This window comes from Amblyomma americanum, chromosome 1 (assembly GCF_052857255.1).
Source record: "Amblyomma americanum isolate KBUSLIRL-KWMA chromosome 1, ASM5285725v1, whole genome shotgun sequence".
NCBI classification, from domain to species: Eukaryota; Metazoa; Arthropoda; class Arachnida; order Ixodida; family Ixodidae; genus Amblyomma; species Amblyomma americanum.
In genome coordinates this window covers 554,133,991-554,205,270 of record NC_135497.1, presented here as the reverse complement: position 1 = coordinate 554,205,270, position 71,280 = coordinate 554,133,991, and the positions used below count along the sequence as shown (strand labels likewise).

General features: G+C 50.4%; 2 protein-coding genes and 1 pseudogene across 2 annotated transcripts; 1 reads left to right on the top strand and 2 right to left on the bottom strand.

Moving 5' to 3' along the window:
• Positions 1–4,804: 4,804 nt before the first annotated feature.
• LOC144129836 (uncharacterized) lies at positions 4,805–5,830 on the bottom strand. The gene has a single exon (XM_077663904.1). It carries the CDS (start codon positions 5,828–5,830, stop codon positions 4,805–4,807), a length of 1,026 nt encoding a protein of 341 aa, XP_077520030.1.
• Positions 5,831–31,126: 25,296 nt separating this feature from the next.
• On the top strand, positions 31,127–32,283 carry LOC144108314 (uncharacterized). The gene has a single exon (XM_077641581.1). The coding sequence runs from the start codon at positions 31,392–31,394 to the stop codon at positions 31,941–31,943; it is 552 nt and encodes a 183-aa protein (XP_077497707.1). The 5' UTR covers positions 31,127–31,391; the 3' UTR covers positions 31,944–32,283.
• Positions 32,284–40,708: 8,425 nt separating this feature from the next.
• Positions 40,709–42,552, bottom strand: LOC144129818 (uncharacterized; annotated as a pseudogene).
• Positions 42,553–71,280: the final 28,728 nt, after the last annotated feature.

The following is a 71,280-nucleotide window of genomic DNA, read 5'->3' as shown; positions in this document are numbered from 1 at the left end:
TCTCTGGCGAGCAGGCTAGCCCCCTTCCTGCCGCGTACTCCACTACTGTGTCTGCCGCAGTTTGAAGTTTGTTTTCTATCTCTGCATCGCTGCCTTTGTTTATCCAGACATTTATGTCGTCCGCATACATGCTAAAGTGTAAGTTCTCGATTCCTCCCAGTTTCGCTGGGAGGCCTCTCATGGCTAGATTGAAGTGGAGCGGGGAAAGGAACGATCCCTGTGGTGTACCTCTGTTGCCTAGCTCTATTTCTTCTGACTCCAGGTCCTGGTATATCTTATTTTGGCGGTCCTATTAGACAGAAAGTCTTTAGTGTAGTTGTATATCTTGCCGCCTACACCCATCTCCTGAAGTTCCGATAGGACCGCCTCATGTTTTACATTGTCGAAAGCTGTCTTAAGATCTAATCCCAAGATTGCCTTTGTGTCCTTAGTCCGAGAGTCTATGATGTCATGTTGTAATCTCAACATAACGTCTTGAGTACTTAGGCCTGGCCTAAATCCGACCATCTCGTTTGGCCATAATTTCTTGTCCTCCATGTATCTGGTTAGTCTCGTTTGGATTAAATGCTCCATCAACTTCCCTACACATGAGGGGAGGGAGATTGGTCTGAGGTTCTCCAATTTTAAGGGCTTTCCAGGTTTGGGAATAAGAATGATGCTTGCTTCTTTCCATTGTTTTGGTAGCTTCCCCTTTTCCCACACCAGCTGCATGTATTTAGTTATAGCAGTGATCGACTCATCATCCAGGTTTCTTAGCATTTTGTTGGTTATTCCGTCCGGGCCTGGAGCCGATTTAGTTTTGAGCTTGATTATCACCGCTCTCACTTCCGCCTCTGTTATGGGCGTGTCCAGTTCTTCATTGCCCGGTTCCTCATAATCTGGCAGGTTAGTGCGTGCTATGTTCCCTATGTATGTTTGTTTGATTTCCTCCATGAAGCTATCATCTGTTCCCTCATATTTGTGCCATGTTTTGGCCAATCTAATGTTCGTCTGTGACTTTGACTGGGTTGGGTCTAGCAGGTGTCTCAGGATGTTCCAGGTTTTCGCTAGGCTCATTCCCTTCTCCATGTCATCGCATTTACTGTTCAAGTTTTGTTCGCACAACTGTATTGCGTACTTTTCGATCTCTCGGTTTAGCCTAGCTATTCGTCTCTTCAGGGTCCGATTCCATCTCTGTTTTTTAAGTCGGTTCTCTAAGCCTCTTTTTGCCTCCCACATGTGCAGAAGTTTACTATCTGCCACTAACGGAGCTTCTTGGCATTCTAGAGTTGCCGTCGCTTCGGTGGCATGTCTTTTAAGTGTATTTGTCCACTCTTCTCGGTCCGTGATTGTAGTAGCGGCGGACTCTTCCCTTCGCTTCCTGAATTTGTCCCATTCTGTAACTTTTGGTTGCTTCAGCCGTTTTTCCTTGATACCTTTGGTCGTTGTTGTAGCTATTGTATAGTGGTCACTATCTAAGTCTTTCCCCGTATTTTCCCAGGACACCGCCTTGGTGTTCTTCGACAAAGTTAGGTCAGGTGTGGTGTCTGCAGTAACACTGTTCCCTTTCCTCGTCGGGGTTCCTGGATCAGTGTGTAGTGTCAGACTCAGTTCTTGTATATCCTCCCAAAGCTGTCTTCCCTTACTATCTTTTCTATTGTATCCCCACTCCTCATGCATTGCGTTTATATCTCCTAATATGAAGAGGGGGTTTCTTCCTGCTGCTTTGAGGGCTTTCCTGAATATAGCCCTGAACCTTATTTTTTTTTGTTTGGGACTTGAGTAGATGTTAAGTAGGAAGAGGCTAGGCTCTTCTTTCCTACCCGTGAGCATTTCTACCAAGACTCCATCTATGTCCCTGGATTGAATCTCATGTTCGATCGTCGCTATGTTTCTCTTTACTAGAGTCGTTACTCTCGATTTCTCTCCCCTGTCGCTGTGGAATGCCTGATATCCTTTCAGGGATGCTGGTTTCCCGGTCTCTTGTATCGCTATCGCTAGCGGCTTCTCTCCTAACGTATCCGGAGCACGAGTGACGTCACGCACGGCGCAGGTGGCCGCCGCCGACTCCGTCGCCTGACCTTTCGTTTCTCTCTCTCTCGCTCCCTAGTCACTACTGCGCATGCGCCACTAGTATCACCGAGCCAGCGGTGTTCCGCCGCTGCGCTGCGCCGCGCCGCGCACTTCCTCGATTATCCAACTTTAAGTTTTCTCTTCCTTCTTTCCCTCCCGCCTATATCCTTTCCTTTACGGCGCGGTTCGGGATTCCACCGAGATATGTGAGACGGTTACTGTGCCATTTCCTTTCCTCAAAAACAAACAAAACAAGTGAGCCGACGACGTTCATAGAGTTCAATGGCGGTGACAACTTCGCAAAGGCCGTTCATTTTCACGAAAGGAAAAGAGCACAACCGGCTCCTTGGGTCAGTGGAGACCTCAATCTCGCTTTCGCTTTGTATATCCTGGATTAGCTGAGCTAATCCACATTAATTTTTTTTTGTACTTCGCCTTCATCGAAATACGACCTGAACGCGTCAGCACCCTAAGACGCATGCTTATTCCTCAAGCGCTCTTCTCTACTTTGCGTTTCTTTTGCGGACAGCTAGGCTGCACCCCTCACCGTCTCCTAAGCAGTCGCGAAAGGATCTTATCGGGGGGCCATTCTGGCCGCACAGTTTGGCCCGCCCGTCGACATTGGGGTCGTTCAACTACCTTCCACAAGCCTGCGACAGGCGACTAACAACACGGAGGCAAGAACAGGCGGCAGGAAAGCGTTAGAACAAGCCTACTTCATGCGTTCTCGGCGCACACCCGGGGACTCAAGAAAATAAGAGGCTGCGCAGCTGCCGTACGAAGCTATCAAGGCTTTCGTAAACCCTCCTCTCACCTAAGCTCTCAATCATGAACACTTTTATTGGGTACTTTTTGCGCAGAAACGATGAACAAGGCGGCCGCAAGCGAGATTTTCTTCGCATAGCAGAAGACGCACTCGCCGCGCTGGACCATTTCTGGCAACAACAGCCCAATACTGCCCGTGCGCCGCCCTCTGATTGCGGTACTTTCAGAGTCCCAGCGACTTTAAGCGCAGTTCGAGATATTGAAGCGAAACCTTCAGTACGGGACCTCGGGCTTCAATTTGTGGGCGATTCCTCTGCGCACAGACAGGGAGAGGACGCACAGACAGGCAGACTCGGGCCAGCTAGCAAGAACAAAGGTTTATTCTCACATAGTCGTCGACGGGGGAACAGGTCGGGGGGGGGAGGGGTGGCAAGAAACTGCCTCGACGATCGGGCCTCCCCTTAATACCCCCCCCCCCCCGCGTAGACCGCGTAGCCTGGTTCCCCCTGGCTGACTCGGGACAGGAACGGTGACGAGGGTACGCGGGGAGAGGCGCGGGATTTGAGTGGGCCCTACAAATTGCGGAGACTTTTCGTCTGGACCTTCGAGGAGAGCGGATGTCTCCTGCCTCTCCTCCCGAGACGCGTTCGTGCTTTTCGACGACGCAGTCTCGCCTCAGCCGCACCCGGTGCACCCCCCTGCCCGCCCTTTGGACGATCTCCAGGAGCACCGAGCGCGCCATCCGGCGCCCCTCGCAAGGAGCTACTAGTCGGAGCTACTACCCGTCGCCCGCGTAGGCGCCCCTCGCCCTACTCCTCGTAGGCCTACTTAACCGCCGGGAAAGCCTCTTTGGGCCGTCGTCGTCAGCTGCAGAGGCGACGGCCTATGTTCCTGAAACCCCCCAGCAGCCGGCGCAGCTGACTACGTTGGCGGCGGCTCGTTCACCACCACGACGCCTGCTGTGCTGCACTGGTCGAGAGCGCGGCTTCCCTGCTGCCCTCCGCCCTCCCAGCGACTTTAAGCGCAGTTCGAGATATTGAAGCGAAACCTTCACTACGGGACCTCGGGCTTCCATGGCGGTCTTCAGCATTTCCCCCTGCTGCTGTCCTGACGCAGCCCCCTGCGGTACGGCCAGGCCCGCATCCGATGATCCTGTACACGGCCGCCGGTCCTTGTGCGCCAGCCCGCTGACGCCCCGGCTGTTAAGGCGCGCTCACACTAGCGGGAAGCTTCCCGCACCGGCACAGCGTCAACGTCGACGCTGCCTCGCAGCTCCTCAGAATGACGCTCTTCTTGTGGCTATGTGGGGGGAATGTGCTCGATTTCTGCCACCCATATCGCGGGGGCACAGCTTGGAGCGGGGATGGGGAAAGGGGATGTCCGCTTGCAACGCGCGCTGGTGGTCCGTGGTGTCCAGGAAGGCAGGTCCCAGCAGCAGCAGTAGCCACAACTGGGGAGGGTGAACGGCACGCACTGGGAGTGGCGCGTGCACGTCGGGGGCTTGCAGGAGGCAGGCAGCTCATTTCCCCCGGTCCGGCCGAAAGGCTGGGCGGAGGTGGGCGATGACTACAGCTCAGCCGGGGTGGCTGCAGGAGGCCACCATGTGGCAGCCGATGAGGACCGCGGGGTAAACTGCTACAGGGTAGCAGCGCGGCGGGGTGCGCTAAGGAAAACCGCCGTTTCCGGCGGCGCGCAGGGGCTGTGGTTACAGCTGGGGCGCCAGCGGGCTGGCGCACAAGGGACCGGCGGCCGTGTCCAGGATCTCGGGATGCGGGCCTGGTCGTACCGCCGGGGGGCTGCTTCAGGACAGCAGCAGAAGGATATCGCCATGGGAGACGGCGCGTCGGGGCCCCGCACTCCCGTTCAGGGCACCGCGGCAGGTGTCGAGGTGGTGAACAAGCTGCCGCCAAAGTCATCAGCTGCGCCGACTGCTGGGGGTTTCCAGGAAATATGGGCCGTGTTCTGGATCACGGGATGCGAGCCAGGCTTATAGCCGAGTGGCTAATCCCGTAGATTGTAGGAATTCCAGCAGCAGTCGGAAGGCCTCAGTCTGGCTGCGCTTTGGGTGCAGCAGGTCTTGGTCCGAGTAGGAGGGCAGCCCTAGGTTGCGGTACCCTGCAGTCATGTCACGCCGGGCGGCCTCTAGGTTCGGGCAGGCACAGAGGAGGTGGCCCAGAGTCTCGTCTGCCCCACAGAAGGAGCAGGCCGGGGACGGGGCTCTGCCATGTCGGTGTAGCCGGGCCTGTGTCCATGAGCAGCCCGTTCGTAGTCGCAGGATTAGGGCCCGTTCCCTCCGTGGCAGGCAGTCGGGTACCCGCATGAAGCGGACTCCTGAGGCCACGCGGGGATCGGGGTGGAGGGCCCGTACGGCCTGCCGAAGAGCAGGACGGGCGAAGTCCAGCTGCGTTACTTTTGAGGACACCGGGGAGCCATTGGTGTGGGCGGCTCCGGCCAGCTGATCCGCAGCCTCGTTCCCAGTGATGCCAACGTGTGAAGGCAGCCACTGGAGGGAGACCGGACGGCCAGCATCCTGGATGGCCATAAGTCGGGCCTTAAGGTTGGCCACCGTGTGCTGTCTGGGCTGGTGCTGGCGCAGCAGCTGGAGGGCTGCTCTCGAGTCGGTTAAGATGACTGCGGGCTGCTGTCCAGGCAGCAGGAGGAGCAGGTCTGCTGCCAGGTGGAGGCCCGCCAGTTCAGCCGCCGTGGAGTTGGCTGGGAACCGCAGGTGGCACGAGAGTGCTGCACCTAAGGCCGGTGCTACGCAGGCCGCAGCGGCCTGGCCTGTTGCTGGAAGTACCGAGCCGTCGGTGTAGACCTGGAGATGTCCTCCCAGGGACTCCTGCAGCAGGGTGGCAGCAGTCTGCTGCAGGGCAGCAACAGGTGTACGGCGCCTACTGCAGCTCCGGATGTCCACCGAGATGGGAAGCGGCGGCCTTGTTGGTGGGGGCGGGAATGGTGCCTGGTTGACAGGGGGGCCGAAGAGCCTGTGGAAAGTGCTATACAGGAGCCCCATGCGGGAGTCCGGTGCTCGGCGGAGCCGAGACAGGAGGGCCCTTCCGTCTGGAGCATGGTATAGGCGGTTCACGTGGCGCAGACCCATCTGGAGGAGCAGGAGGGACAGCGGCCAGGACCCTGCTTCCGCGTGAGTGGCAGCGATGGGGGAGATACGCGGGAGGCCCAGGCATTGCCGCAGGACGGAGCGGTGTCCAAGCTATAGAGTCCGAAGGCGGGCAGGTAGCAGGGTCACCAGCGGGAGGGCATATGTCACTAGAGACGTGGCCGCTGCGTGGTAGAGGCGGAGGGCCCAGGAAGGAGAGCAGCCCTGGTCCCTGGCCTGGAGGCGCTGGACCGCCTGGCCGATTCGTCGTAGACGAGGCAGGAGGGCCCCCACCGCAGGAAGCCAGGTGAGGCGTCGGTCGATCAGGAGGCCGAGGTACTTCACCTGGTTCCGCCACGTGAGCCCATCCGCACCTAGCCGCAGGGTGGTGATGTGCGCCCGACGCCCTCTGGGGTGGTACAGCAGGGCCTCCGTCTTTGCCGGGGACACTGTGAGGCCGATGGACGATAGGTAGACCTGTGCAGCATCCAGGGCCCTCTGGAGAGATGTACGCATAGAACGGATCCTCCTGGGTGTGCCCCTCACCCACAGGGCCACGTCGTCTGCATACACAGAGCACCTCACCCGGTGGGAGGACCTGGATTTGAGGGAGGCTGGTAGTCCTGCCATGGCCAGGTTGAATAGGAATGGGCTCAGCACTGAGCCCTGTGGTACTCCTGCGGCGACGGGCCGTGGGGAGCTTAGTTGTCCGCCGACTCGAACCCGGAAGGTGCGGCCCTGGAGGAAGGCTTGGATAAAACGCCAGCAGAGGGCCAGTGACTCCCAGGCGGCTCAGGGCCTCATGGATCACACTGTGTGGGAGCGTGTCAAAGGCAGCCTTGACATCCAGCAGGACCAGCATGACGGCGTCCCCATCGTGCCGGGCATCCTCCAGGGTGGAAACCAGGTCGGCAATTGAATCCGCAGTGCACCTGCCCCGTCGGAAGCCCGTTAGCTGCTCTGGCAGGAAGTTAGTGACGCGGGCAATCCAGGTGAGGCGGAACAGGGCGATGGCCTCCATGGTCTTGCAGGCTGCGGAGGTCAGGGAGACTGGCCTGTAGGAGGACGGCAGGCGGCTCGGTTTCCGTGGCTTGAGGACTGGCACGACCACGGCCGTCAGCCAGTCCTCGGGGAGAGTGGCCGAGCCCCAGATGGCGTTGAAGGCCTCAAGGAGACGGGTTCTCTCTGGGGTGTCGAGGTTACGGAGCATTTGATGACTTATGCCGTCTGCCCCCGGGGCCGTCCGCTTTCGTGGGCGGTCCAGGACCGCCTGTAGCTCATGCGCCGTGATTGCGGCATAGCACTGCGCCACGACATGGGCCAGTACACCAGGGGGGGCTGCCGGGGTTCTGGGGGTGGGCAGGGCTGGAGGGGGGCTGGAGACCGGTCCGCCAGGAGGATTGAACTGATCAGCCATCAGCTCAGCCAGGTCCTCGATGCTGATGGCCCTTGCGATGGCAATGGCCAGGATGGGACGCCTGGGGATCTGTGGATGGACCAGAGCCTTCAGGAGGCGCCAGGCTTTGCCCGAGTGGCTGCTTCTCTGTATGCTGGAGCATATCCCGGTCCAGCTCTGGCGGCGCCGGCGTCTGGCGTGTCGACGGCAGGCAGCGTCGATGCGCCGGTAGGCCGTCCAGTCCGCAGGCAGGGAGGTGTTCAAGGCAATGCGCTCCTGGCGCCTGCGGTTTGCCCTGATGTTCAGGAGGCGGAGGTCCGGGACAGGGGAATTGGCCGGGACCCTGACCAAAGTGGTAGCCTCGCGGGCGCAGGTAGCTACGTGGTCCAGGAAGCTCTGGCCCGGAGGGATCTCCTTGCTGCGGACGCGGAACTCTGGCCAGGAGATCACCGCGTACGTCCGATCCTCCTGTGGCCGCCTGGAGGTTGGGGTGAGGAACAGGGGGAAGTGGTCCGAACCCCAGGTGTCAGCTGGCTTCCGGCACTCGTACCGAATCCCTGGCGTTGTGAATGCCAGGTCCAGGGTTGATGAGTGTCGGAGGGTGACGAAGGTGGGGGAAGGGGGCTTCAGAAGACCAAGGCCCGCCCACAGCGTGGTCTCCATCAGGATACGGCCCGCGCGGCTGGTGGTGCGGCAGCCCCACTCCCTGCTGTGGGCGTTGAAATCCCCACACACCAGTGCTCTGGGGCCGATACGAGAAAGCACTGGGGTCAGCAAGGGTGTGGCCCAGCTCACCCCTGGAGGGATGTAGATGGACACCACCGTGGTGTCTGTGGCGCCCATCCGCACGGTGACTGCACAGGCCTCCAGGGGGCCTGAGACGGCGTCGGACAGGTCCATGACAACGTGCGGCAGGCCGGCCCGAACATAAACAGCACTCCGCGGGCCCTGTTGCTGGTGACCAGGGTCAAGGCAGGGGGAGCTGGGGCAGCCTGGCGAGGTGCAGCGAGTAACTCCCGCATAGCCGAGGTACCCCGGCAGGCGCAGAGAGGATGGCTCCACGTTGGTCTCCTGGAGGGCCAGCACGTCGAAGGGGAGGCGGCCATCCTCAATGAGGCAGGCCAGTTCCGCATGCCTGGCCCGCAGGGACCTCACGTTCCACTGCAGGATGTGAGGCAGTGAGGCAATCTTGGTCCGTCTAGCCATGGCTGACGAGTGGAAGGTCCTGCGCAGCCAGAGCGGCCATGCAGAGTCTCCTCGCCTCCGAGTTGGCGGGGAGTTGGGGGAGGAGTGTTTGTACCGCCGCGCGAAGCGCTGCAGTCACGTCTGGGGCGGGAGGTGGAGTGCTGGTTGGGGCTCGGCCGGACCGGACGACCTCCGCGTAACTGTGGCCAGGGCTGTTAGAGGCTGGAGGGGCACCACCATGGGGCCGCTTGGCTGGGAGGGCTCTCATCCTTCGCAGCACGGACCGTCGGTCATCAGGGTTGGCGGTCTGCCGGAGGGCTGCTGTCACGCGGCTCTGCTGCCGCCTGGCTGGGCAGTTGGGGTCGGTGGCCCTGTGTCCACCCCTGCAGTGGAGGCAGGCGGGAGTGGTTGCTGTGCAGGCTGTGTGGTGGTGGGGGCCGCTGCAGGTCACGCAGCGGAGGGGGCGGGAGCATGCTGCGGCCACATGATTGTAGCCACCGCACTTCCGGCACTGCAAAGGTCGGCTTGTTAAGGGCCTCACCGAAAACCTCATCCCAACAATGAAGACGTGGTCCGGAGGGGGGGCCGTGAACCGTACTGCCACGGCATGGGGCCCACGCCTGACGCTTTGACGGGAACCGCTGACTCAATGGAGTCCGCAATAGTGGAGGCAGGCACCTCCCTGCTGACTCCATGGACCGCTCCGATATAGCCATCCGTTGGAGGGGCCTCGAACGCATGGACAGAGGTGGACAGCAAAGAGGTGACGTCCAGAAGGCGTTTCCGGGCCTCCTCCGTCAGCACGTCAGCCGAGACCAGGTTTCGGCGCCTGTTGATTCGCACCTCGCAGGCCCCTGGCATTGCGTAGAGGCAGCTGCTCCAGTCCTCCTTGACTGCAGCTTGGAGCGTGGCTGGCGGGCGGGGCCGAAACAGGATAGTCGTCAGCCGTGTCGTGCGGGTGTCCAGGCGCCGATGCCTTCGACGGACAGGAATCCAACCCTCCTGGTCCTCCATCGCAGGGGGTGGTGGTGGAGTGGGTTCGCTGGGCAGGCGTCCCGGGAGGTTGGGCGGATGACTCCAAGTCGGCATGGGGCTCATCCTCGTGTCCGGACAGCTGGGCACTGGGCTCCGAGGACTGGGCAGCTTCTTGCAGGCCAGCAGCCCCTGGAGGGGACGCCAGGTTGTCCTCGGGGCTCTCAGGTGGGAGGGGAGTCGCACACGCAATTCTGAGGAGCCTCTGCAGGGCCGAGGACTTAGTAAGTACCTCAGTAGAGGGGTCCACTGTGTTGGGGACTGCTGGCGGGTGCGCCTGGGAGGAGCGCTCCTTGGGCCCCCGTGCTCGCTTGGTGGTGCGCGGGTTGGGTGGGGCGGTCGTCTTCAAGAACTGTGCCCGGGACCGCGTTAGAGCAGGAGAGGTGTGCGCCGTGGCAGCCTTGCGGGATGCCTTGGAGGAGGTGGTAGAGGGGACGGCCTCCTGCTCGGAAGCACTGGGCAGAGGCAGTGGGGGAGCCGTTAGCGAGCTCAGGAGGTCCTCGCCTCGTTGGTATTCATCCAGGAGGAGCTGGACGCGGAGGCGGAGGTGGCGCAGGAAGAGGGTAGGGTCGCAGTCCAGGCTGGTGGCCCGGCGGTGGCTTTGGACCCTCAGGATGCTGCGCCCACGGGGCCCCTGTTTCTCTGGACAAGCAGGGGGGGCAGGTACTGCGGGGGGCCCCTGAGGTGCCTGGGCGTTGATGGCTGCAGCTGTAGCTGGGACCTCCATGGCTAGAGGAGGGGGTAGTCAGCCACAACAAGGGAGTGGCAGTAGGCAAGGATGCCCACGTGGGTGCCCCTCGTGACGGCGGCAGTTAGGGCAGAAGGGGTAGGCGGCTTGCGGGAGCCCCACGTGGCAGCGGGAGGCACGGCGATTGGACCGGATGCCACGCGGGAGCACCACGTGGCAGCGGGCGGCTTGCGGGAGCACCACGTGGCAGCGGGTGGCTCGGCGATAGGACCGGACAGTTTGCAGGAGTACCACGTGGCAGCGGGCGGCGCGACGACAAGGCCGAACGGCTAGCGGGAGCACCACGTGGCCGCGGGCGGCTCGGTGTCAGGACCGGACAGCTCGCAGGAGCAACACGTGGCAACGGGTGGCTCGGCGATAGGACCGGACAGCTTGCAGGAGTACCACGTGGCAGGGGGCGGCTCGATGACAAGGCCGGACGGCTAGCGGGAGCACCACGTGGCCGCGGGCGGCTCGGTGTCAGGACCGGACAGCTCGCAGGAGCAACACGTGGCAACGGGTGGCTCGGCGATAGGACCGGACAGCTTGCAGGAGTACCACGTGGCAGGGGGCGGCTCGATGACAAGGCCGGACGGCTAGCGGGAGCACCACGTGGCCGCGGGCGGCTCGGTGTCAGGACCGGACAGCTCGCAGGAGCAACACGTGGCAACGGGTGGCTCGGCGATAGGACCGGACAGCTTGCAGGAGTACCACGTGGCAGGGGGCGGCTCGATGACAAGGCCGAACGGCTAGCGGGAGCACCACGTGGCCGCGGGCGGCTCGGTGTCAGGACCGGACACCTCGCAGGAGCAACACGTGGCAACGGGTGGCTCGGCGATAGGACCGGACAGCTTGCAGGAGTACCACGTGGCAGGGGGCGGCTCGATGACAAGGCCGGACGGCTAGCGGGAGCACCACGTGGCCGCGGGCGGCTCGGCGACAGGACCGGACAGCTCGTAGAAGTACCACGTGGCAGCGGGCGGCCTGGTGACAGGACCGGACAGCTTGCGGGTGCGCCACGTGGTAGCGAATGACTCGACGAGAAGGACCGGGCGGCCGGCAGGAGCAGCAGGGCTCGTGGACCGGTGTTTCGTGCAGAGGCCACAGCAGGAGTAGTGCGCGTACACCACCTAGCCGCGGTAGCTCTGGATGGCTGGGCAGCGCAGTACGTCGACTGATGATCGAAGGGGCCACGCGTAGCGCAGGAAGCGGTGCGCTCAGACTCGTGGGAGCGAACGCGAAGCGTGTGCGCTCGGACTAGGCAGATCGAGCGGGCTCAGTTCAGCCGGGGAAGGCAGCGCAAGCGGGCGCGCGCTTACCCAGTAGGGCGAGCGGCACGCACGGAGGGGCGATCAACGCGAACACGGCAGGCGCCAGCGCGAGGGGAGAGCGTCCAAAAACACGTCTGCTCTCCAAGGAGGTTCGAGCTGAACCAACACCCTCTCAATGCTAAGGCCTCTCCACCGGCCGCGTGACGTCACGCCAAGGGACCGTGCAGGCCCCGCGCTCCGCGATTTCAGCGCGCCGCGCCCGTCTGCACTATTCGGGTACTGCCGTACGTAGCTGCCTTATAAGTGATTCCTTCATTTTCATTTTTGTCGTTGCTGCAGAAAAGAAATTCGCTAGTTTGTGCGCGCCTTAGGCTATCATTTTATCTGCTTTATATATTTTTTTTATTGCAGAACACCTTATTGTCAAGAAAGTTCGAGCTGCTAATACAGTTTTTTATAATAAACAATTTAGCATACGGCCGCCAATTTCGCATTATTGGTCATTATAATAAAAAATTGATTAGTTAATTTCAATTAATCATCTAATTATTAGGTTCTATCACGTACATGATGTCTGCCGTGCGGTAAAATCCATCCGCACAGACCGCACATGCGTATATCTAGTTGTTAAAGTAGAAGTTCGCGAACATTGAAAAAAAAAACACCGTCTACTGCGCATTGTGTTAGTTTTATTCTGTATTGTGTTTTGCTTAAAGCTTTCACACACAGCAATAATGACACTCACAATAATGTTGCGCTGTTGAGTATTTGTACAGCTAATCTGACCCTTACAATAAAAAACGACGAGACACCAGCAATGAAGTGTGCGCAAAGCATTTTTATTGCTTGGGAATAAAACTTACTTCTTCTTAAGCGTTGCTGCTTTCCGGGCTGCGGCCTTCTGCTGCGCATTGTCTTGTATGGCATCATTTCTTAGTTTGCAAAAGTTGTTTAGAACAACGTTGGTTGCAACGCGTACTACCAAGCGCAGGAGAGTTTGTGCAGTGTGGCCATTTTCACATGTCTCAATGTCGTGTTCGTCCAGGAGGGAAATCGTCTGTGAAATCACGACACCACGTTGATTTCTACAGGAGAGAAAATCTTCCGCGGTTGCTCCAAAAGACAACTTCTCTGCAACTAGTTTAGTCATCAGTACCATGTGAACTGTGCATGGCTGGGGAAACTTCAGCCCTCCTCTCGACAGGTTAGCTATCATGGCAGTATTTTCCGCTTCGATCTCTCGATTTTCAATCACCAATGTGCTGAAGCAAGCAGAACATGAAAGCTTCTTTAAAGCAGCATGAGCAGCGTATCCTGCAATGTAGACAATAGCATCCATGTCAGAGTGGGCGTGTGTAATATCGTCGTCGCTGACAGCCACAGAAAAGTTGCATGGGACAAGATCCTCACTTACGTCTTCAAACTCTGTTTCCTCGCGTGGAAATGTCAAAAGTTTTTGAAGACGAAGCTTCTTCTCACATTCGTAGAGCTGACGCACGGAAATGTGGTACTGTGATCCTGCCAGCTGGCGGTAACGGCCGAACCGGTCTTCTAGCGCATCCGTCTGAAATTTGCCCAGCAGTACGTACTTGAAGTGAAGTTCTTCTAAGCAGTAGCGCGAGAGTTCTACCAGAGAATAGCATGTCAGTCGCAAAGCACTGTGAGTCTCTTTCGTCAGCGAGCCACTGGTGATGTTTATTCTTGCCCAAGCGTCCAACCAGTCCACAACGCCGCTCAGGAAAGCTAACTGTGTGTCATCAACAGACCTTACAGGGTCTTGCATGCTGTCCCTTAGCCTCTGGCCTTTGCAAGGGGTCTTAACATTGACTATTTGCCACCATGTGAGGATAACGTCAATGAAAAGAGCAGTCGACTCAGCTTGAGGAATCTTGAACGCGGAACCATGTGTCCTGAGGGCATTTGAAACAAACTGATTAATGACGTCGAGAGCGAGCTTTACATTTTGCCGCTCCATTGAGGTTGGATTCACGGCTTTTGCGTTCAGTCTGTAAGCAGCCTTCACAAGCGACGTCTTCTCTGAAGAATAAAGCTGCCGCACAGCTGCGAAAGAAGCAGCTTTCATACGAGGAGGCCCTTCGGGCATTGCTCCACTCAAGTCCATTTCAGGGAAATAGAGGCATGTTCCAGGGTTTTTCTGGTTAATCCAATTGTTCCTAATGCACTTCAAGAGATGCACAGGATCGACCACGTAGAAAAGAGGGCGAGCGTTATCGGCTGGATGGGGATAGACAATGCTCACCTGAGGACTTGTAGCAAATAACGACATCATCTTGCGGTTCAGAGCATTGTTGTCCGTTATCACAGCGATAATTTTGAGCCCCATTTTCTCAACATTAATGATTATGTTCTTAGCATGCTCGTGCAAAATTTCTGCGCTCAGTTTGCTCACAGGTAATATGTGAATGACGTCCTTGTTTGCAGAAAGGAGTGATTGTACCATGAACACATGGGCTGTTGTTGCTGGTTCCGTTGAATGAACCGACGATCCTACTATTGTGCCCCCTTTGTAGTCGAAGTATGGTTTTATGTGGATCTCATCGATCATCAGGGTCACTGTCTTCTCGTGGTCTTTCATTGATTTGACTCGTTCTCGGATGTAGGAGAGACAGTGCGGTTGATTTTGCTCCACAAGAGGGTCAGCTTTGTAATTTGAGCAAACACGGCGCAGTGTGGAAGGATGGGGCAGAATGATTCTTGATGCAGCTCTTGTGAAGTGATATGCGTGAGGAGAAATTGAATTCAAAATACTGGCGAATACCAGCAGCTCTGCGCTATACACATGCTGTTTCGCGAGGAGAAGCTCTATCTGCTCAACCAGAAATTTCAGCAAAGAAGACTGTTCTTTCGTCGTATCACTGTCCTCAATGAGGTCTGCAAGCAGTGAACCGACAAACTGCAATACTTTAGTATGTTTCGACTCTTTCGTCACCTCAGGTATATTATGCAAGCCTATCTCGAGTTCTTCTAGCAGCAAGGACAGGCTGGAGGTGTCGCATACTTGAGCTGGCAGAATCCTGCCTGAAGGAAGCGACAGAAGCTTCACTCCATTCAAGAAAACAGAAAGTGACAGATCAGGGAGAACTACCAAGGCGCATTTCACATTAGGTGAAGGATCATTCTCGATGAGAAGGAACCTAACGCACTGCTCATCGACAGAAACGGTCCAGAATTTCGTGTTGCAGATTCCAGGCAACTTAGATTTGAACTCCTCGTAAGATGAAACTTTGTTTCTTTTCTGTTCAAGCTCATTAGACTGAAGTGACTTCCTCATAGCCTCCTGCAAAGCAGCGTTTTCCCTTCTTGCTTTTTTCGTCTCTGGCGATTCACTCCGTCCAGGCGTTGAGGACAAGTATTTTGGGCAGTTTGGAAAAACAGAAGGCGCAGCATCAATCTTCAACTGTAGCCTGTCACGCTTCACCTCTATTATTTTCCCTGTCAGTTCATCTTGGTGTGACAACGTCGTAATGAAGTCGCCTGCGTGGAAGTGCAGTTCACACACCTGCACGAGAAAATGAAGCAAGGCCATTCGCCATGACTCTCCATTGCCTAAAACACTAAGTAAAAAGAGTCTGAATAGTGAACAGCTTTTACATATTTACACAGCTTTTACACAAGCCTTATGCACATCCACAGAACTAAATGCTTCCTGGACAATTCATACATAAGTGTAAGAAGTGATATCATTGCCTACAAAGACAGCATGCCTTTCCGGGAGCGACAGCTCACAACTAAGATAATTACCAGCGCCTATTAAGCAATATTTCAGAGTCTTACCCTCGAATGCTCTGTAGGTGTGAAATCCTTCCGTGGAATGGCTCGCAACCAGGCTTTTCTTCGTACTTCGTCTCTTGGGAAGCAATAAACACGTACTTTGGGACCATTCTGGTAGTTCCCGCGGCACCCGGGAACACAGCACCGGCCCATGTTTCACGAAGTTGCACTCGCTACACGGCAGGCAATCAGTTTCCCATTCGTGCGCTAGCACAGGTACGCACGCCACACAAGAAACGGCCACACGAAACAGACACAGCCGTGCGAGGAGCGAACGGAAATGCACCCAACGCCAGGCTGAAAGACTCAAGCAGCAGCTAGACGCTCACTGCAAGACTGCGTTCGTGTCTGTGCTTGCCCGGGCAAGCGCGAGCACATCGAGGGAGACAACCGAGCGGAGCGGAGCCGCGCTTGGTGAGCAGCCTGACCGGACACTTGGCGTGACGTAGCGCGTGTGGAAAGGAGGGCCTGGAGAGGCCTGAAGAAAGTATTTAGAGGGTGTTGGCTGAACCATGTCAGAATGACGCTCACACTGCGCGTTTTCTCGCTGCGGTTGTCTTGGAATGTGGAGAGAGGAGGCGCTGAGGGAGGACCCGAACGAGCAGAAAGAGAAGGGGATAGTCACGTGACACCAGAGAAGACTGGAAAGCGCCCCCTTTTCTCTTTCTCGCGTCGTCGTCTTGATCGTCTGCTAGCTCCCCTCCCGTCGCCCCGGCAAAGCAGCCGCCGAGTGCCCGGCCGGCCGGCCAGACGCGCGCAGCCTCCGCCGACGGGGTCACTGAACTGGGACCGACGTCACGGTTCACGGTCCGCGCCCATTGGCTGTTCTCGTCAGCGGCACGGGAAAAATAGGTACCGAACCCATCGCTCTGCGGGACGGCACAGCAGGCTGTCCGCGGGAGAAAAACCGGCTTGGGCGGGAAGCGGCACGCGGAAAACGCCCTGCGTTGCGCGTTTTCCCGCTAATGTGAGCGCGCCTTTACACATCTCCTGCGCGCCGCCGGACAGGGCGACATTCAGCGCACCCCGCCGCGCTGCTGCCCTACAGCAGTTTCTCCGTGGTCCTCACCGGCCGCCACGTGGTGGCCTCCTGCAGCCAGCCCCAGCTGAGCTGCAGCCCTCGCCCGCCTCCTCCCAGCCTTTCGGCTGCTCCGGTAGTAGTAGTAGAAAACTTTATTGACAAAAAAAATAAAAGGAACAAGGAGAAATATACAAAGGGTAGTGTCTTCATTTCAAGACTCTACTGGCCTTGGCGGCCGCTCTAGCCTGCGCAACGAGTGTGCGCTGCTGATCAAGCTCCGAGCTGAGCAGGGAGGTCTCCCATTGCTCCTTCGTTCTATGTGTTGCACTGTCCGGGGGTTTCGGGCCCTTGCATCCCCATGTAATGTGGTATGCATCGGGACGGTCTTCGCACCACGGACATTCGCCTTTGTAGCGCTCGGGGAAAATGATGTTGTATTTGTAAAGATTAGGGTGTGTATCGGTCTGGAGTTGCCTCCAGTCCCGAGCTTCCTGAGCGTTAAGCTTCTTATGTGGAGAGGGGAAGTGCTGTCGTAGTGTCCTTAGGAAGTGGAGTAGTGTGTCGTAGGTGACGGGAACTTCGCGAAGAAAGCTTGAGTCGGGGTTGGAGCCCGCTTGGTTGGTATGTCCTCGAGCTAGTGTGTCCGCGACCTCGTTGCCCTTTAATCCCGCGTGACGAGGCACCCACGTTATCTGATGTCTTAGAGAGGAACTGGCGCTCATAAGGTTGGTTAATATGCCCAACAGCTTTTTGGGTATTCGGCCTACAAGTAGGAGCCGACAGGCTGCTTGGGAGTCGGTCATAACGTGTACACCCTGGTTGCGGGCGTCGCCGTACTGGATCGCCAGCAGGATTGATGCCACCTCTGCTTCCGTGATCGTCGTCTGCTTCAAGGAGGCGCTGACAACCTCGTTGTGGGAGGAGTTCACCGCAACTGCCGTCGCCCGCGTCACCTCGCTGTGTGTTGCCGTGTCGACGTACATCGTGGGGGGCTGCGTGCCGCCGTCCGCTTCAAGTAGTCTATTCTGGCTGCGCAACTGCCCGACCCGGCTCCGCTCGACATGTTTTTGGGAATCGGGGAGATGCGCACCTGCGAGCGATACGTTGTTGGGAAGTTGGTCGTGCTCTGTATTATCTGGACGTCTGCCGGGTAGCCCACCCGCTCCAGAGTTTGCCTTCCGGTGTCCGTGCGAAAGAGGCGTGCACATTGCGAGAGGAGAACAGCCTCCTGTATCTCCTCGGATTAGTTAGAGAGGCCGAGGGCCTCTAGTTTGGTGTTTGAAGTGTAGATAGGAATGCCCAGCGCAAGTTTGTACGCAGTACGTAACATTGCATTGAATTTGGTGAGTTCCTGTCGAGTTATTTGCAGGTATGGTAGGCCGTAGGAAACGCGGCTCACCACAAGTGCTTGGACGAGGCGTAGCGTGTCCCCCTCGCGCATGCCTGTCCGGTTGCGTTCCACTCTTCTGATCATTTTGGAGGCTTACTGTCTTGTGGTGGATAACAGCTTGATAGCGTGGGTGGCTTTTCGATTACTCTGGAGCCATAAGCCAAGGATGCGTATCTGTCGGGTCTCCCGGACGGGGACGCCGTGTAGGAGGACCTGAATGTCTCCTGGAGACTTGTAGTTACGTCCTTCTATGCGGATGATCTCTGACTTTTCCTGGCGCACAGCGCAGTCCGCACTGGGAGGCCATGACCTCGACGCAGGTAGCAGCTTGCTGCAGAGTTTCTTCTTTAGTCGCCAGAGAGCCTTTGGTAGTCCAGATAGTTATGTCGTTGGCGTACAGTGTAAATCCGATGTTCGGTACTGTTTGAAGGCTTCGGGCCACGCCGACCATCGCGATGTTGAAAAGGAGAGGGAAGATGATCGAACCGTGAGGCGTGCCTTTGTGCGGCATGTCCTGGGGGTCCGAGCGTGTATTTCCTATGCCGATCGTAGCTGTTTGTTTGATAGGAAATTTTGGACGTAGTGAAAGACGCGCTCCCCACAATTTAGGTTGTTCAGTTCTGTGAGGATGGCATCGTAAGACACGTTGTTGAAGGCACCTTTGAGATCAAGGGCCATTACAAGGTGCTCCCCTCCACTGGGAACGTGCGCCAGTACCTCCTCCTTTAGTAGAAGGAAGGCGTCTTGAGTAGATAGCCCGGATCGGAAGCGGATCATGGAAGGAGGGAAGAGGTTGTTGTCTTCGATATAGTTCTGCAGACGAGTTTGGATCACCCTCTCGTATAGCTTGCCCAGACGAGACGTCAGCGAGATGGGGCGGAGCGCCTCAAGTGTGGGCAGCTTCCCCGGCTTTGAGATGACGATGATTTCGGAGTGTTTCCACTCTTGAGGGATGATATTCGTTTTCCAGAGTTCATCGTTATTGTACTGAGTTAGATCCTTAATTTTGTCCTTGCCGAGGTTGCGTATTATGGCGTTGGTGGTTTTGTCCGCACCTGCCGCGGTATCGGCACAGGGTAGCACGAAAGAACGCAGAAAGAAATGACAAGGTAACAAGACGCAACGGATATCTGCGCCGCTTTCGATATTGTGCCTGAATGCTCGAAGTCTCATTAATAAAATTGATAAATTAGAAGAGATAATCATACTGTATAGTCCAGATATTGTAATAATTACCGAAACATGGCTACATGCCCAAATACATGATACTGAAATTTCGCCTGCCTCATATTCATTGATACGCACAGATCGTGATAGCCGAGGAGGCGGCGTAGCTATTATGATAAAAAGCAGTTTAACATTTCAAGAAGAGCCTGGAATAGCTAACCATGAAAGTGCTTGGTACACAATTCAGTTTGATAATACATCATTGTTAATAGGTGCTATTTACAGACACCCTGGAGCGCATGAGGAATACCTTTTGAAAGTGCATGATTACCTACACAGCAAAATTAATAACCGTACAAAGCTGTTATTAACTGGGGATTTTAATCTAGCTGGGATAGATTGGAATAAGTTACCTATCTGCAACAGAGATGCAAAAAACTGTGAGCACCTGTTTGACATAATGTTTAGTTTTTCTTTATCACAGATTGTTAATGAACCTACGCGTGTCCAGGGGAATGCCTGTTCAGTACTTGTTCTTGCTTTGGTATCGCAGTCGATAACACCACATTTACGCGTTGAAGAAGGGATTTCAGATCATAAGATGCTGGTTCTAACATTTTTTACTCTGCGTATGAGCGCTGGGTGTAAGACCAAACCATCTCGAATAGCTTTCAAGGACTATTGCCGAGCTAATGATGAGAGTGTTATTGACTACTTAGAGGAAACCTTGGATGGTTTCTCAGCTGAATCCTGTGGAGGCGTTAATGGCCTTTGGATAAAACTAAAAGAGGCTATAATGCATTGCGAAAATAATTTCATACCTACAAAATTCAAAAGAACCGAGCGGAAAACACCGTGGATCACGCGGAGCATAATTCACCTAAAACGAAAACTAAGAAGGCGTCGAAGAAAAAGTATAAATTCTGCGGAGATAATAGAGCTCGCATGCAAATTGAAATTAGAAATAAAAGCTGCAAAAGACGACTTCTTTTCAAATAAGTTAACAAATTTCATAAGGAATCAACCGCAAAAGTTTTGGCGCTACTTGTCGAAGCTAGAAGGCGTGAGCAGTAAAATAGAAGTGGCAGGTTTGGTCATAGAAGACAAGCGCGTTGTAGCAAATACATTTAACACATATTTCCAATCCGTCTTCACGGGCTGGCCAATATCGAGTGCACCCGTGACAGCCGCTGACACCCGGATGGGCGGTGTTGTGATAACAGAGTCGGGCATTTTAAACTTACTTTTGGAAATAGACACCAAGAAGGCGCCGGGGCCCGATAATATATCAAATGTATTTTTGAAACGATACGCGCAGCAGCTGTCTCCCTTTTTGCAAATTATATTTTCTGAATCGTTGAGTACAGCCTCTCTTCCCAAGGATTGGCTATGTGCCAAAGTAATACCCATTCATAAAGAAGGCAATAAATTACACGTGGAAACATATAGACCAATATCACTAACCAGTTGCTGCTGTAAATTAATGGAACACATAGTAAGTAAAGCCGTCATGACGTACTTACAAGAAAATAACATATTATATCCAAAGCAACACGGTTTTAGAAAAGGCTTGTCAACTATAACACAATTATTAGAAATAACACATGATTTCGCATCAATAATTAACTCCAAATTCCAAGCTGATGCTATTTTTATTGATTTCTCGAAGGCTTATGATCGCGTCGTGCACTGTAAACTAATCGAGAAAATAAAGTCTATCGGAATTGAACACAATGTAGTAGAATGGATAGCAGCCTACCTGTCAAACCGAACTCAATATGTTACTATAAATAATTATGACTCGGACCAACTCGAAGTTTATTCAGGGGTACCACAGGGGTCCGTATTGGGGCCATTATTATTTCTAATATACGTTAACGACATCGCCGATTGTGCAGAAAATGGAGTAAAATTGCGGCTATTCGCCGATGATTTGGTATACAAGTGTACAAGGAATCGAGGACCAGCTTAGACTAAATACTACACTAAGCAATATAGCCCGCTGGTGTGACATGTGGGGAATGGAAATTAATCTTAAGAAAACACAGTATATGACCATAACTCATAGAAAGACGATCATTAGGTTCAATTATACATTAATGGGCAACGATTTAATACAAACTGACAAAGTAAAATATTTAGGCATAACCTTTACAAGCGCGTTAAAATGGAATACCCATATCGATAATACATGCACGAAGGCCTTCCGAACACTAGGTTTCTTGCGAAGAAAATTAACTGCAGCACCATCCTATGTGAAACTAACAGCATATAAAACCTTAGTAAGGCCAATTCTTGAGTATGGTAGCACAGTGTGGAACCCGCACCAGAAAGGACTCTCACAGAAATTAGAAAGCATCCAAAATAAAGCGTTGCGATTTATATACCATAAGTATTCTCGACACGAAAGCGTAAGTGCTCTTAGAAGCCAGGCAGCACTGCCTACCCTTGTTTGTCGGCGTCGTGTGGCTGTCATGAAATTCCTTTTTATGCTATGTAATAACAACATTAATATAGATAAGCGAGATTACGTGCAGCCACCACACCGACACTCCAATAGAACCTGTCATAATAGACACATCAGGCAGTATCCGACACAATGCGACACGTTTAGGTATTCATATTTCCCATGGGCAATTGAAATCTGGAATACATTGCCAAAGGAAATTGTAGAAACAGATTCTGTGGATAGCTTTGTTGCAAAATTGGAGTCATATTTTGGCTGTTCATGAAACTATTTGAATGCGTAGTTCCAAGATATTGCGTTGGTTGAGTGATTGGACACTAGTGCACGTGTGATTTCATTTTAAATGTAAATATTGCAATGTGCTGAATAGTGGTGTTTTATAGATCCGCGATAACTACAAGAATATTATATGACAAATATTACAATTGTTTTGAGTACTTTGTTTCCTGATTCATGTGAAACAAAAGAAAGTGTCTTGTATTGAATTCCAGTGCTGTTGTATGGCAGTTTTTTTTTTTGCTCTATCTATTTTTTGTTTTGTTTTTCTTTTTTCCTGCTTTTCCCATGCTCGTGTGTATATCTTACAATCCACTTCCTGTTTGGGCCTGTGCAAAGGCCTACAGTATTGTTAAATATAAAAAATAAATAAATAAAAAATTACGAACGCGGGATCGCGCCGCAGCGTATACTTCTGCCGTCGTTATGGGGGCGTCCAAAGCTCGATTTGGGGTGACCTGGTAGGTAATCGGGCTAGGTGTTGTAGTCGCACTTCCTATGTATCTGTCGCGGAGCGCTGCGAGAAGAGCTGCTTCGTCACCCGGGAACAGGTGAGAAATCCGCTTGAGTGTACGGGTCCCTTCGGACTTGGCCTGGGATGGGTCTATCAAGTTTCTGAGGATTTCCCATGTCCGAGACGTGACCAAAGTGCCTCGCAGAGACTCACAGAACTGTTGCCAGTTCTGATACGAGAGTTGCGTGGCGTACGTTTGTGCCTCTTCCGTGAGCTCGACTATGCGGGTTCGAAGCTGGCGGTTCAACTTTTGGGTCTTCCAACGGCGAACGAGTTTCGCGCGCTGATCCCATTATTTGAGAAGGTGCCTGTCTACCTCAGGTGTCTCGTTTGTGCGCGGTGGCGGTGCTGTGAGCCTGGCGAAGGGCCGCGCTCCAATCCTGGATAGATTCTATATGTTCCGTAGGAAATTCCGAATTGCGAAATTTTAGCCAGTCCGTTATTCTGGCTGGTCCAATGCTTCTCCGGATTTTGGATGAAGTGATAGAGGTGCTTAGGATGCAGTGGTCGCTCCCCAATGTTTCCATTAGGTTGGTCCACTTCGAGTGGCTTACCAGGGTGACCAGGGTGAGGCCAGGACAGGAATCTCTAGTCACGCTGTTTCCCTCTCGTGTAGGAAAGGCAGGGTTAGTTAGGAGTTCCAGTCCTATCGTGTGTATCGCTTTCACTATAGACTGACCTCTTGCCGTGTTATCGCAATACCCCCACTCTCTGTGGGGTGCGTTGAAATCTCCTACGATCACGAGCTGATTACACTGCGCTTTGTGAGAGGCAGCCAATAGTAGGCCTGTAAAGTCCCCTTTCCTAGGCTTGCGGGGCTTGTAGACGTTTATGATAAAGGTGCTTGCTCGGCCGCGCTTGTTGGGCACCATCTCGACCGTCAAGTGTTCGGCGTCCGGTACTGACAGGGCATGCTCGACCACAGTTACCTCTTTTGCCACTAGGATGGCAACCGATGGCATCAGGGGCTGACTAATCGTATAGTATCCCGCCAGCGTCGGGGCCTTATCGGCTCCCACTTCCTGCAGGCAGATAAGGTCTGGACGGATTGGAGTGATGGCAATGAATAGTTTGAGAAGACCCGTTTGCGCTTGTAACCTCTACAATTCCACTGCCAAATTTCTGTGTTCTGCATTTTGGCTGCTTTTAGAGTGCGTGGCCATCTTGGACGTGTCGGAATGAGGTGCGACCCGCATCGCTGCTGACTGAGCTGGTGCGACTGCGTAACTGCGAGGGGCCCTGGCCGTGTTCGCCCGACGAAGCTCGTTTACGGTACAGAGTTTGAAGTGCCTGGATGGCAGTTGTGTGCTGATTGAGAATAGTGGCATGTCGCGCGAGTGTATGGTGAATGGTTTCTATTTTCTCTGTTAGTGTTTGGAGAAGTGTGGACATTGAGACCTGCAGAGAGTTCATTATCCGTCCTTCAGTGTCGCGGATCATTTGGACGGTTACGGATTCTGTCGGTTTTGCGAGGGGTGGCTCTGCGTCTTTACGTGAGTGCGAAGGTGTTTTGTTTGTTTGGTTCTGTTTGAGGACCTGTTCTAATTTGGCCGTTAGGGCCTTAATTTTTGTGTTTTGTTCGGTTATCTTGGCGCTCTGCGACGCAATGGTAGCCTGCAGCTGTTCAAAACGGGGGTCGTTTGAAGGAGCGGGAAGTCCCTGCACTTTCTCTGCCCAGCTCACCTGCTTTTGGCCTTGTGGTGGCGTCTTCTTATTTCGTTTTCCCGCGTCCGCGGCCGGATTGGCTGGGGGCGGGACTGGTGTCTTCGTCCGGGGTCTGGAGTTGGAACGGCTCCGTGAGCGGCTGCCGCTCTGGCTACGACCTGTACTGTCCTCGTCGTCCGATGAGAACCATCTGTTGTTGTAGTTCCTGGGTCCCGCATCTTTACGGGACTGGTGAGTCGTCTTCTTGGCGCCTTTGTTAGTGGCGGGTCGTAGTGTTCTGGCTGGTTTTAGACGTTTTGGGCACTCCCGGGATCCAGTCTCATGCTGGCCGGCGCACAGTCCGCACTTGGGTTGGCACTGGTGTGTTAGGGGCGGGTCCTGGGCCCCGCATAGGCAGCAGACTCTGACTATTGGTGTCCGGCAGACGTCCGGGCGATGTCCGGGTTGCATGCATATGTGGCAGAATTGCCTGGATGGCCTGTACGTGAAGCACGGGTATTCGCTGCCGTCGTAATATACGGATCGGGGAAGTTGGGGTCCTTCGAGAGTGGGAAGGGCTGTCGTTGAGGAGCCGAGGATTCTGGCGTCTAACAGCTCGATACGGTTGTCCCTGATGCGCACCCCCGCCATGAGGGCGTCGCGTGTCTCCTGGGGATCGAGTCCGTGAATGACCCCTCGGAGTGTGGTAGCTGGAAAGGGGACGTACGCTCGCACGGGGTGGGGGCTCTCGTCTAGGGTGAGGTGGGTGATTTTACAGAGCTCCGCCGCTGTTACTTCGTGCGGGGTGCTGATTACGAGGATGTTGGACACGACATTTTTGGCAGTAGCGACGACGCACGGAAAACAACGCCTAACGCTCCGTTTGCCCGGTTCCGCAGGTCGTTCCCGCCCCTTTGCATCGACAATTTCTAGCCGACTGAGCATTCCCCCGCTTGGACGCGCTGCCCTTTACCGGACAACCGGCACCAGGGGACGTAATCATCACCGACGAGGGGCGTCTGCTATCACCAGCAGCAGTGACGTACCGCGACCCGGCTATAAAACCGCTATCGCTGGCTACCCTCATCATTTGGCAGTAGCGACGACGCACGGAAAACAACGCCTAACGCTCCGTTTGCCCGGTTCCGCAGGTTAGTGCTTGGCATTTACACATCGAAATTTTTTGCATTTCTTGTCCGTCGCCGCTGCTGCCAACTGGTGTGTGCCCTGTTGTTCTGAAAATGTCAAAAGACGCGGCAAAAGTAAAGGATGAAATACGAGCCGATCTGTCAAAGTTGAAAGAAGAGATAAATCAGGAACTGAAAGCGTCACGAGAATCTGTCGAACGAAACCTACGCAATGAAATCCGAATAGTTCGCAATGAGCAAACTGAGATGATTAAGAGCATTGACCACGCGCATGCTGAAATTGAGGACCTAAAAAGGGAACTAAAAAATGAAAAGGAAAAGAACGCAAAGTTGGAGCAAATAACCAACGAATTGAGCGTGGCGTGTGCTGCTCTGGAAAAACAGACAAAGGAGCTCGAGAGAAAGCTTAATCATGCGGAATAGTATTCACGAAGGTCGAACATTGAAATTAAATGTGTCCTGAAGCAAGACGAGGAAAATGTTCTTAATCTTGTTACAAACCTTGGAGATGCTATTCATGAACCTATCACTGAGTCGGACGTAGCGTGTTGCCATCGAGTGCCCACTCGTGACCCTAATAATTCAAACATTGTTGTTCAATTTAAATCCCGTGTAAAACGGGACGCAGTGCTGGAAAAGGCGAAAAAAGTACGTCTGACAAATGAGGACATCAGTGTAGATTGTTCTTTGCCAACTTCACCACCGATTTATGTAAATGAACACTTGACACCAGACAACAAAAGGCTTCTGGGCGCTGCGATTGCGAGAAAGAAGGAGGTCTCGTGGAAACATGTGTGGACGAGGAACGGCACTATTCTAGCCCGCCAAACTGACAATTCTTCGGTGGTTCACATTTACACACAAGCAGACTTATCGAAGATGAATTAGGGACGCCGTAAAGCAGCACACGTGAAAATGGCTCTTCTAACATTGCCAATGGAGGAATCGCCACTTTTCACACCTTCACAGCTCAACGCATATTTTTCGCAAAACAAAGACAAATGCTGCCAAATCATGCATTTGAATATGCAATCGGCCGTAAACAAAGCTGACCAACTAACATACTTTTTATGCAGCTTAACCTGTCCCTTTGATGTCATTCTATTAACGGAAACATGGTATCGCTCAGACGTTGACGTCATCCATCTTCCCGGGTACAGATCATTTTTTCTTAATCGTACTACGAAGCGGGGCGGAGGCGTAGCAATGTTGATCAAAGAAAACTATTCCTGTGACATTTTATCTGATCACTGCTTAAGTGACGACGACATAGAAATGCTGGCAGTTAGGTGTGGCGGTCAAGCTTTTTGCGTTGTTTATCGTCCCCCACATGGCAATATAGCCAATTTTTTTGGCAGCTTCGAACACGAGTTATCTTTTCTTTCTGAAAACTTCTTGGCGTGCATCGGGGGCGATTTCAACATAGATATGAGCACAAGCAGTTCCGTGCAAGAGCGCATGTTAGTCACCATACAAACAGCTGGCTTCCAAAATAAAATCCGCGGACCTACACGTGTTACCTCACATTCTTCTTCTTTGGATTTACTAATCACCAATCGCGAGGATGCGTCATTTGTCGGTCGTATTGCGATAGACATTAGCGACCATCTTCCTATCTTCGTCCGTCTTCAAAAAGAACCTTTCGCCAAGACAGCCTTGAAAGTCCGTCGACAGCTACTTTCCCAAAACCGCCTTGACCATTTCAGGAACAGTATTTCACTTGTGAACTGGAATCCTGTTTTCCAGCACACAACACCCGATGAATCATACAGTGAGCTCCTTCGGCTCTTTCTCCCAATTTATGATGAGTGTTTCCCTATCGCTGAGATAAAACCTTCAAAAAAAAGCACGAAAGCCATGGATGACTGCTCGCCTGGTACGACTGGTAAAAAAGAAACATAAGCTCTTCGCGACTTTCATAAAAAGTAGAGCCCCCGCAGTGTTAGCCACTTATAAGTCGCTAAGGAACCGCTTAAATAGCGAAATTAAATCATCCAGGACTGCCTACTATAATAATTTGTTTAATGCGCATCTCTCCGACCGCCCGAAAGAAAAGTGGAGACGCCTAAATGTTCTGCTAAATCGAAATAACCAACATCAGGACCTCGCGAGCCTAGTTATGCATGGCAAGGAAATAGCTGGGCCGTCCCTTGCAAATGCCTTCAACCAATATTTCACTGAAGTTGGAAGCAGTCAGTACAATCCAGGTATGTCTCGATTTTTGGGCGACAGGCTAAACGAATCGACGTTTCTTGAACCAACCGACGAAGCTGAGGTTTACTCAGTGTGCAAAAGTTTAAAGAACACGACAAGTCTTGACCCAAATAATATTCAAAGTTTACCTGTAAAATACGTACTACCTTTGATCGTGCCATGCCTCACACATATTTACAATACCGCGCTTCGCACAGGACGTTTTCCCGCTGCCATGCAGGTGGCCAAAGTTGTGGTTATTTATAAAAAAGGTGATAAAAACGTTCTAGGAAATTACAGGCCAATATCTGTACTACCTTTTTTCTCCAAGGGGCTAGAGCGAATAATGCATCGACGATACTACAATTTCCTACAGAAGCACTGTGTAATAGCCAACTGTCAGTATGGATTCACCAAGCATAGATCAACTGAGCATGCTCTGCTTGATCAAAAAGAATACATATTAAATAACTTCGAAGCTCAACACCTCACCTTAGGCGTCTTTGTAGACTTTAGCAAAAAAGCTGCAGCGATGGCGTAGAGGTAGAACATCCGCCTCGCGTGCAAGAGGACCGGGGTTCAAATCCTGGTGCCGCGCAATTCTCCACCGGGTTTAAAAAAAAAAAACGCGTGTCGATGGAATTGCATAACCAGGCCTGGAGTGCGGCCTTATCTCGGTGCCCAGAACCGACTACGCACTCTCTCACCAGAGCAGGATTTGGCCACCCTGGTGTAGTACTTGGCCACAACCTTCTATGATCAAACCAATTAACCCTCGGCCCTCAGTCCCCAGCGGCTGCAGAGCAACTGACCACGGCGGCGGTCAGACCTGTGACGCAGCGGAGGGTGCTAAGAATCTCTGGCTCCGGACAGGCCGCCATTGGAATCTGAACCTGGCAACGTTTAACGCTAGAACTTTTGCTAGTGAGGCTAGCCTAGCAGTGCTGTTCGAGGAGCTAGCGGGAATTAAATGGGATGTGATAGGGCTTAGCGAAGTTAGGAGGACAGGTGAGGCGTATACAGTACTAAAGGACGGACACATACTGTGCTATCGCGGGTTAGAGGATAGACGAGAACTAGGTGTGGGTTTCCTCATTAATAAGGATATAGCTGGCAACGTAGAGGAGCTCTACAGTATTAACGAGAGGGTAGCAGCTATAGTAATTAGGCTGAATAGTAGGTACAAGCTGAAAGTGGTACAGGCCTACGCACCCACATCCAGCCATGATGACCAGACCGTTGAAAGCTTCTATGAGGTCGTAGAATCAGCAATGAATAGAGCAAAATCGCAGTACACTGTACTGATGGGCGACTTCAATGCGAAGGTGGGCAAGAAGCAGGCTGACGACCACACGGTAGGTGACTATGGCATAGGCTCTAGAAATAGCAGGGGAGAGTTATTAGTCGAATTCGCGGATAGAAATAATTTACGGATCATGAATACCTTCTTCCACAAACGAGAAAACAGGAAGTGGACCTGGAAGAGCCCCAATGGTGAGATTAAAAATGAAATGGACTTCATACTATGCGCTAAACCTGGCATCATTCAGGATGTGGCCGTCCTCGGAAGGGTGCGTTGCAGCGACCATAGAATGGTAAGGTCTAGAATTAGCTTAGACTTGAAGAGGGAACGGAAGAAGCTAGCGAAGAAGAAGACCATTAACGAGTTAGCCGTAAGAGGGAAAGCACAGGAGTTTAGGATAGCGCTGAAAAACAGATACTCGGCTTTAACTGAAGAAGATGATCTTGATGTTCATTCAATGCACGATAACCTGACATCAATAATTACGGAGTGCGCAGTAGAAGTAGGCGGTAGGACAGTTCGAAAAGATACCGGGAAGCTATCTCAGGTGACGAGAGATCTGATTAAGAAGCGCCAAAACATGAAGGCATCTAACACTACCGATAGAATAGACCTAACGGAGCTATCAAAGTTAATAAATGAGCGCAAGGTAGCCGACATCAGGAAGTTTAATATGGAGAGAATCGAGCATGCTATAAAGAACGGAGGTAGCCTAAAAACAGTGAAGAGGAAACTAGGCATAGGTAAAAACCAGATGTATGCATTAAGAGACAAGCAGGGCAATGTCATTAGCAATATGGATAAGATAGTTAACGTAGCCGAAGTGTTCTACACAGACCTGTACAGTAGCCAACGTAATCAGAGCGCTAATGAGAGAGACAGCAGTGCACAGCAATGCGTCATCCCGCCAGTAACGAAAGATGAAGTAAAGAAAGCCTTAGAAGCAATGAAAAGAGGAAAAGCAGCTGGGGAGGATCAGGTAACAGCAGATCTGTTGAAGGATGGAGGGGACATCGTGCTAGAAAAACTAGCCACCCTGTATACGCAATGCCTTATGACCTCGACTGTACCAGAAGCTTGGAAGAATGCAAACATTATCTTAATTCATAAGAAGGGAGACGCCAAGGACTTGAAAAATTACAGGCCGATCAGCTTACTATCCGTTGCCTACAAAGTATTTACTAAGGTAATCGCTAATAGAGTCAGGGCAACGTTAGACTTTAATCAACCAAATGATCAGGCAGGCTTTCGTAAAGGATATTCCACAATAGATCATATTCACACTATCAATCAGGTGGTAGAGAAATGCGCAGAATATAACCAACCTCTATATATAGCTTTCATTGATTACGAGAAAGCATTCGACTCAGTGGAAACCTCAGCAGTCATACAGGCATTGCGTAATCAGGGGGTAGAAGAGCCTTATGTCAAAATACTGGAAGATATATATAGCAACTGCACAGCTACTATAGTCCTCCATAAAGTCAGCAATAAAATTCCAATAAGGAAGGGCGTCAGGCAAGGAGACACGATCTCGCCAATGCTGTTCACCGCATGTTTGCAGGAGGTATTTCGAGGCCTGAATTGGGAACAGTTGGGAATAAGAATAAATGGAGAATACCTAAATAATCTGAGATTTGCTGATGACATTGCCTTGCTGAGTCACTCAGGAGGTGAACTGCAAATCATGATCAACGAGTTAGACAGGCAGAGCAGATCGATGGGTCTAAAAATTAACATGCAGAAAACCAAGGTAATGTTCAACAGCCTAGCAAGGGAACAGCAGTTCACAATTGGCAGCGAGAGCCTAGAAATTGTGCCGGAATACGTCTACTTAGGGCAGGTAGTGACAGCTGATCCGGATCATGAGAGGGAGATAACTAGAAGGATAAGAATGGGGTGGAGCGCATATGGCAAATTCTCGCAGATCATGAGTGGCAGTTTACCAATTTCCCTCAAGAGGAAAGTGTACAACAGCATAATCTTACCGGTACTCACCTACGGGGCAGAAACGTGGAGGCTAACGAAAAGAGTTCAGCTTAAGTTAAGGACAACGCAGCGAGCCATGGAAAGAAAAATGATAGGTGTAACGTTAAGAGATCGGAAGCGGGCAGAGTGGGTGAGGGAACAAACACGGGTTAATGACATCCTAGTCGAAATCAAGAGAAAGAAATGGGCTTGGGCAGGGCATGTAATGCGAAGGCAAGATAACCGCTGGTCTTTAAGGGTAACGGAGTGGGTTCCAAGAGAAAGTAAGCGTAGCAGGGGGCGGCAGAAGGTTAGATGGACGGATGAGATTAAGAAGTTTGCAGGCAAAGGGTGGATGCAGCTGGCAAAGGATAGGGTTAATTGGAGAGACATGGGAGAGGCCTTTGCCCTGCAGTGGGTGTAGTACGGCTGATGATGATGATGATGATGATGATGATGATGATGTAGACTTTAGCAAAGCATTCGATACACTGAATCACGAAACTCTGTTTAAAAAACTCGACCACTACGGTATACGTGGCCACGCCCTCTGTCTCATTCAATCGTATTTCAGTGCTCGTCGCCAGTATGTCGCTTTAAATCACTGCTCTTCGGACTTGTTAGCAATCACAAACGGCGTGCCCCAGGGCAGCCTTCTGGGGCCACTCCTATTCAACATATATATTAATGACGTCTGCAACATCAGTAATTTAGTTAAATACATCATATATGCTGACGACACCAGTCTATTTTTGTCCTCACCTGACATTAAAGAACTAACTAGCAGCGCAAATACAGTTTTGTCATCATTATCTGAGTGGTCATCTTTGAACTCATTAAAAATAAACAAACTAAAAACTAAAGATTTATTGTTCCATCCGAAGGGGCAGCATATAGGCAGTGTGCCACCACTCTATTTCGACAACGCCCCCATTGAGTACGTGGAAACCTTCACATTACTCGGAGTGGTATTTACTGCTACTATGTCGTGGGACGCCCACGTAAGCAAAGTGTGCCTATCCCTTTCCAGATATATTGGGATAATTTCGCGGAATAAACATATTCTACCCGCCAAAACCAAGCTTAATCTGTACTATGCGTTCTTTTATTCTTATGTATCGTATTGCTTCCTTGTATGGGGACAAACCACAGCATCTAACATCCAGAAGCTTCTAGTACTGCAAAAAAGAATACTTCGCGTAATTCCTAATGTACCGTATGATGCTCCGACACGTCCTATCTACCAGCAATACAGAATGATACCCGTAACAAGAATGTTCGATTACAGGTTTTCATCGTTCTATAAAAAAATAATAGCCGAAGACGACGCATTTTTTTCCGGCATTGTGACACTTACACCACATCGGACACCGTATGTGACACGACAGCGTATGATCTATTCATTACCACGATGCAGAACAAACTATGGCTTTTCCACACTAAAATACATTCTTCCGAAATACTTGAACACGCCATTTTACGACACGTTACACAGCATGTCTGTCTCGGCTATTCGAAATGTGTTTTCAAGCTAGGTGCCACAGTATGTGTACCCATGTATAGAACTCTATTGCATTGAACTGTAAATTTTGTGTAAAACCTTTATTCTGTTGTGCGGAAATACTACTTGTCCATGCTAATAAAAAAAAAGTTTCCTTTCATGCATGTATTTGAAAAAAAAAGTTTCTTTTTATGCACGTATTCAAAAAAAAAATATTTCCTTTTGAGCATGTATTTTACACGCCTTGTCTTTCCATGTACCTTTGCGTTGTTACAAGTGTATGTAACCATCACAGTCGCTACCAAACTGCCTCTTTGTAGGGGTGGCGAGGCTTGTCAAGCGGTCGTAATGACTGCTTTTTTCTTGCCACCCTCAGTTTTGTAAAAGAAGCTGAAATAAAGTGATTGATTGATTGATTGACATGAGGTCGGAGTATGTATTTGCCTTTCACCTTGGTCGGGTCTCGGCAGGAATGAACGAGCGCTGCCGAAATGACACGGGTCGGGTAGGTCTTGAGCGCAAGCCCACGTGTCGGTCGGATGACGACTTTGATATCATTTTTTCATTTTTTGGAAGGGCTTGAAGCTTGGGACGGCGAGTGCCCGGTTGACGGATTGCGTTCGATGACTATCCTGACGTGTTCGGCGGGTTTCCGCCCACGGAGGCAGAAGAGTCCGGAGTGGATGAATTCTGAGCTTGCCTGGCCTGTCGGCGGAGCTTCTTTGCCCGTCGCTTGTTGAGTGCGTGCTGCCAGCCTGGACCACCGCCAAGAGGTGAGCTCGCACTCTCCACGGACAAAGAGGACAGAAGATCCTGGTTCTGCGGGGAAGTGTCACGGGAATCCATTTCGGAGTCGTCGTGGAACGGGTTTGGAGAGTACGCATTCGGGTAGGTGCCGCATAGCGGTGTCGCACCGCTCGACGGCGACCCAATGGCCATTTGGTGGTCCTGTGGCCTCACAGGAAATCAGTTCGATGAAAATCACCAGCACGAAGCTCGAGAACGAGACGAGCGGAAGGCCCTCATACCACGGCGCCGTCGATCCGGCAAGCAGGTTCCGCGCCGAAACCAGTCGGGTCGGTAGGGAGGCGGTCGGGGCAGCCGGCTCACAGCAGGCGATGGTGGGGAGAGATACTCGCAGCTTTCGGGGTCGGTCGGGAGCCCATCCGCGCACGTCTGCTCCGGTCGGTGGGCGCGGGGCCTTCGGCTGCTCCAGGGTCATGGGCTGCTTGCCTGCTGCAAGCCCCCGACGCGCGCGCGCCACTCCCAGCGCGTGCCGTTCATCCTCCCCTCCCCTGTTGTGGCTGCTGCTGCTGCTGCAGGGATCCGCCTTCCTGGACGCCGAGGACCACCTGCGCCTATAGAGGTTATATGTTCGCACTCACACACGCACACAATGGTCGCTTGGGGGGGGAAGGAAGGGGAGAGCACAGCGCTATAACTGGCTCATTGAGAGGCACCTCAACGGCACTGTGCAGGGGGAGGGGTGTGTATAGGGATAGTAGAGGAGAGGCGGGTCAGGGAGGAGGAGGAGGCAAGGTCAAGGGGAGGGCACCGAACCCAGTTCACTTCCAGATGGTTTCACTGGAGGGGGTGTAGTTTAGCACGAAGGTTCGCTTTCTCGGCGAAGGTCAGCACTGCATGAAGGGCGCGGCACACAGATGTCGGGCCGGACGGGAAGAGAAAGTGTTCCAAAGTTTCGGAGGCGAGCCCCAGTTTTTGGTAGGAACACTTTAGGATGGAGCGGGCACTGGTCAGTCCCGCACACTCACATAAGAGATGGTATAGGGTTTCACAGCTCCCACAGATAGTGCATTGGTCACTGGTGAAGCCACGGAGACGATGGAGGCGTTCGGCTGTCCATACACATCCTATACGGAGGTGAAGGAGGAGGATGTAATCGGTGCGTTCAAATTCTCGCCCGGGAATGCGACGGGAGGGAGCGTCGGCAGCCACTCTGGCGTCGGGATGATGAAGAGCCACATGTTTTTTTTTTAATTATGAGTGTAGCACAGTCATATGGGCTGACTGCACTTGTTAGAGGAACTGTTGGGTCATGGGCCTGTTTGGCTAGTTGATCGGCAGTTTCATTTGCCGATATGCCTACGTGGGCAGGAATCCACTGGAGGGTTATGTGGTAGCCGCGTTCGGAGAGAGCAGCCAGCTTGTGGTCCAGGAGGCGGATAGTGTGTCCGCCCTCGTCGGCGTGTTTTACTGCGAGGAGCGCTGATTTGGAGTCGCTTAAGATGGCGGCCCTTCTGATGTCTGGCAGCTCCGAAAGGAGGCCTGCGGCAAGGTGAATGGCGGCTAGCTCTGCTACTGTGGACGATGCCAGGGTGGGGAGTCTGCACTGCTTATGGCGCGACGGGGCGGGGGGCAATATAGGCGGCAGCAGCGGATTGACCATTGTTCATAACCGAGCCGTCCGTGTATACGAGGAGGCAGCCCTGTAGGTCGTCGTCGATATTTTCAGCGACGAGTTGCTGAAGTTCACCGTGCGGCGTCTGGCGTTTGCATGTAATGCCTGGTAGGGTGGTGCAGACTCGCGGAGGCCTGCGGCATTGTGGGGCTTGAGGGTGAGGACCGAGTGGCTGGGGAGCACCAAAGATTTCTTTGAAGAGGTTTACATTGCGGCCGAACCAGGTCTCGGGTCTGTCTTGCAGGTAAGTCAGGAGTTCTTTGCACTCGGCGGCACTGTGCATGCGTAATGCATGCCGTAGGGCTGTTTGTTGCGCACGGAGAGACGAAGGCGAAGTGTTTGTCTCTGCGTAGGTGGGCCTTATTTGCGAGCTACGTGGGAGGCCATAGACGCTTCGGACAAAGGTGCGGTGGTCAATGTCCAGCCGTCGCCATTTGGCTCCCGAGAGCCTAACAATGGGCAGGGCGTATAGAACCTTAGCTGACGCAAGTGCCTCGTAGATGCGGGTGCATAGCGTGGGGGAGCAGCCTGCGCCTTTAGCCAGGAGGGGTCGGCAGACGTTAGAGATACGTAACATCTCTTTCCGTAGCTTGAGTACGGCTGTGCTCCAGCTGAGTCTGGCGTCGATGTGGAGCCCCAGATACTTCACAGATGTGCGCCAGGGTAGAGGGGTGTCACCGATACGGAGCTGGGGGGGTGCGGCAGCTGGCAGTGCTCAGGCGCTTGTGCACAAGGAGTGCTTCTGACTTGGCAGGTGATAGCTCCAGGCCAATGCCTTTGAGGTGCTCAGTCACTGCATCCAGGGCTGATTGGAGGGCTCTGCGGGCGCTAGCTGCTCTTGCAGTGGGTGCGGTCACAAAAATGGCAATGTCATCGACGTGCACTGCGACACGAACACTGTGGTGGACAGGTTTGGGAGGCAGGAGGGGAGTCTTGCCAGGGTCAGGTTAAAGAGGAAGGGACTTAGCACACTCCCCTGGGGGACACCACACAGCACATCACGAGGGGCACTTAGTACACCGCGCACTTTAACACGGAAAGAGCGGCCGCTGAGAAAGCCTTTGAGGTAGCTCAGCATGTTCTCACACACCCCGAGGGCACAAAGGGCATCCGTGATGGCGGGGTGTGGGACGAGGTCGAAGGCGCTCCTTATGTCGAGAAGAACCAGATACACCCCACATGACCGCTGGCAAGTCTGCTCTCTAACGTGACGACGACATCAGCAATGCAGTCTGCTGTGGCGCGGTGCCTTCGAAAACTGCTCTGTTGCGGCGCTAGTGTTTGAGTGGAGTCGGCCAACCAGTGTAGTCGACGAAGGGCCGTGGCCTCCATAGTCTTACCAGCCGCGGAGGTTAGTGAAATTGGCCTGTAGGAGCACAAGTTGTTAGCTCGCTTGCCACGTTTGAGAACAGGGACTACTATGGCGCAGCTCCACTCCTGCGGGAAGTTTCCGCTGTGCCAGACGTTATTAAACGCGTCTAGTAATAGGCTACGCTGATGGTGGTCGAGGTTACGTAGCATTTGGTAAGTTATACCGTCAGCGCCAGGTGCGCTGCGGCGCTTAGAACGGTCAAAGACAGTCTGGAGCTCGTTTGGTGTGAAACTGTCGCAACATAGAGCCCTCGTCTGGGAAGTAGGGATGGTGTGGAGTGGGGGAGAGGCTAGGGTAGTTGCGAGTCCGTTTGCCGAGGAGGCAAATTGGTCTGCTAGGAGGTTGGTCAGAGCTAATGTTGTTATGCCGCGGGTGACGGCAATGGACATGACCGGACAATAAGTTATATTAGGGCGGAGCATTGCATCGACGATGCGCCAGACGCGTGGTTTGCGTCGCGAGTCGTTAAGGGAGGCGCAGAGGTTAGCCCAACTCTTGCGGCGGCGACATTGGGCGTGTCTCTTACAGCGGGCATCTAGACTGTTATAGATTGTCCACAGTTTGGGCCTGTTTGCGCGGATGGCTCGGCGTTGAGCGACTCGGCGTGCAGCACGTAAGTTCAGTAGTTTTATGTCTGGCACAGGCGTGCCCGCGGGGACACTACACGTAAAGGTTGCCTCGCACGCACACATTGTCACATGGGCGAAGAAGTCACCATCATGAGGTTCGGCATTGCAAAGTTTGCGGAAGTGGTCCCACTTCACCACACTGTAGGTGGGCAGGGTTTGACCTGGTAGGGATGACCTCGATGGGGTAGTGGTCTGATCCGAGGGTATCCGGCGCTCGCACCCAGGTGTAGAGGCTGGCGCATCGCTCAGAGGCAAGTGACAGATCGATAGCAGTGGCAGCCATTGGTCGCACATAGGTTGCTTGGCCAGTGTTTAAGACTAGGAGGTTAGCACTTATGATAGCATTGAGAACTTTGTTCCCATCGGCATTGTTCTTGCGGCAACCCCACGCAGTGTGGTGTGCGTTGAAATCACCGCATATTAGGCACTCGCGGCCGAGACGGTGCGCCAGGTGCACTATGAAGTTAGCATCAGAGGTGTGGTGCGGGCGCACGTAAACGCTGGCCACGGCTGTATCGGTATTTCCGATGCGGACCCTAACCGCGGCACACTCCACCGTGTTGTTGCTTAAGTCAGAAACAGGGAGAACAGCATGAGAAAGGCTGCGCCGGACATACACTGCAGTTCGGGGCGATCCGGGTAGGTGGCTAACATTGGCACAGGGGGAAGCACAGCACATAGTAGAACCACACTCGCTGGGGCTACTATACCCTATGTAACCTGGTAGAGGCACCTCCTCCGCGCGAACCTTTGTTTCTTGAAAACAGAGTACATCGTAGTTGCATCGGGGGAGGTGCTCTCGCAATTCAGCAAGCCGGCGGCGCAGGGAGTTGCAGTTCCACTGAGCAATACGCGGGCGAGGGGCAAAGTTTTTAGCCATGGTGGCTGAGAGCATGCTGAGCGGCCAAGGCCGCAGTACAGAGCTGTCGCGCTGGAGAGTCAGGGGGCAGAAAATCTATGAGCGCCTTTACAGCTGCTGAGAGAGCTGCAATGACAGCGTCCTTCTTATCGGCGGTGGCGTCGCTTACCGTTGCGATGACGCTCGGGGTGGTGCCCTTGAATGCGTCGCTATAGACGCTTTACAGCGCGGGAGCATGGGCGCCGCCATGTTTGGTCACGTGACCATTTCGCCATCGCCGGCCTTCGGGCCTTCTCGTTCCGACGGCTGCCGGCGCGCTGGTTCCCTGCTGCAAGACGCTTCTCCGGCTCTCGCTGCAAATAAAGAGCTGTCGGACGGCACAAAAACCTAGTATGAGTGCTCATAGAACGTATTGGTACTGCCAAACGTTTGGTTCAACCAGCTCATTTACTCGTCTCCTTCAGACCGCCCGCATCGGTTCGAATGTGTCAACAAACCGCGATTAGCTACCTGCGCGTCCATATTTATTCAGTCAATTCACCGTATAACGCTATTTGAGGACCGCATAAATTGCTGTCCAACTGCAGATCAAAAGCGGGACAATGCCTGGAATATAAGTTCACAGCTATTAAGAACGTTCACTGCTCAGCACTGTGCACACGACTTACAACCGACGTGCGCGTGATCGCCGGCCGATCGCCCAGGTATTTACTTTATCCTCCGTTAACATTCCGGCTTCCAAAAGAAGAATATGCATGTTTTTTTCAAGGTCCCGTTCAGAAGCTCGGCGACGTTCGACTGTGCGCTGTTGTTAATTACGTAAAACTGAAAACTGCTCCGGAGTTCATTACCCACAGATGTAGCCAGCCGGAGTAAGCGGAAATATGCATATCTTGATAAATTTCACCTCTCTCCGGTGCATTAGAGTAGTTCTGTAGAGCTTTGCACTGGGCGAGAGAATTCATGTCGAAGCGCCGGCTCCTCTGAGGACTTTTGAAAAGCTCCGTTGCCGCTTCCACCATGCAAGCGCCAAGTACGCACGACAGTTTAGTGAGCACTGTGCCGACGCCCAGGAAGCACTTATTGCAAAAGTCTAAAATAGCCCCGATTATATACAGAAAAAAATCCTTAAAGGAAAAACATAATTTAGCCAGTGCTTGAAAATCTCTGGCATGCTACGCTGCGCAAGGAAGGGAATTTGGCAGATAAAGGCGGAAGGAGAATGGTGCAGAAAAGGTAAAATAAAACATACAAAAAGAGGAGAAGATGAAATTCGGCCATGAAATGCGTATTAAGCTGCACCGGCAAATAATATTGTAACGTGTTCAATGTATTGGATCCTTGTTTGTCGAAAATGAGAAAGGTTACAGGCATCTACGCTCGATCTGGCATTCCCGCACCTACTGCTGGCTCTGAAATAAACTGGCGCATTGCATTTGTGAGATGTTTAACATCAACGTTCTGTTCTCTATGAAAGCGTCATGAAGTCGTAAGACAGCTCTTCAAAAGACGGCGGCAGTTGTGTCGCGAAGTTTACCATATGTAACAAGTGCGACTATTTTTCCGACACTAGACCATAGGGACATCAGCTCTAGATATAAATTCATCAATACGCATGACATCCGTATCACAGCTAGATGGCTTGAGTCGCTTGGCGTTCATATACAAGAAGCGCAGCAGCGTTCCGCACTGCGCGCCGATGCTGCTAACGACGGCTCCGAAGGCCAGAAGTGGCGGCCGTCCTAGTGGCGCCGCCTGCCGTGGAGAGAGCAAACTGCTCTCTGTAAACGGTCTATATGTAGCGCGTTGTTGCACTGTTCGGAGGGCCTCTGGGCGCGGACCGGTCGTAGAGAGGAGGTGCGGAGTATAACTATTTTCCGCTCCTCCTGCCACCGTGGGCAGCGGGGCTCCATGGCAGGATGAGTACCGCCACAGTTGATGCAGCGCGGACGGGGAGCATCGCACTCCCTGCTGCCGTGGGCACCGCCACAACGCAAGCAGCGCGCCTGCGCCCTGCACACAGCGGCCACGTGACCGTAGGCATCACACTGCACACACTGCACTGGGCGCGGAAGACGTGCTCGAACGGGGCGTCGGAGCTTGTACAGGGCAAGGTGGTGTGTTGCCAGCGAAGCGCACAACTACGTTGCTGCCGCTCCTTGAGCATCCAATGACGGGCGCATTGGCGACCTTAAGGCCGCCTTAAGGTCGTGCAACTCAACAGGGGCATCAAGTGTTTCATTAGGCCTGCCAGAGTACATGTACTCAGGCCCAGGCGGGTCCTCCGTACGACAGAGATATCTGTCGCACAGAATGTCCGCAAGTTGCGCCGTCGTACCTTGATACCCTTGCAGAGCCCGACGGAGCTGCTTTTGCGTCTCCCCTCTCGTTTGGGAGGGGTCGATTAGACTGCGAAAGAGACGCCACGTCCCCTTCGAGCTCTTCTGATGAGCTGCGGCGTCGCAGCGTGCTATCCAATTTGAATCTGAGAGTTCGGCAGCATACGCTGCAGCCTGCTCTGTGAGTTCGGCTATGCGGTCGCGTAATTTGCGATTAGTTTTCTGCTTTTTCCACCGTTTAGTTAAGCTCCGGCGCGCCTCCCACAAATGCAGGAGGTGGGTGTCCACTGCGGGGATCTCTTCGGTGGTTTGTAGTGTTGTGACGTGTTGTTTCTGAATGTTGTATATGAGGTTAGCCCACTCCGCGTAGCCGCCGGAAAATAGTACGGGAGGGACAGTGTGATTTCGGAATTTGTGCCAATCGGTCAGCTTGGCCTGACCCCATTTTTTGCGTGCTGCCTTCGCCAGGAGTGTAATTCGGAGAAGGAGGTGATCGCTGCCTAGAGAATCTCCCAAGTTCTCCCAAGCAGCTGCTCTAGCATTTTTAACGAGAGAAAGGTCGGGACACGTGTCGCGGGTTACCGAATTCCCCACTCGGGTGGAATACGCCGGGTCCGTGAGCAACGTGAGGCTGAGGGTGGAGATGAGCTCCGCCAGCTTACGTCCTCTTGCCTGTTCGAAGTGGTAGCCCCAATGAAGGCTGGGAGCATTGAAGTCTCCAACGATCACTAGAGGCTCTTTGGCTGCCATTTTTATCGCGCGAAGGAAGATTTCATTAAAACTTACGCGCGGCTTATGCGGAGGGCAGTATATGTTGAGGATATGTATTGACGGGTCGCGGCGTCTGAGAGGCAGTACCCGGACCATTCTATATTCTTGCTCGGTACTCAAGTCTAAGTCGACCTGAACCACGGTGTAAGCTTTATTCACCAAGATGCACGTAGAGGCGCCCCCCTGAAAGGTGCTGTAGCCTGATAATTTAGCGTCTATTCCGGGCTCCTGCAGGACATTGAGTGCCGGCATGTCTCCTAGGGACTGCAGGTAGAGCTGGAGGTGTGACCGTTTTTTCCAAGCTCTGAAACCCCTGCAGTTCCATTGGATGATCTGGAATTTTTCAAGGTTTTTATCATTCCTATTAGATCTGCTAGCCATTTCGTTCTATTTACTTACGGGCGAGCGGACTAGCTCTGGCCGGGAGCCAGCGCAACCCCAGCGATTGGCCGCACCGACCCACCAGCTGCAGAGCCTGAACCATGTTCCTCCGCTGCCTGGCAGGAGGCTGTCTTACGTTTGAGGTGAGAGGATTCGCAGCTAGTGGCGTTCTTAATTTGGTTGCTGACCCAGGGCTGCACGGCTTTAAGGACCGAGTCAGTGACCTGGGCCATAAGGTCGGGAAGTGCTTGCGTTAAAGCTGCCTTGAACATGTCCTGGAAGGACTCGCAGACTGCTGACATGATTTGATTCGGGAGGGCCGCCACTTGCTCCTCCAGTTGCTCGGTTTGGCTCTGCAGCGCCTCTATAGGCCGGCGACGCGGCCAGCAGATCCAACTACCGTGTCCCCGCACTGCCGCGAGACGCTAGTGAGGCAAGATGTTACGGATGATCCGTCATCCTCGTCGTCTGGTTCAGCTTCTTGCATTGGTTCGGATGACCCGGCCTGTTTGGCCTCTAATTCTTGAATTTTGCGCGCTAGAATTTGGTCCTGGCGCCTGAGCTCCTCTGCTTGCTGCTGTAGGGCGGTTTCGGTAGGGGAGGGACGGGTAGGGGGCCCGGAGACTGCCCTACTCCAACTGCTCACCTGTGGTTGGACGGGTGCCAAGGGCGGGAAGTCCCTGGCGTTGAGGACCGGGGGCACCGCCTGGGTCGCGGACTTGACAGGTTTCGATGTGCCGGGTTTGGCCTTGGTTTCCTGATCGGCTGGCGCTTTCTTGGCCTCGGGCAGAGGAGCCTGCTTGGGCCCCGTCTTTGTCTTCGGTTTGGATCCGGATGGGGAGCTCGGTTTGATGGCTTTCCGGAACCGCCCGGCACAGCCAGGAGCTCCGGTAGGGTGGCCGCCTCCGCAGATGAGGCAGCTCGGAACACAGTCATGTTCTGCCGGGCCGTCAGGAGTGGCATCGGGAACCTGGACACCGCAGCGTTTGCAGCGGCCCGGCTGCGGTCGCGGGCACGCATCGGCCCGATGGCCCACTGTGCCACAGCGGTGGCATGCTGGCACTGTTTTCTTGTACAGGCGAACAGGGAGCCGTTCTTAGCTGTACAACACCGTCCGTGGCACCTTGGTCCCCGCGAAGGTGATCACCGCAACCGGGGTTCCCCCTAGCTTGCGCACAGACACCACATTTTGTTCCGCACTGAGTTTTCGTTTAACGCTTTCAGACTTTTCGTCTGGCGAAACAGTCACGACGCCTCGACAGAACGCACCGGAGAGTTTAGGGTGTCCCCGGAACGGTAGCTCGCGTTCCCCTACCGGCAGCACAATATCCCGGAGTAGCTTCTCCGCGGCGTCGACAGATTTCAGTGCACATACAAGGACGTTTTGGTCCCAAATGGGCCACACCTCAAGTCCAGCATTTGCGTCATCCCCGAGGATGCTGCGGACTGCAGCGCCGGCTCGTCCAGGACCAAAAGTTGCCTTGAGGTCGACCGTGTTTCTTGGTTTCAGCACCACGACGATGTCATCTTTTTCAATGCGCGGCGTGTTCTGCGGCCGCCACCGGAGTTGCTTGGAGCTCTTCGAGGCTGCGTACAGCGCACTCCCGCCCTGCGTATGCGCAGAGCTAGCCGGCGCCTGTTGCTGGGTGGCACCAGCACCAGCGTCCCTCGATGCCGCCGACGCGTTCTTCTTTCCGCGCCAGACGCGGACCATATCTTGGAGGTAATCATCCTCGGTTGGTAGAGGATCCTGGCCCTGAGTCGTATCCTCGGATTGATGGGTATCCATTGTTACGATCTGCAAGGACTGCGGGTCGTATCCGGTGACTTGATTTGGAGCCGCCGGAGCCGAGGGATCCCCGACCGGGGCCATCGCAGGCCCCGGCGCCGTTAGGCTTAGCACCACCGCGGCGTGACGAAAGCTTCAAATGGCCGAAAATCAAAAATTGGCCCCACCTTAACAAACGTGGTGTAGACGGGTGCCGCTGAGGTTCCTGGAGACGATGATACCAGGCTTGCAGGGGGAAAAGTTGGTGTATCGCAATTGATTGCGATCTGTCACGGAGCCGACGCGGTATGCGACCGCTCCCGTCACCGACCCAAAAAGCCCGCCCTACCGCGGCGGGGGTCACTATGGGCAACGCTGCAAACTCTTCCATAAAAAGTGTGTAGAAGATAACTCCGCGGTGCTAATTGTTAGGAGAGCATTGTTTGACAAAGTTATGTCGCATTACTTTTCTCCAAAAAGTGTTTCGTGTTATCGTCCTCGAAGGCAAATACTGTCGATTCCCGTGATGGGAAGCTGTCCCTTACGCGGTGCCTCTTCGGTCGCAGACTCAACGCGAAGGCGCAAGCGACGCCGTCGCGCGAAGCATTTTTGCCGTGTCGCTTGTCTCGTCGCTCGGATCTGCTCTAACAGAAAATTTCGTTCGTCGCCCGGAAGTCCCCCACGCGACTGGCCAATCAGAGCCCCACACAGCCGTTTCCGGATACATGTTTTGTCACGGGCACATCTCACGAAACCCTACCAGCGCGTCGTCTTGGTCATCGCCATCACCGAGAAAATATTTGCTATTGTAGCTGAGAAGCAGAACCGGTCCGCATGATTTAAATAATGAAAACAATCTACTTGTTGGTTGCGGAGGGCTAACAGCATTTGGAGCAGGCGTACTGCGGGGAGAGATGCATGTCGAGCCGCGGGTACCGGCGCTCGATCCACCGTGCCGCTGCGCGCCAACTATATATGCGTGTAGAAACACTCGCGGCGCGCATTCTCACTGGTATATTATAGTTCGCTCACGTACAATCAGATTGCGGTGAAAGTTCATGCGAGTGTTTTTACTAAGCCGGAGGGAGAGCACAGGCCCCGAACGAAAGCACACGTCCCCCGTGAACCCGTGATGTGACTTCGTCTCCGCAAGCACGCCGTTGGTTATCTCCACTGCCGCTACACCGCTGCCGTAGAGGAAATATTCCTTTGGCCCTGACTATGAGGCACACTCACAAAATTTTAAGAGAGAGAACAGGTTACGGGCGTGTTTACTAAGCTGTAGTGCGCAAAGCACGGAGTCCGCTGCGCACGTCGCGGGTGCGCGTCGCCTGCCGCCTCGTCGCGTCGCTCTTTTTCGCGTACATGGAGCCCATGCTTTATGCTTTCTTTATAACACATAATGTTATTTATAAAGTTCAACATTAATGTAACATTCCAATGCGGCATTAACGTCACTGCCATTATTCTAATGTTCGGTGTGACCCGCGACCCATCCACCTCGTATGAACGCCATTGTAATCGAGAACCCTTTACATGGCGTCCTTTCCGTGCGTATATGTTTTTTTCTGTGAGTGGCTCCTTTACATTTTGCGACCGGAGCCTCGGCGCGGTGGTTCAGCGGGTAGTGCTCTTGACTGCTGAGCCCGAAAGACGCAGGTTCGATCCCGGCCGATGCGGCCGCGTTTAGATGGAGGCGAAATGCAGAAGGCGCCCATGTACTGTGTCATGTCAGTGCACGGTAAAGAGACGCAGGTGGTCGACATTATCCGGAGCTCTCTACTACTGCGTCCCTCATAGCCTGAGTCGTTTTGGGGCTCTAAACCGCATAAAAACTCACAAAACAAATTTTACGACCGTAGTGGCGAGTATCTCTTCCCCTCGGAAGTCGCGCGGCGTTCCTTTCACCCCCAGATTGCGCACTCGGGGACAATGCGGCAAGTGAGCCCTTGCACGTGCGCGCGCCTCTGTGTCTGTTTGTGCTTCGGTGTTTTTAAGTGGCCGGTTGTCATCGGAGCTGAGAACAACCGAGACAGCGGACGAGAGAGCGACTAGCAGTGTGTGTGCGGTTGCTCGACTGTGCGGATGCGCGAGCAAAATCGAGCGAGGTGTATGAAGCTGCGAGCGCACATTTATCCTGTAAATAAGTTTTCGCTGTATATATAGCCATTTCATGTTTTCAACGTACGCGTTTAACTGTTTTTCCGATCAATGTGCATATATTTTATAACGCTATCAACCACGAGGAACTCCATAGCCCGCTTTGTCTCGCGCGGTCCCGAGTGATGGACATCCGGAAACGATATCAGGTAAAATCTTAATCGTGTCGACGGTCGAGTTTGGTGGCCGATACAAGGCATCGGCTGCCAATGAACGGTCTCGCAAGGTAATTTTACACCATACTGATTCCACAGCGTCATGGCCTATATCTAGCTCACATGAGTTTAAAGAGCGGCGAACTAGAAGAACGGCGCCGCCACCTACACGAGATCTGTCTTTCCGATACGCAATGAAGTCATCGGGAAACTTCACTATCGCTAATGGAAGGGTCTAGCCACGATTCAGTGCCAAGGACTATATCGGCCTTCAAAGAGTCGATAAGAGCAGCAAGGTCGTCAACTTTATTGACGGTGCTTCTGCAATTCACTGTTACTGCAGCCAGAACAAAACTTTCGCGCCCTTTTTTCCATGTTTGGGTAATTTATTTTTCAGTTTTATCGACTTCTTCTTTTTGGTTTGGTTTACGGGGGTTTAACGTCCCAAAGCGACTCAGGCTGAGGGACGCTGTAGTGCAAGGTTCAGATAATTTCGACCACCTGGAGTTGTTTAACGTGCACTGACATCGCACAGCACACGGGCCGCTCGAATTTCGCCTCAATCGAAATTCGACCGCCGTGGCCGGAATCAAACCCGTGCGTATTTCGGGCCAGCAGCAGAGCGCCATAACCAGAGCCACCAAGCCAGCCACTGACTTCTTTTTCTTTGTCCCACCTAAACGTCTTGCTGTTAAAAGGGTTCACCCGTGACAGTGTCCATAGGAAATGCATGGGAACTTTCAGAAGCTGTAGTGTTTCTAAAAATGGCTCGATTTTCATGAGCTCTGTGGCAGCGTATTCTTCTTTAATGAATGGAGGAAATTTCGCAGACAGATGGTATTTTGTCAAGTTGTGTGGTTGTGCGGTATCTTTCTCTCATGCTTATTTTGTGTTGTTACTCGTGCCATTTCATTTATATGCTGCCTCACCTGAAGCAATAAATCATTTGGTTGTTAGTCAGCGCTGGTGTTTTGTGCTTCTCTTGTGTCTCGTCTTTGATTGCGCTGTTTTTCCAATTCGTAAAACATGTACCAACCAGCCCGTATTTGCCCTCTTCTGGTATTTTTTAAGTTTCATTTTTTTACAAATCAGAGGTAAATATCCAGAAAAATTGCACATTTAGATATGTCGGTCTTTCATGTCATCTCGTGAAAAAATTAAGCCAAATATCAGAATATTGTCCGCAACATTTACTCCATTTTTCTTTCTTGATTGTCAAGCCGCAATTTTCATTCATATCGAGCGTAGTATTTCCGTTTTACAGGCTCTGAAAATTGTGTATGTATTCTCTGCGGCGATTTGAAATTCGCAAGAAATCAACTAGCGGACGTGGCTTCATCTGGAGTCAGAATATTTTGTCGCCACTACACTCTACCACCAGCCTCTTGGTTGTCTGTGTTCGTGCGCGCAGGTTTTTACTCAGAACTTGGACTGACCTCAGGTCTTTCTTTCCTTTTTTCTTGCTTGGGCTGTACTCGGAAAGGATTTCTGCGTTTCCTTTTTGCTGGAGCTCTTGGTGCAGAAAGGAAGTGGAATGCAAGGCCACACCTAAAAGCCCCCCCCCCCCCCCCCGTTTCCGCTCCCGACAGCCACACAATAAGGCATTGTTTGTGCCAAAACACAGGAAGGGGGAGTGAACAGCATTGTTCGTTGCCCAGCGCAAGTGCGCAGTGACCCAGGTGTCGATACAAGTCAAGAATGAAGCTGCAAATATTCCTCATAGGAGGGCCTCGAGCCGATAGCGGCCGGCGTTTACATTACAGTAGTTTACATGAACCCACACTCCTGGTTGCCTGAAAACCGGTACTGGTACGCACGCCGAGCCGGGAGTCGACCCTGAACCGATGTGCTTGTAAACGCTGTTGGGTCGAAAAGTAGGGTTATTGAGAGGGAAGGGGATAAATGCGAACTTGCTTTCCACGTGCGCCATCGCACCTCCGATACAGCGATGGCGTGCCTCAATCTTGGAGGCTGCTAGTGCTTGCTCGACGCTTGGTGTCCCTACAGCTGTACCGGTCTCGAATCGCTAAAATCGAGTTTATGTAAACACGCAGTGGTTGAGTTGGATTGACCATGCTCAGCCCGACCCCCGAATCGACCCGACGCTGTCCGGTTCATGTAAACGGGGCTAATGGCGTAGACTGATTGTCATGACGTAGCAATTAACCCCCTTTCACTGAGACACTTGCCAATCACCCGCGATTGCACGCTATACTCGCGGACAACTATGTATGCCAGTGCAACAGCCCGCCTCAAGGGAAGAAAGTACCGTCTCCTTCCTTTTCTTAGGAGCTCAGCCCCTGCTGCACTGCAACTGCGATGTCATGAGAACCGTCGAAGCCAACGTTCGGCTTTGGCTACAAGCTAGGGAAACCAAAATGTGTCGGATCGGCATCGAAACATCGGTTCTCTAACAAATCTTTGGGCGAGCGTCGTTCTTTTTCACCAATTCTCTTCGCAACCAGGCATATCTCTGCCAGAATGTTCGCGTTATCAGTGCAGGTGCTGTCCACTGTACGCTGGTAAGCATTGTTGCACCTTATCTGCAGAAATGAGCTCGCGGATCTCCGAGCCCCCTACTCTAGAATAGACATCTGTGGTGTAGATTATGTGATGTCAAACGCTCATGGCCTGGCTGACAAAGTCATCCAGTTTTGCTTCTGCTTCGGTTTCGCATGTGTCAAGCGTTCTCCAACAGTCTTTATTCTCCCTGTAAGATACGCCTCGGTGTATGCGCCACACCTAGTCGCACCTCCTGCACTACGCTTCCGAAAGTCGCGCATTTCAATCAGAAAAACGCTCGGGTGCTTATAAACGAAGGGGCGCTTATAAATACATGTTAAAATATATAATAAATAAAAGTTAGTTATATTGGTTTTAATGGCGCAAAAGCAACTATGGCTATGATGCGCCAAACACAAGGTTAGGTTTTTGTTAAATGTTACACTTTTTTATAACTAGAGTTTGTTTAAAACATTGGCTTCATTAAGAAACTTAAAAATACTTGAAATATCAACTAGTGCTTGATCACCTAAAAGCAACTTGGGGTGCAATGGGATGTATTCATTGTACAGTGTTGTAAAATATTTTTTCCTCAGTTGTTCCAGTTTTGTACATGAAATTAAAATGTGGTTTACAGTGAGTACATCGCCGCACATTTCGCAGAGAGGTTTGTCTTGTTTTGTCAGTAAGAAGTTGTGTGTAAGGTGTGTGTGCCCAATGCGTAGCCGACATAAAATAACTTCAGTGAAACGTTCTTGATGTCTACATGATTTCCATTCTCCTAAAACGGGTTTTATAGAATGAGTTTGTTGTTTGCCTGTTCTTCCCATGCAGCCTGCCACTTAATTCTGAGTTTACTGTGCACTAATTTCAAAAAATCCCTGTGTGGTATGTTATCTTGTTTTATTTGATCAATTCGAGCTTGTGCTGCGCATGCATCTGCTCTCTCATTACCGACAATTCCAACATGGCTGGGCACCCAGCAGAATATAATGTTATGTTTTTGTTTTTTTTTATTTTAATTATGTTATGTATGATGTTTCCTATAATGGGTTCAGCAGCGTTTCTACAGTGCAGCGCTTTGAGCATACTCAGTGAATCGGTGTAAATGACGCTATTTTTAATGTTTTCTTTTACTATTTGGTCTACGGCTACAAAGACTGCATAACTCTCGGCAGTAAAAACCGATGCATACTGTGGAAGTCGTATCATTTTTTCATTTTTTCCTTGAATTACTGCACTTCCAACATGACTTTCTGTTTTTGACCCATCAGTGTAAAATTCAGTGAAGGTGTCATATTTTTCTTGCAGTTCAAAGAATTCTTGTAGTATGAGCTGATGTGGCATTTCCTTTTTATGTAAGTGTGTCGGTGTGAAGTCGCACACTGAAGGCAGGCTGTACCATGGTGGTAAATTTTCATATTTTTGTGCAGTATTCGGCAGGGCATCCAGTACTCCTAACTCTTCACATTTATCTTCAAAGCGCATTATTAGTGGCCGGATGGATTGTGGTTTATTGTTGAATAATCTTTTGGATGGGCACTTGGTAACAATGGGATGGCAGAGATGTTTAGGAAGAGAACGGGTTTTTAGGACGTATGCGCATGTCAGTGTGACTCTTCTATCCTCTAGTGCAGGCTCATTAGCTTCAATGTAAAGACTGTTTACCGGGGATGTTCTATATGCTCCAGTTGATAGTCGCAGACCAAGATTATGAACAGGGTCCAGTCGTTTCAAGTAGGATGCTCTTGCTGAACTGTATACTATGCACCCATAGTCCAGCTTGGAGCGTACCGGAGAGCGATAGATGTGTAATAGGCATGTTCTATCGGACCCCCACCGTTTTCGCGAGAGCACCTTTAATACATTGAGGGCTTGGGATGCTTTCTTTTTAAGGTTGTTAATGTGTGGTAGAAATGTGAGTTTCTTGTCAAAAGTGAGTTCTAAAAATTTATGTTCTGGTTTTATTGGTAGTGTGGCTTGATTCAAGTATAGGTTGGGAATGAATTGTAGGCCTCGTCGCAATGAGAACAGAACAGCTACTGTTTTTTGAGGAGAGAACTTGAACCCATTTATCTCTGCCCAAGCAGCCAGTTTATTTAGTGTGATTTGTATTTGTCTCTCGCAGGACGATATGCTGGAGGAAGTGCATGCTATCTGTAGGTCATCTACATAAACTGAATACATTATGGACTTGGGTATTACTTTGGCTAACGAATTCATTTTTACTACGAAGAGTGTCGTGCTTAGAATGCAACCATGGGGTACGCCATTCTCTTGGGTGAAAGTCATGGAGAGAGTTGTTCCTAGGCGGACCCTAAATGTGCGGTTAGCCAGGAAGTCGTTCAAGCAGTTCAGCATCCTGCCTCGGATACCTAGCTCTGCTAGGTCGCGGAGGATGCCGAACTTCCACATGGTATCGTATGCCTTCTCCATGTCGAAGAAGACCCCGATACACTGCTGCTTGTGGATGAACGCCTCCCGTATGGTGTTCTCTAGGCGGACAAGGTGATCGGTGGTTGAGCATGCTTTTCTGAATCCACATTGATGTACATCTAATAGTTGCCGAGATTCGAGTACAAAGGTGAGTCTAATGTTTATTACACTTTCAAAAGATTTAGCGAAGCAGCTGGTGAGGGCTATTGGTCTGTAATTGCCAGGACTTGTTGGTGGTTTTCCGGGTTTCAGAAAAGGTACTATTACTGCTTTCTTCCACTCCTCAGGTATTCTGCCAGTCATCCATATTTTATTGAAGAATTTTAACAGTGCCTGTACGGCAGTATCAGAGCGATGGGCAAGCATATTGTATACACATTGTCTGGGCCTGGTGCTGTCTTTTTACCGGAAGATAATACCCTATTTAATTCCTGGAGCGTAATGGGCTGGTTGTAGTCTTCCTGCATGCCTGTTCCGAATGGAAGTTTTTGTTTTTCAGCTATAGCTTTGTGTTTCTGGAATGTGTTTGTGTAGTGGGATGACCTTGAGACTTCGGCAAAGTGCTCGCCCAATAAATTGGCCTGTTCTTCCAACGATGTTTGTGTACCGGGTGTTGTCAAAAGTGGAAGTGTGAAGGAAGTACGGTCACCAGTGAATTTACGAACTTTGTTCCACATTTTCTTTGATGGTATTGAACTATTTATAGAGGACACATATTTCTGCCAGGAGGTTTTCTCAGCATTCCTGCGCACGTACCGCGCTCTCGCCTTGGCCCTCTTAAAAGTGAGTAAGTTCTCTGCAGTGGGGTACCGACGCAGGGTGCCCCATGCTTTATTTTGCTGTTTTTTTTGCAAATGTACATTCTTGTGTCCACCATACTTTGTGTTTCTTCTGTACGATTCCTGTTGTTTGTGGTATAGCGAGTGTTGCAGCAGATATTATGCATGTAGTAAACCTGTCATTAATTTCAACTATGCTGAGGTCTTCAGAAAATTCTTTATCTAGAGTGGCACTTTCTGTAAAAAGTGACCAGTCGGCGAGGTGAAATTTCCAGCGCCGTGGTCTTGTGGGGATGACTGGAGTGGAAGACGAGAGTCTGATAACAGTGGGTAGGTGATCACTTCCCAGAGGATCATTTAAAACATCCCATTTAAAATCGTTAAAAAGCGATGGTGATGCGAAAGCTAAATCGAGAAAGCTCATTTTTGCCGAGCTTGGGCAACAATAAGTTGCTTTTCCTGTATTTAAAAGACAGATGTTATTTGAGAGGATGAAATCTTCGATTGTTTGCCCCCTAGAGTCGCAGCGCTCGCTTCTCCAAAAAGGGGAGTGAGCGTTAAAATCCCCAACTACCAGATATGACTCTGGAAGTTCATCTATCAATTCTTCTAGCTCATGGACTGTTAATGTAAAATGTGGAGGAATGTATACGGAACAGATTGTTAGTGTTTTATAGCTGACGATGCTGACTGCAACCGCCTCAAGTTTTGTATTGAGCTTGATTTTTCGAGCAGGGACGCCGCTTTGGACGACAATTGCGACGCCTCCTGAAAGTCGATTTGCCTGCTCGCGATCGCGTCTAAAAGTTTGATAATGTTTCAGGATATGCACATGTTGTGGACCAAGATTGGTCTCCTGAAGACATAAAACTATGGGTAACATTGACCCTAAAATATGTGTTATGTCACTATAATTCCGCATAAGTCCTCTGTAATTCCATGGAATTAAAAAAGCCATGCTTGTGTTTTTAAAAGAAAATGAAAGGAGATTTACTTATGTGGTGGGCCCGTTATGAGGGGCCTGTCTTTTTTTCGCTCAAGAGAGCTGTTCCGCCGCTGTAATGGAGGCGGAGTGGGTGTTGTATCCATCACCTCAACAGATGTGCTGGAGGACCGCGCAGCCGCAGTTGTGTTAGTTTCAGGCCTCTCCCGACGGGGGGAGGTCCTGCGGGATGCCGACCCATGGACCGGCGGTCCCTGCTTTGGCAGTGACAGGGCAGCTTTCGCTGACCCTGCCTGGGGCGTGGATGGCCCTGCCATAGGCTCGGTGGGAGCGGCCTTGGCAGGTGCCGGAGTGCTGTGCGGTGCTACGCCCCTGCGCACCACATCAGCGAATTTTTGTTTTGCTGTGAAGGAGAATGTGTTTGTAAGCGCAAAACGCCTTCTCGCTTCTTTAAAAGAAATGTTTTCTTTGGTCTTTATGGTGATAATTTCTTTTTCATTCTTCCAGGACGGACACGCCCTGGAGTATGCAGCATGTTCTCCTTCACAGTTTGCACAGCACAGGGCTGCGTCACATACATCAGACTGGTGATCGTTAGAGGCACATTTTGCGCAAGTTTTACGACCGCGGCAGCTCTGTGAGCCGTGGCCGAACCTTTGGCAGTTGAAACAACTGCGAGGGTTTGGTATGTATGGTCGTACATTGATTTTCAAATATCCCACGTCGATTGTGTCGGGCAGGGTGCTGGTGTTGAACGTCAGGATCATGTGTTTTGTGTCTATTTCCTTGTTGTCCTTCCGGATTTTGATTCGGTGGACATCTATGACGTCTTGGTCGATGAGCCCTTCAACCATTTCTTTTTCAGTTATGTGAAGAAAATCATTTTCCGATATTACGCCTCGGACAGTGTTTAGTGAGCGATGAGGAGTCACGGAGACCGGGATTTCCCCTATGGACGTTAGGTTGGAGAGCTTAGAATGTTGGACATTGTCACACAGTTCGAGCAATAAGTCGCCGCTGGCCATTTTTGACAGCTTATAGCCAAGGAAGGGGGATATTATTCTTGCCTGTTTATCTTGTTGTTCACTGTGGATCACATGATATTTGGGGAAAGTTACTTTTCTTTTTTGAAAGAAGTTGTCTGCCTCGTTCCGCCCTCTTTTGAGAGAGCGATCAGGTTTTGAAAGTTGGGGAGCCATAAAAGAACTTTTTTTTCGGTCATGGTGCCAGCCACCCACCACGGAGTCCAACAAGGGGACGGGACAGGAACTTGATAGCAAGTCCTGCCCACGCCAGCTGTACACCTCAACTATAACCAAATATGACGCAACTCAGGGTAGTTGGTCACACAAGGTTAACCCTCGCCGCCAGGAAAAAAGGAAAAACCAAGAAGCGAGTAGGATATAGGAGAGTTGTGAGACAGAGATAGGAAAGTTAAAGATAAAGAGGAGGATAGGAAAAGGCGACTGCCGATTCCCCCCGGTCGGGTCAGGCCGGAGGTGCCGTCTGCAGGAAGCTGGGGCCAAAGTGGTGTGTTGCCTCCGCCAAGGGGCCTTAAGGGTCCAAACGCTCGGCATTGGCTCAACCACCAGGATCCCCTTTTCCCCGGACACGGCGATGCCACGCACGGCGAGGCGCGGGTGCTCGGGTCCGTGGTGATGCACAGTTCACCATCATCCCCTTGCGGAGATGTCCCTGCGGATGCTCGGGAACCCGCGGTGTCGCCACTCACCGTCGCGACGCCTGCAAGCTGCAGGCGCCCCCCTGCGGGCATAATAAATAAAAGTATATAATATATAAAATATAGAAAAGAACATAAGAAAGCAGAGCTCGTAGTGAGACTTTTTCGGAAACCATAGTAGGTGTGGAATTTTCGCTCTGGAATCCCTGACGTCATTACAATTCAGATGCGCTGCCGTTTTTGTGTTCAGAAAGAGCACACGCAATTGGCGTGGTTGCAGTGGCCATCTTCTATTAAATTGCAGTTTGTTATTTTAAACAATGAACCACTACTAGCAACTTTGTCCATAACAGTGGTAAGTCGCTTGTGCAATGCCGAAATTAGCGTTCAAAGTCACCACGAATAGCGTCAGGACGATCTCAGTGCTTTTGCAAACCACACATCTCACCCTTTTACCAGAGTCCGATTTGTACCGTGGTGAACTTATAAGCAGTGAAAGAGACATGGAACTAAGTATTTCAGCAGTAATTTAGCTACTGAAGTGACTATCGTCCATAAATATAATTTATTTATTTATTTATTTATACAAATACCTCACAGGTTCCACACTTGGAACATTGTGTGAGGGGAGGGGTTACAATATTTAGCAGACAAAAGATGGTACAAAGTGGAAAGAACAAAAAATAAACAATATTAAATACATTGGACTGCAAACAATGATTACACCGTACATGAAAAAAAAAACCGTAATATACTGACACAGAGGAAAAACAGCAAACAAATAGTGGCACTGCATGGATTTGACAACACATACGAAAACAATTTATGTACAATATCATGGATGCATGAAGGTGGTCAATTCGTTTTTGAAGATTAATGGGTCACGTATGGTAGCAATGCAATCCGGAAGGCCATTCCAACACTTGATAGCACGTGGCAAAGCAGAAGAATTAAACGCGAGTGTTCGGCCGAATAGACGTTGGAAGCTAAGATTATTATGTAGGCGACGTGAAGTGCGCATTGGGCGTGTAAGTGGCAGTGTGGACGCGTGACGACTGTATATTAGTTTCTGTAGTAAGCAAAGAAGTGCGATATCCCTACGTGTCTAAACTTGTTAGCGATAAAGATAACTTGATGCTTGTTACGCTGGAATGACGGTTGTAGTCGTGAGAAATAAAACGCGCTGCACGGTTCTGAATTGCTTCGAGTGAATGAATTAAATAGGCCTGATGTGGTGACCAGATGGCTGATGCATATTCGAGTTGGGGACGGACAAATGTTAAGTATGCTAGCTTGCGGGTAGAAAGAGGTGCGCTATGAAGATTTCTTATCAGGTAGCCAAGCGTGCGCGATGCTTTAGCAGTTATGCATTGAATATGTTCCGCCCAAGAAAGATTTGAAGTCAGATAAACGCCAAGGTATTTATAGGAAGACGTGCGGGATAGTGTGACACTGTTAAGGGAATAAGTGAATAGCGAGTTTGAATGCTTCCGGCTAACTGTCATGATTTTCCATTTGTCAGTATTAAGTGTCATTTGCCATGATGTGCACCAGTTAGTTACACATTCAAGGTCCTGCTGAAGAATTGCATGGTCAGTGGTTGAGCGGATTTGGCGATAAATTATGCAGTCATCGGCGAACAGTCGGACCGATGATGTAAGATGCGATGGCAGGTCATTTATGAAAATTGAAAATAATAAGGGACCGAGAACACTTCCCTGAGGGACGCCAGAAGTGACGTCACTAAGGGGTGATGAAAAGTTGTTTGTTACCGTGAACTGCTTACGAAAAGATATGAAGTTCCGGATCCAGGAGACAGTTAGCGAGTCTAAATTGAGCGACGATATTTTAGCTATAAGGCGACAATGGGCAACACGGTCAAACGCTCTGGAAAAGTCAATGAATATGCAGTCAGTCTGGTAGTTTTCATCCATGTTCTTGAATAAATCACTGGTAAGTTCAATTAGTTGTGTATCACAGGAAAACCCTTTTCTGAATCCGTGCTGGCGTGGGAAAAAGAAATCATTGTTCTCGAGATGGCGCGCGACGTTAGATGCAACGATGTGTTCAAGTAACTTACATGGAATACTCGTTAGTGATATGGGGCGGTAGTTACTGTGTTTTTGTCGCCAGATTTGTAAACAGGGATTATTTTGCCAATCTTCCAGTCATAAGGAATTTCGCCGGTTGCTAAAGATTGCCTGAAAATATGACACAGAATGTTACTGGAGGGATGTATGGTGTGTTTGAGAATTTTTGTATTTATTCCGTCTACCCCTGAGGAAGTTGATACCTTAAGACTGTTAATTAGAGACGCTACGCCTTCTGCTGTTATATCTATTGTAGTCATGAATGGGTAATTGAGTTCTTGGGGTTGACGTAGGTTGGAATAGTCTTCGGTAGTGAATACTGATGTGAAGTAGTCATTAAACGTGACTGGACAGTTCTCTTGAGGTATTGGACATTTGTTTTCATCAAGCAATGAAATGGTGTCCGACGTGCGTGACGGGGAAATTGTTTTCCAAAATTTTGCGGGGTTATTTTTTATGAGCGATTGAAGGTCCTGTGATAAAAATTTATGTTTGGCCTTCCGGATGGCATGGCAGTATGATGCTTCACACAGTCTGTGCTCAGCATGCGCAGAATTAGTGCGCAATCGTTTCGCGGCTCTGAAAAGACGTTTTTTCTTGTTTTTCAATGCTCGTAAGGAATTGTTATACCAAGGTTTAGATATGTTGACCCGTAATGTTATTCTCGGAATGTGTTTGCGCACCAGTTTCGCTATTTTTTCTTTGAACAAAGTCCAGTTTTCGTTAACAGACCGGGATGAAAAATCACGCACAAAAATTTCGGAGAAATGCTCGAGACAACGATTAATAGCGTCAAAGTCAGCCTTCCTGTAATTTAGAATCTGTTTTGGTTGGGTGCGGCGTGAGTAATAAGGGGCATTAATCGATAACTGAAGAAGCTGATGATCACTGAACCCGTCATTATAAGATATATCACTAACCCTCTCGGGAGCAGATGATAAAATAAGGTCTAAAATATTAGCATCGCGTGTTGGAGCATTGACTAGTTGAACAAAAGAAAAGTCGAGTGTTAGCTGCATGAACTCATTAGAGGCAGATGAATGTGAACATAGGTTCAGCCAATCAATGTCTGGGTAATTAAAATCCCCGAACAAGAAAATGTCAGATTTAGGAAATCTGGTTCGAATAGCCGTGATATTGTCATGTAGGTCAGCGACAAACGTGGCAGGGGAGTCCGGGGGCCTGTAGCAGATGCCTAAGACAGTGTTACCGAGGCTGGATGCTATTGCTACCCATATGATTTCCAGTTCACATGGAATATCCACAAGGAAAGACAAAATGTTATTATTAACTGCAATTAATACTCCGCCGCCCCTTTTGCTTAATCTATCTTTTCGGTAAATTTGAAATCCGTTGCTATCAGGCAGAAGTTCCTCGTCAGCGATGTCTGGACGCAACCACGTTTCCGTTAGAAGTAGTATATTACAGTTGCTATTATCAAGATATGAGCAGAGTTCGGTGCGTTTAAGAAGAAGGCTGCGTATGTTAGTGACTGTCAAATGGAGAGGTGGGCTTGGAATGCTATCTATAGGCGACTGGATCGGGTTTTTGGTAACACGTGCATTGCTTCGGCATCTTAGCTATCGTGAGACTTCTATTACTTGGTCAGTGTCAGAGTCGTACATGTATACTGAATCGCCCATGCGCAGTTTGTCTACGCTGAGCTTGTAGGCCGTTTTTTTAGATTTGGCAAATTCCAAGAGCTTTTTCCTGGCGAGCCGCGTTTGTAGTGAAAAGTCCTCACGCACTACATAATCGGTGTCTTTAAACTTCTTTCCGTTTTCGAGAATAAGTTGTTTATCCTTAAAATATGTAATTTTACTATGACTGGCCTGCATTTCTCAGTCTGAAACTGCCCTAGACGATGCGATCTTTCAATTTGTGTAGATTGAAGATTAACCCCTAGTTTTTCGGAACAGAGATTTATAACTTTATTTTCTGCTGTCGACCATGTTTCAGACATCTCGTCCGGAATGCCAAAAAACAGCAGATTGGATCGCCTAAGTCTGTTTTCCGCGTCTTCACATCTCGATTCGATTTTTCGAAGCTGTGCGCCAATAGTACCTGACATATTCGGTCCGGACTCGGATGCTGCCGAAACCTGCTCAATCTTACGTTCCGCCATATCAACTTCGACTGTACGAATCCTTTCAGATAGTTGCTTCAGCTCGACGTCAACACAGGCACGCCAGTGCTTAAGCGCAGTCAATTCGCTCCGAATGTCGTTTTGACCTAATTCTATTCTTTGTACCGTAGCGAGCACAGTTGACAGTACATCCTCGTTTCCGGGGTTGGGACCAGGGTTTGTCTCCACGTCGCCGCAGAGCATCAAGAGCAGGTTACTAACGCCGTGAGCGGCTTTGCCGTCAAGCAATCCTAACACATCACACAACAGCTCAGGGCACGACACCGCAAAGAAACAACGATTGCTGGATCTAACGCAACGGCAAGCGTTTAGGTAACTGACCTGGAAGAAGAGGCGAGGTGAGTGCACCATTCTGAATGCGGTGTCATGCCCCGCAGGGGCGGCTGCTGGAGGCTGCTTATATTCCCGGTGGTCATCGCTGATAGTGGTGGAATGCGCTCGTTGTTGCCAGATTAGCCGCTGGTGATCTGTCGTAACTGGTTGCTGCGTCCAATCCTCGGGCCATTGCGTCGAAGTCAAGGCACAGGCTCGCAGGGAGGCCGTGTCAGGCGTCGCAGCAAGTATTCCGAGTACAAGGCCAGCCTGGAAGAAGAGGCGGGGTGAGTGCACCATTCTGAATGCGGTGTCGTGCCCCGCAGGGGCGGCTGCTGGAGGCTGCTTATATTCCCGGTGGTCATCGCTGATAGTGGTGGAATGCGCTCGTTGTTGCCAGATTAGCCGCTGGTGATCTGTCGTAACTGGTTGCTGCGTCCAATCCTCGGGCCATTGCGTCGAAGTCAAGGCACAGGCTCGCAGGGAGGCCGTGTCAGGCGTCGCAGCAAGTATTCCGAGTACAAGGCCAGCCTGGAAGAAGAGGCGAGGTGAGTGCACCATTCTGAATGCGGTGTCGTGCCCCCCGCATTCGGCGACGCCGATAGCAACAAGCGTGCTTGGTGGTCATCGAAGAGGAACCTTCAAGATAAGGCGCTAAAAGCAACTACAACAACCCAGAATAATGTCGAAATAGTTGGGCCTGGCTGCATTCCTTCTAGATAACGCTGATCGCTTCTCGCATAACAAAGTGATACTCCCGCGCGCCAACGGTTTTGAACTCGAACAAACGAGTAGTACGACAGTTTCACGGCATTCCTTTTGTAAAAGAAGCATCGGCCGGATGCTTAAAAAAAAAAGTAAGGTCAACAGCAGCAAAGAAAATGCAAAATAAACGCTGGCAGCATAAAGAATGAGAGCGCAAAAAGCTTTTCACAGAGGCCGCGTCGTCGAATCGGCGTCCATACTCGTACATGGTCACCAGGCTTGTATTGCGTGTGGTGACGGAGGAATACGCGAAATACGGAATAGCCGGCCAAAGTGCGGAAGGGGAGGTGTTCAAAAGGTGTGTCAAAACATGACTCACACTCATCTGTTCTGGCTAGGCTAAACCAACACTGCTTCTAACTACAGGCTGTATACCCCACCCTATCATTGTAAATGTATATTCGCCGAAAAGATGCAAGGGAGATTAGGGGGACCCAAACCGGAAAACGTACTTTTCCTTGTGGCAGCTGAGTGGTCGGTTACTGGAAAAAGGTCCATTCTGTGACCACCAACCCTTGAGAGGGGTTATTCTTTTGTGCTTCTGTCTCCCTGCTTTGGCAGGATATACACAGAAAGTTCTCGGCCCTACTTTTTGTTCGCGGAAGAACTAATACTTTCGTGTCGCGGTCGAGATGTCGCGGCAGAATTTACACACCTGGAGGGGTAACAGAAGTTTCCTCATTTTTGTGGTACTTAAGTGCTGCCATCTATCTACAGAAAAAGTTCAAATCTGAGTTGCCTGGATAAAAAAAACACCCATAAAAAAGAAGTTAGTAAAAGGGTAGTGAAAAGGTAGTAAGTGTAGCAGTTACTAACTCGGACTGCGTTTTACTGACTATTTAGTGCACTATTCAAGGCATAGTTAGTAAAAGTAGCCCTTGCTACCTTCGTACTAACTCTGGTCACTACTTACTAATTAGTAACCGTTCCTTTAGCCCTAAAATAAACTGAAAGAATATAACTGACACACACTGTCGTGCGGATAATTTGGTTTTGGAATTAGACATTTCTGCAGGAGCGTGCGGTTAGGTAGACTAAGCTGCTTCTCGATCTCAACTTCATAATTAACGCTGGTATTTTAGCTCAACGGGTAAGATCCACTAGCCCGTAACTGAGAGTCGGATTTACGGATTATATAAAACAGAAAGACTTGCCTGTGCAAGCGCAGTGCGCGTGTGTGACTCTTTCTTGTTTGTGATTTTCTTGCATTCTGAACCTTTGTGTGCACCCGGTAAAATTGATTCCATCACCTCGCATAGTTTGTACATGTAGTGCGTAATAAGCCTAAATATAAGTGCGTGATTCACGGCCAGCACGCTCTGACAGGTTTCGGGATTTCGACAAATTGACTATGTAGCTATGTTTTCCAGTATGCAGAAATTAAGGAACGTATGCGAAAGTATCTATTCATTTCTTTTGGTAAATACTGCTAGCTTCCCGTTACTAACGGCGGGCAGCAGCCGTTACTAACTCAGCGGGTTAGTAACTGCAACTAACCTTCCCTCTACTAACTGCAGTTACTAACAGGGTAGTAACATATGTGACAACCAGTTACTACCCCAAAGTTAGTAAGTACTACTACCTTTTTTCGAAGTGTGTGCCATTGGGATTTCACGTGATCCCTGCATGCCTCGTGTATTTTTTTCTTTGGTAGTTACTGAAAGCGCGCACGAAAAAAACTGCCTTGAGTACACCGTTGAACAGTCGGGGGAAATTAACGCAGAAACGACAAAGGGCGCCTTTTACTGTCGCTGAGTACGCAAGCCAAGGAGCGTAAACTGCCATTCATTGGTCGCGAAAAGTTCTCTTGTCAAGTGTTACTTCTTTCTTAAAGTCGTATGTAACATTTGGCGACCACGGTCCGAGATGCCTGTGAGTTTAGCTTTACCTAGAAACTCTTCCACCTCACATTCTTGAGAAAGGTTTGCTCTCGCTGTTGTCACAGCAATTTAATCCCAAGCAAGGAGAAAGGGAATGATCATGGCATACTACATCACGGGTGCTCACTGTTGGTGGAGTTCCTGACACGACGACATCAGCTGCTGTCCGCTGATGAAAGTTTACATCATTCTGATCAAATACTGCAGCGTTGTCACGTGACACACCAGAATCTTCGGCCGGGCAGCTGGATAAAACTCCGTCAGACACCCGCGGACGCTTGAAGAAGCGTCGGATGTCCATCATCTGGGACTGCTCGAGGCAAAGCTGGCTGGGGAGTTCCTCGGGGTTGGCCGCTCAGTCGAGACAGTCGCTCAGTCAGTCGAGACCGCACACACGCTGCTTGCCGCTGCGGGGTGATAGGGTATAGGCACGGCCGGTCTCGAGGGGATCGAGCGCGCGCTTTTCTTCTTACGGCCTTCGCAATGGAGTCTGTTTTCGCCTCCCGCCGCACCTCGGTGGGGTCGCCACTGCCCCACCGACCGCTCCGCCACTGCGACCGCCCTTCACGCGGAAGGAGAACGCGCGCTCGCTCCCAGTTCGGCCCGCGTCAGTGGTAACCATGGAGGGAGGAAAAAACTAGGAGGGAGCATGACGCCACGCGCTCAGCCTCTGCAAGCCATCCTCCTTTGACACCGCTACTTACTCTTGGGTAATAGGCCCTCCACAGTTACCAGACTGCCAACCAGCTTGGATCGCGGTGCTCTTTAGTGAACGTCCGTGCTCCGCAACACAACGAAGGAGCGAAACCGAATCCAAAATTCGGCTAAGAGCTGTTGCTGCCTTGTCACGTGAGGGCCTATTTCCCATGATGCTTTCCATTATATTTTTTATGACTAGGCTTCAAGATTATGACGTCACGCTGCCTCCTAGTTTTTTTTTTCCTCCATGGTGGTAACCGTCAATCCTTTGTATTTTACCTCTCGCTTTAGTCAAAGACCGCGTACTCAGCCTCTTTGCCATGTGAGAAATATGAAACAACGGATTAGCGTATGCACGCTGTCGCTTTTAGCCCGACTGTGTATGGTCGAATGTATCCTTCGAGCACAGACGTCAATACGTTCTGCCCTTATATTTGGCTAAAAAATTGGCAGTGGCTTAGCTCGGCTATGCCAGGATATACGTAACGAGAGTGCGTTTCCCTGACTGAGCTTGTTGTGGTCACTGTATGTTTGGCAATGATAGACATTAGGCTCCATCTCGGCGGCTATGCGCCGTCTATTACGCTCGGCAGTCTGGCATCTCCGTTTGGCAAGCCGTTCCTCTCTTCGTTCGGGCGTCTCCGCTGCTCTCTTCGCCTTCTACACGCCCATTCTCTCTTTGTTGAGCAGCCAAGTGCCAGGCGACAACCTCAGCACCGGGAGAGTTAATCTTCTCTTGTCTATACCGCCGTTTAGCAACGGCTGGACTCTCCTTCTTTGCATCCATGTCAAACGTTGTGATACAGCCGCCCATTACATTTCCGCCTTTTATACGCAGTGCTGCACATGCGACGCGCGGTTCCGGTGATAGAGCGGTGTGCGGTGAGGCGGCGACGAAGCGCGTGGCGCACCTGTGGGGTCTCTCCGGTTACCATGATATCGGCGCATGAGCACAACTGCTCATCCGCGTGACGTCACGCGTGGCTCCAAGGGTGGAACTGGCACGCGGCGACGGCGAAGCACACGCGACACTTGCTGCTCCTCTCCGGTTGCCATGGTAACGGCGCATGCGCGCAACTGTCTCCCCTGACACAGCGAAATGCTCGACTGGTGGTCCATTGTAGCTCTCGCTACACAAACAAAGCTATCAGCCTCTGTAGTTAACCTTCCAGCAGGTATGAATGAGTGTGTAGAATGGCATGCTACGTGTAACACTTGAATGGCAAGTTTTAGAGAGTAAGGGATTCTGCAGCGTAAATATAGCTCCTGAAATTTCAAGCGCAGCTGCTTTAGTTTTGAGCAACAGCGCCATTAGCAAGAATTCATGGTGCTCTCCAGGAAAACGTATCCTGTCATTCCCGAAGGGAACGGGTTCCCTGCGGCCAGGGAACCCAACCCTGGCCGCAGGAACAGAGCACGTTGCACGCGACCTCCAAGATCTCTTCTTGGAAAGGCATTTTGAAGTTTGGCGGCGTCTCACGACCGCCCGTCCCAACCGATAACAACGCAGAAATTAAGTTGTTGACAGTAACTGCAAGCACGAACTAATTGCCACCAAAGCAAAATTAGTTCGGAACTGCGCTTTGTCTCAATAAAATCGGCCTTCACGAGCGAACAGACTTACCTGAAAGGAGATGACTACCAGCTTTGCATTATTCTCCTGCATTTCTGCAGCCTCGTGATCGCTTTCGATAAACCTCTTGAGAGCATGAACTATCCTGACGTCATTCAGGAAACGAAGTAGCACCCCGAAAAGATGTTTTCCGCAACCAAACTGGCAATGATCCTCCGCGCGCGCATCGGCTGCGTATGGCCTGGGAACGACGGGTGCGTCACGGACTCGCGGCGAGCGATGTGTGTGATAGACGCGGTGCAGTGGAGACACTGGAGCACCTGCTCCTTCGCTGTGCCGCATTCGCTGACGCTCGTCGGGATATGCTCGCGGCCTACAGGGCGCTGGGCATACTCCCAGACTCGCTCAAGACGCTGTTGTGGCCGCAGGGCAGTGCGCGCACCCGTGAGCGAACCATAGTGAGCCTCTGTGCATTTCTCGAACAGACGGGCTTGACGTCCAGCCTGTTTTGCACCAGGTAGCGACGCGCATTGACCGAACATTCCGCGTGCACTACCTTGTCATTTAATCACGGACCATGAGAGATGCGAGAGAAAGTGATCAGATTATTTCCTTCTTGATTTAAAAGCCCCAAATGCTCGACGTAGTTCTGAGGAATGAGAGAGTGATTCCTCATTTTAACTGTTTTCATCGAGCAAAGATTGCGACGAAGAATCAGTGCACATGTGGACTGTGTTGAAGATACGAAGCTTAAGCATCTGAATTTTGTTTTCTTTGATTTCGGTGCTGCGCTCACCATGAACCAGGGGGCGCGAAACCAGGCAAAAGCCACCCGTCGCCGCAGATGTGGGGCCAGCGGTAGGGTCGTCGCGCCTCTAGCGGCGGCGGGCGGAGAAAAACTCGCATTGCTTCCGCGGCGAATCAGCACCACCTTTGGCGAAGCAGTGTAGAAACAAAAATGAAATGGAACAAGTTTTTTAACTTCGCTAATTTCAATATCTAAGGGTTAATGACTAAATGTGTGTGCATAGGGACACACAGAAAGCCAATCAAGCATCCTTGAGATACCTTATATTTGTATAGTTTTAGATTAAACCTGTTGTGCCGCATAAAAACAAGTTATCAAAGTGGTGTCCAACTTAACTCACTTAAGCTTGGCGCATGACAGGCTTAGATGCGTATGTGCTACTAAACCCAACACAGCAACATTTGTTTTGATTCTATTTTGATGCTTTCCTGTGCTAATGAAACACACTGCTTGCTTACTTTATAATGTATACTGGACAGCTCTGCACTGCTATGCCCCAAATAAGCATTCTTGAAATATTCTTCAGGCCACCCCACTCTCCCCTCCTCGGACCCAAGTGCAGAGCCTGTACTGGCGACACATGCTTTGGTTTTCATGCTTGGTGGAATTGCATCAAGATGGAAGCAGACCGCCGTGTATCATTTCACAGGTAAGTAGCATTTGGAAGTTAAAGTGCTAAGTGAATTTTTGCATGTAAAGTTGGGAACAACACAACGTTTTCATTTTTTGTATGTCCATAACTGCAGAGACTGTTTGGCCAATTCCTAAAGAATTGCGTGCCGGTGATGTTTAACATGGAGTAGCAACGTTCCTCCCAGAATCTTTACTGAACTGCCCACTTGTTCTTGGATGGTAGCGAGCTAATGCACAGGGGAGCCTTACAGAAAGTGCAGTTGGTGTTGGTTAAGACCACCTAGTGTCACAGGCAATGACAACCCACAGAATAAAGCCGAGATGAGTTGTCCGTACTGTATAGACTGCTACATAGGTACACGAAGTGATGTCTCGCACAGCTAAAGCAGCATCATTGGCATGACTACTGTTGACATGCTGTCGTCGCTGGTACTTAGTTTCCTTGCTTGCTAAACCTCCTAAGCGGCTGATGAGTGAAATAAGGTAGCATGAAAAATGAAGCAAGGATTCAAGAAAGTGGTTATCGACTTGGCCTTGTGCGCTGCCATGTTGCCTGTGTGCCAGCCAAGTATGGAGCGGATGAGAGGCACCACTAATAGCAGCACAATGCAATAAATGCAGCATCAGTATGCATATCCCTATGAGTGAAACGTGCAAAAATAAATGAACAGTTTCAGCATTTTATTTTCATTTCAGCTGAATCCTTTGATGCAGCTAAGGTACTGGACTTGCTATTTGAAATCATCAGGCGCTGTGAAAGCATCGGTCTATCGGTGGACTGCATTACATCAGACCTGGGTGAAGGAAATCAAACCATCTAGAGGCTGCGTGGAATCATGGCCACAAAGTGTGGTCGTCCAATGAACACCTGCCCCCATCCATGTGGAAACGACCGTAGCCTTCATTTCCTTGCGGATGCACCCCACGCGCTGAAGAACTTGCGCGGGCACCTGATTCAGCAACAAAGAATCCTTCTAGACGACGACACGGTGCGTAAGAACAAGTTGTCATCCAATGAGGTAAGTTGCTGTATAACAGTCTCACACCATCTTATATTGCTGTTCACCACATAGCGCGCACAATAGATTTTAATTATTTGAAAAATGTTGTGACTTTTGCATCTGCAATGAAGATTGTTTACTTCAATGTGATGCATGTATAGGATTCAGCTCAAATAAACACAAATATGGTTTTACAGTTTTATTTATTCATATAACTCAAGAGTCCCTTTGCGAGGGCATTACATGAGAGGCAGGCACCGGCAAACATACAATATGCTACATTAGCCTACACATGTAAAATGACAATGATCATTTGCTTCTTCTGCAGGTCTCCATGAAGTACCTAAAGCCGCTATGCGAGATTGACGAGAAGCATAGCCTGAAGCTTGCTCTACTCCTGAAGTTAAAGCGTTTAAATCCCAGCCATTATTAAAAAATGAATGTGGGCACAGCATATGCTGTATTTAACCATGCAGTAGCATCTGCCCTATGGCTTCTGGTCGAGCAGGGCAAAATGGACGAAGAGGCCCTCACGACAGCATGGTTCGTGGACCAGGTGTTCAAGTGGTTTTCCCTCATGGCATCTCAAACGCCAACTGTGGCGTTGAGTGACCTCTGCCCTGAAAAGGGAAAGGAAGCTGTGACCTTCCTGACTGACTTCATGGAGGTCTTCAGGAACCTCTGCATCACTGACAAAGGAAGGACGAATGCGGCATGGAAGCCTGTCCAGGCCGGTATAACGACTACAACTGCACTGAACTGACGCGAACTGTATGTGCAAAGCAAGAATCTGAAGTTTCTGCTGTTGAGTCGCCTGTGCCAAGACGCACTCGAGAGCGTATTTAGCACGATAAGAGTTAAGTCGCCCGTGCCTAGGGCACGGGAATTCAAGTATACCTTAAGAGTCATTGTCCTGGCACAGTTCCTCATGCCAAGCAGGCATGGCTCTTACGACATTTATGACTCTGTTCAGCTAACAGATTTTCTTTCCTCCTGACCTGACTTGGCTGAAGAACTAGATAATATAGATATGATCCATAACAGCGCGACAGACGGGACAAAGAAGAGGAGACACAACACACAGCGCTGAAGTTTGACAATACCAGTTGTTGGGCGAGTTGGTGCTGACGATGATCCATAACAGCGCGACAGACGGGACAAAGAAGAGGAGCGCTGTGTGTTGTGTCTCCTCTTCTTTGTCCCGTCTGTCGCGCTGTTATGGATCATCGTCAGCACCAACTCGCCCAACAACTGGTATTGTCAATATAGATATGCCAGAGGAAGTAGGAGACCTTGAGCCTGAAGAACAGCAGTCTCTACAGTATGTCGCTGGTTATGTGGCACGCAACATCATGAAAAAGCACAAGCTCTGTGAGAGCTGCAGAGCTTTATTGGCTCAGCCGGCAAAGGCTGAAAACAAGTTTTCGGCACTCAAGAACTACGTTCCAGACAAGCAATCTCTTTGCACACCCTCCGAAAATGTTATGCACCTCATAGAGTGTGCGGAGACATACTTCAGGGAGAATGAAGAGTCTCCTGTCATGGGAAAAGCCAACGTTGATCAAGTCAGAACCCTCATTGCAGCCGTGGATCCCACGTTCACTGTTTTTCCTGCATGTCACAATGTTACAGACAAAGTTGTGCGTGAATTTTTGTTGTGTAGGCTGCGCTTTGCACTGCATGCAAAAAATGAAATGCTGCAAAGGAAAGCAGTACAGAACTCTAAGTGCGGATCAAAAAGTGTTGTCATGCGTGCAGCTGTTTCAACTGTGAAGTGAGCTGTAACTTTGAGAATGGTCTAGCTCTTCAAGCATAAATTCTGTGTCCATATCAGTATCATGTTGCACTGTACTAAGAATTGATAGTGGGGTACCATTATTACACATTTTGTATGTCTCAGGCTGAAAAGGCTGACGTGTTTTTGTAATATGGGCTTGGTACACTGTCTTTAGTACCCTTAAAGGACTATAGACACCAGACACCACATTTTTTCTTGCAAGTTTTCTTGTTTCAAACGATGCGTTAGACATTCGTATACATGGAGTAGCCTGTGGTATTTGTGTGCAACCGCTAAATAATTTATGTATGAAGAAAAAGGAACGCCGACCAAAAGGTTGTTTAAAACGAAGACGTTTCGGCTTCCATACGGAAGCCTTGATCACTCAAGGCTTCCGTATGGTAGGCTTCCGTATGGAAGCTGATCAAGGCTTCCGTATGGAATCTGATCAAGGCTTCCGTATGGAAGGCGAAACGTCTTCGTTTTAAACAACAACCTTTTTGTCGGTGTTCCTTTTTCTTCAAACATGAATCTTCTACCCGACCAGACGAGTTTTCGTCAGACTTTAGATTTCTAAATAATTTATAATTGAATTTCTTCTTGACGCTGTTCCGGTTTCACCAAACGACGACTGACGTCAAGTTGATTTTCGGTCACGTGATCCACTAGAAAAACTGATATAATTGCTGACAGGTCATTTTTTGTCCTTCCAGGTCTTGGAAGAGGCTGGAATAAATGTCATAGTGAATTAAAACTACATATCAGCGATTATATTAACGTTTAGTGGATCACGTGGCCAAAACATTAACTTAACATCAGAGTCGTTGTTCGGTCGATGAAACCAAAACTGCTTGAGAGAAGAAATTTAATTATAAATTATTTATCCGTTGTAGGCAAATACCACCCGCTAACCCATGTATTCTAATGTCTAATGCAATGTTTGACAGAACATGCAATAAAATTAGGTGTTTATAGTCCTAACAACAACGGCCACGTGTGTTTGGTGTGAAATGTTTTGAATTTGGTCACATATGATGTTCCATGCTGAGTTCAGCCTCCAGAGTCAGGCAAAGAAGAAATTATTCCAGTTTGCAATATTTATTTATTTCTGGATTTTTAATTTTTGACCCCTGGCTCATCACTGCAAGCTGGTTCTGCTTTTTGTAAACCTGACCAAGTCTTTGTTAGGGGAGTCGGAAGGCACAGATATTGAATGCCTATGGCTCTTTGTCTAGTCTCTGTTGCTGCACTATGTGCGAAAAAAAGCCCACAGGAGTTTTGTGAGCTTAACCCAGTTTGTGCTGTTCATTGTTGCTGTTATTTTTTTATAGAATCTGCATGCATAGTACACAATTTTTAAAATTTATTCAAGCAGTTTGATGCGTCTGAAATGTTCTTGGATTGCATTGTTTAGGCGGGTTGTAAGCACACATTCATATTTGTGTTGTAGTTGATGCTGCATATAAGGCCATCTTGGCAAAATGCCGAGTGTATTTGAGCAGCTGTTCTGGTCCGTGCTTAGGACGAGAGTACTGGCTCACTCTGCTTATTATGGTTTTGTAGCTTCAAAAGCTATTTTCTGTATTCTGCAGAAGGATGAAATCAGACTTTGCTGTGGTTTTGAGGAGATACTGTGCAATCGGTGTTTTCTGGTTTTCATGCTCTTGCAGTTTCATTGTCATATGTACAAAATTCATTTTGTTTTTGTTCGTATGTACCAAGGGTGTGTCTTTTTGAGAGTTGGTACTTTTAAATGGTCTTTTCAGTACTATATAGCTGTTATCTTTGTTTTACAGCAAACTCCACTTGCTGTTCAAGATAACGGCAGGGGTGATAGGTGTTTCTAGTCTTGCATATGCTGTTTGCAGTGCTTCTACTCTGTTTATTTACACTTGGTGATGTCAGACTCCAGTGTATTCTGTAGGTGAAACAAACGTGTTTGCTTCTGGAGGTGAGGTCAGTGATGTGTTCTTTTTGAATGAGTGTTTGCTTGGAACATGCCCATGAAGAGGAACTGCAGCAGTGGTGACAGATGAGGACCTCCGTGTGCTCCGTTGGCTACCTATGTCTCTGTCGGTGCCATTCAGCCGCAGAGTAATGCAGAGTAGTTGATTTATGACAAGGTAGATGATTTCATAGCTCAAACTGTATCTGCTGATCCCATGAGCTTTTTGAAACCTTTTAACAGATAGCAAAGCATCTCCTTCAGTGCCATCAAAATTTGATGTATGAAAGAAATGCAGTGGCTGCCACCATTACTACTCTTTATTCTTTAGTCAATGATTACCCCGCTTAGCCCGAGGGCGCTACAGCAGGGGCATTTGCTTCACCTCACTGCCATTGTGATGATTGGCGCTGCAACTGAAACTAGTTTTCTAGCACAGTGATTACAGATCGTGATACGTTCCAAGCAACACACGCATTGAAGCTTAGTTAAAGCTGTCTTTATAAATCCGAGAAAAGAAATCATAAAATTCATTAGGCTTGAGAACTAATAGCTTCCATACATGATGGATGTTGCAGGCAGTTTGTTCGTCGGAAGGAGCAAAACTAAGCCATTCTTAATTTCTACTTGAGGTGTACCTCCACTTCCAAGTTTCTCCAGCATAAGCACGTTTGGCTGATGTGTCATAAGGAGAAAAAAAAGCATTATCACTCATTTACGTGCACTTTGTTTTAAGGCGACGAAGTGTCTAATCGGCCTATTTTTGAAGTTTGCATGGTGTGCCTACTTCATGATCACATTTGACAGAGAGGCTTTACTCAGAAACACAGGATGATGAAGGAAGGACGGGATGAGCTCTAATTGACAACAGCATCAAGGAAAGCAATGTATGCACCCAGCCACAACACTTAAACAGGAATGGTGAAAGTTTTGTGATTACATGCGAAAAATTGTATCACAGCAATAACCATCAAAAGCAAAGAAGGTGAAAGCTTCATACCTGTAGCGAAATTAAAAACAAGAGTAAAGCCTCACTTTAAAACGTCAACGAAAACCTATATTATCTATAATTAAGCAACCTAAGTGCTCTTTGAACCAAATCAACACCAGATCTATCATTGACAAGCGTCCTTTCCCAACCTGTGAATGAGAGGCGCCTCAATAATCTCCCTAGCTAACTTGTCTTTTAATTGTACTAAGACTTCTGTGTGTCTGTACAGCAGATAAAAACCGCAGGCTTTACAGTGTATATGTAGATACTGAGCATTATTTTTATTAAGTGAAGCCCCATGTTCTTTTGGTCAGTTGTTTAGGAAATGACCAGTCTGCCCTATATAAACAGACCTACAGCTGAGAGATCTTGCAAACCATGGCTGCTGCACATTCAACGAGCTTGGTGGCATGCTTTCTATTTCAAACCACTTTCTTCACCATGCTTCAGCTGAAAAGTGTGTAAAGGCTTGGCAACTTGTGAGGGGAGTGGGAGCCCGTGAAGATTACGTCTGTGTTGAACTTTTCTGCTATCATTTCGGAACAGAGAGATACGGTGGAAGCAGGGCAAAATCAAATTCTTTTTCTGCTGTTCTTTTGTGGCACTGAAGACAGTGGGTCATCTAAACTTTTTGCACAATTTCTGAAATAGGCTTTCTGCAAAAGCGGTGAGCACCGACGTGTGGGTCTCCTTGAGTATGTCTGGAATAAAAGCTTTCTTTGTCTGTTTGCACTTCTCCCATCCTTCTTTCCCCGTCCTCTGTTTCTTCGGCAAGTCTCTCTGTAAAAAGTATTGCCAACTAGCCCAAAGTTCCACTTTGTTCATGACTAAAGCCGTAGGCTTGTGGTCGGCAAAATGAAAGAGCAATGTATATGTTATATATGAGGTCAATAAATGTATGCAAGGTGGCTATCGCTTACCGTACAAAAAGCGTTCATATTGTTTACTGCCTTGCTTTCATTGAATGTGTAATTTGTACCTGGATCTATATTACAAGTGAAACTGACCTATACAAATAGCATTTAAGAAAATATTACCAAACACTGCATGCATGTAATATTCAAGTAATTCATCTTTTGATTTATTTCCCTTTGGTCACCTACACACAGGATTGCAGAATCTGACACGTTGCAGTCCTTCCTTAAAATTTGGTCAATACGAGACCCGTATACTTTTTCCCCTTATTCTTTGCTCATTTATACATACACATTTTAAGCTTGAAACCAACGGCCAGGTGATATTCAGAACACATGCTTCAAATTTTGAGCTTGTAAGCCGAGCACATGCAATGAAGAGAAGTCAGCATACATATGTTTTATGTTGGAATGCTACGGTGCATACAAACGGTGCATACAATGATACGGTGCAATACAAACGAACAGAACACCCAGTAGCTTTAGCTTTAGTTTCACTCTGTCACTATGTGGCCACATACAATTCAAATGCAGGGAGTGAAGGTTTCCGTAAAGTCTGCCTCCTTTGCTGGTTGACCTTACGAGGTTCGATGTCTTCGCCGCACCAGAGGCGCCCACCGCCCGAGGCGGTTACTTGGTTTGA

What these genes read in the sequence shown, in the direction of transcription:
- LOC144129836 (XM_077663904.1), bottom strand. Translation starts at nt 5,830, where the DNA reads ATGGGGCTCCTGTATAGCACTTTCCACAGGCTCTTCGGCCCCCCTGTC.
- LOC144108314 (XM_077641581.1), top strand. Translation starts at nt 31,392, where the DNA reads ATGTCGTGGGACGCCCACGTAAGCAAAGTGTGCCTATCCCTTTCCAGA.